The sequence below is a fragment of the Choloepus didactylus genome, chromosome 3, assembly GCF_015220235.1.
Source record: "Choloepus didactylus isolate mChoDid1 chromosome 3, mChoDid1.pri, whole genome shotgun sequence".
Lineage (NCBI taxonomy): Eukaryota > Metazoa > Chordata > Mammalia > Pilosa > Megalonychidae > Choloepus > Choloepus didactylus.
Window position 1 is genome coordinate 175283749 of NC_051309.1, and position 72089 is coordinate 175355837.

Consider the following 72089-nt stretch of genomic DNA (forward strand, 5'->3'; position numbering starts at 1 on the left):
AGGCCTCCCCAATCCCAGGGACTCATGGGCAAATGGCAGACAGGGACTGTGGAGCATATGAGCTGGAAAGTGAGATGCTTAGCTCTGTGGCCCCAGAGTTTTCCACCTGCAGCCCCAGGAACGGTCAGGACCACTGTGTCCTGGAGTGGACTTCCTGCCAAACTGTGCAGGGTATGACCCCACCCACAGGGCTGGCAGTCCCCAGTGCACATGGAACATTGGTGCACTGATTAGACATCTACATGGTTTGGACCCTCACTCAGAGCATTAATGAAGTTGGGGGAGAACTGGCTTGAGGAGAGCCATCTGCTGGTAGGTCAGGGAAAGTGCACTCCACCAATCTGCAGTTCTGCCAGATTATAGATAAATGTTCAAACAATCCTGCAGATCCTAAAAGAACCCTATCACCAAAAGCAAATGCCAAGAGACCAAAAACAACAGAAAATTATAAAGCAAATAAATGGGTGTGGCCCCGCCCATTCTGGGTGCATCTTAATTAGATCCTAGAGTCTTTAAGAGGTGCTTGGGAGCTAACAGAGATGTTAGTAGCCAACCCAGATGCATGCTGATGCTAAGAGATCCTTGGAGATGCATACAGAAGGGCATTTGGAGAGGCTACACGAAGAGATGAATCCTAGTGTTTGCCCTGGCAAAGCTAAGAGAGTAACCCAGATGCTGAGATGTACAGGAGATGAAGAGGCTAAGAGAGATAAAGTCCAGAGACATTTTGGAGAAATCCATTTGAAACAAAAAGGGGAACAAAAGACCAGCAGAGGCCAGCCTCATACCCTCCCAGCTGACAGAGGTGTTCCAGATGCCATTGGCCATTCTTTAGTGAAGGCATCCTCTTGTTGATGCCTTAGTTTGGACACTTGCATGGCCTTAGGACAGTGAATTTGTAACCAAATAAAGTCCCTTTATAAAGCCAGTCCATTTTTGGTATTTTGCATAATGGCAGCATTAGCAAACCAAAACAGATGGAAACAGTCCAAAAGTCCTTCATCAGATGAGTGGATAAACAAAATGTGGTATATATACATGATGGAATACTATGCAGCAGTAAGAAGAAATGAGGTCGTGAAACATATGGCAACATGAATGAACCTTGAAGACATAATGCTGAGTGAAATAAGCCAGACACAAAAGGAGATATATTGTTTGTTACCACTAACATGAACTCTGTAAAAAATGTAAAATGAATGTCTTATAATGCAGAATATAGGGGACATAGAGATAGACAGAAGCAACTGAAGGGGGAATGATTATCTAATACGTACAGAAATGATAATGAAGGTGAACTTAATGATATGGGAATGGTCAGAAGTGACTATGGTTTGTTAATGAGATTATAAGTATCAGTGACTCATTGAAGGTGAACATGTTCATAAATGGTTGTTTAAAGGCATGCATCCCACAGATTAGCACTATAAATATAGATAAGTGTTAGCATGATATACTTATACGGTATGACACTGGTGCAGGGGGTTAGCAACAGAGTGGTATATGGAAAAACTGCCCATTACATATTAAAGACTATGTTTAATAGAAATATCCTGCCAACACTACACTGATGCTAGGAATGAATCATTAGCAGCTGATAAGAGCTCTGGGATGTATAACATTATGATAATTTGTTAAAGTAGAGAGTGATGAGGAAGGTACAACTAAGTGAAGATAATGTAAGAAACTGACAATTTAGCTTGGGATAGAATACATATTAAGTAAAATTAGGCACCCACTACTTAATAAATCAAGCCCTCGACTTGAGGCTTGTTCTTGTGAAATTTATGGTTGTAAATAGGAGGCTGAGCCCTCTTATAATTAGGCCTAAGAGGCACCTCCAGAGAACCCTTTTTGCTGCTCAGATGGGCCTTTCTCTGTCTAAGCCCATGAGGTACATGACTCCCAGGGGAATGAATCTCCCTGGCAACATGGGACATAATGCCCAGGAATGAGCTACAACCTGGCAACAAGGGATTGAAAATGCCTACTTGACTAAAAGTTGGGGGTGGGGGGGGTGTAAAAAGCTGAGGTCACAGTGGCTGAGAAATCCCAAATAGAGTCAAGAGGCTATCCTAGAGGTTTGTCTTATGCAAGCTTAGCTAGACATCCCAAATGGCCACAGTATGCCAGACCTTTACCAAAAGTAGTCGTAAAATAACTAGGTCCCTACCTGAGATTCTATAAAATATATGCTTGCTAAGTTTTATCTCTCAGAAACTTAAATCCACCAGAGAGTTCCTATGCCAGACAAGTCCAAAAACCCAGAGGCAACACCTCTTTAAGAACAGCAATAGGATGCAGCCTCCTTACCCATACTGTCGACACCCCTTTTCAATATGAACAAGTTAGGGTGGTCACTGCCTAGACACTCCTGAAGATGGAGAAAGAGATTAAGTGAAAGGAAGGGGTAGCAACAAACAAGATAAGATTTAACAAAGGTCTATGAATACTGAAGCTTTATATAGATAGATAGATAGATAGATAGATAGATAGATAGATAGATAGATTGATTGATTGATTGATAGATAGATGCTGGGGGGTTCGAATAGCTGGAAGGATGTAAATGACATGGTGGAAATGTAACCTAATACATTCTTTGAAATTAGATCTATAGCTATTCATTGAATTGTGCTTTGAAATTCTTCACCTTTCTGTATATACCCTATGTTGAATAATAAGGAAAGGACTGAAACTGTGGAACTGTAACCCGTAATAATTTTTGAAATTACCTATATAACTGCTTGTTGAGCTGTATCTCGAAAGTTAACACCTTTCTGCATGCATGTTATATTTTACAATAATGGAAATAGCTGAAGTTGTGGAACTGTGACCCATGATATTCTTTGAAATTTGCTCTCTAACTACTTGTTAAATCATACTTTGAAAGTTATCACTGTATGTGTACATGTTCAATTTCACAATAAAAAATGCATTGAAAAACAAAAAAATGCATTAGAATGTAATATGAAAAATGTAAAGATGTTTCTGTGTCCATAGTCCCTCTCAAGTTCTCATTAATAAGATTTTAAGAAAACACATTCACAGTCACATATAAACAGTCATATGTAAACACTAATGAAGTATGAGGGTTCAATCAAGTACATTTTTTATTTTAAGGGTCGTTTTAAGGCAAGCATAATCCCTTTGATGTCTAGATTATGCAGAGAGTAAACTGCCCTTTAATTTATTTTCCTCTGATTCATTATGTGTGCATTAAATAATAATGCTCCCATTTTGAATTTAAATAAAAGAACCCAGAAAAATCCAATCATTTGACTACTTTTACTTATAATGTTATTATAAAATGATAGCCAGAAGCTGTTTGGCTCATTTGCATCATACCACTTCCTAGAATTCTATGTGCTGCAGGACAATCTCTGGTTGATTGCATTCTTGCTTGAAATTATTGAAAGTTCATATTCATGACTCAGTTCATATAAGGAGAAATCATTTTCAGTATTCAACATAAATATAAGTTCTGCATATTTTATTTCTTTAGTTATTGATTTTATCTTAGTCCATGATAAAGGAAAATTGTTGTATCTTACATTAGTCTGGATGCAGTTTTATCATATTTATCAGCTCTTATTAAATGTCTTTAAATAAAGGTGTTGATGTACCTAATATTATTATTCTGAAAGAAATAATGGCTAGAATAGTTGAAGACCTCCAGGGCCAGTTGCTATTATAGCATGTTAAATATTTGAATATAATATTAACTTCCCTATCATCATACTTTCCATTAACCAGTCTAAAAGAACAAGGAGATAACCCGTATTTAAATTCATCACTCAAAACTATTCTATTGACACTCCAGCTCCTCTCCTTTCCGTGTGATTTCTCTAAGACACTTTTAATACCACTTCCAGGGGGAGATTGACTGGTCCCTTAGAATACCTTAGGTAAATCTTGTATAATGGTACTGGAAATAGTCTTCCTGAGGAAGAAACAAGAAAACATCAGAATTTACACTTTCTGCACTTTCTGTCTACAAAGATGGCATTTCAAGTGTGAAGATACAGTTGGTTCATGTAGCAATCATCACTGGATGATCTTCTCCAACTCATCCAAAGCAAAAGAGAAACCATCTACATACCCCAAGAATTTATAAAATGGGAAAGTGCTACTGATGTCAAAAAACAGACCCAAACCCCAGTTCTTCACTGACTATCAAAGATTTCAGATTAGGATTAGGAAAAATGCTTCCTTCCATTCACAATTTCCTTGCCTTTTGGGAGTTCAGTGTTAGAGAGTAGAACATATCTGTTTTGTTTTGTTTAATTTTGTTACTCGAGTCCAGCTAAATATTTCAAGTTTGTGATTGCAAGGTAGCTGAGCTCCATAAAGCTGAAGGTGTTGAGCACGTTGGTGGCATGCTTCAGCCTCCTTGCTTTCTTCCTCACAGTTGTGTACCCCAGGAATGGAGTTTGGAATTGTCAGCTGTGTTCTCTATGGGGAAATACATGAAGGGTGATGGGCTTGAAGGAAACCTAAAGAAGTTGGAAGTGTCTGAGGAAATTTGACAGAATTATCCTTAATGTGGGCTGAAATTCCTGAGAACTTGCCTTTGGCTAATTCTCCTGAGTTTGATTAATCAGGAAATCCAAGAACTGAGACTAAAACCTAAAATATAGGTAGAGGTTCTGTAAGGATGGAGAATGTAGGTATAGGTAGTAGCAAATAGATATTTTTAGGAGAAGTCACCACCTAGGAGATTGAAAAGAGTATTCCCCTGGAGAAGATTGCTCTTAAAGATCAAAACTGTTTATTCTCATTGCAAAGATCTGTCACAGAAAGCTGTTTGTACTAGATGGTGACTGATTTTCCATTGGCTTAGCCTGAATGTACCAACATGACAGTTGGAATTGCTTACTGAGACCCTTGTTATGACTTCAAAGGAGAAATTATTGAAGGCAAAAATACTGGTGAAAAAGTACATTAAAGAAATGAAATCAATATTCAGATCCTCTACCCAGACAAAACTCTTAGAAACATAGGAGATTAGGAAGGGTGGAAAATCTTGAGAAATGGTATACTGCCCTCTTTGTTTCTGCAATGGCTTTGACCTTAGCAAGTAGATGGATGATTTACATTGCTTGAATAAAGTACAGCTGGATGGACACAACTTGGACACTGACTTTATTTCATGTGGTTCTACAGCTACTCTCTTTTGTTGCCAGAGATCATATATGGTGTTGGAGTGTTTTCTCCTGGTCTAAGAGAAGGCTCAACTCAATGGGGATTAAAAAAAAAAGCCTTTTTAATTACTCATGAACACTGCCAATCTCAGAAAGTGGCACAGAATAATTAACATCTCTCTGTGTCTCTCTTTTCTTATTTATGATTCAATTAACTATCTTTTCTAATAAAAAGGGGGCTTATGTTTGACAATTCCTTAATATTAGAAAGTGGACTGGGGAGAGAGAATTGGGATATTTTACAAGATAAATGATCATGACAATTCTCTTTGCATTGCTTGCACTTTGCCATCTGGGACATTATCAGGCAGGAGAAGAATCTGTGAAGGGTCTCAATATGTTTCAAGGTTTTCCAGTGATGCTATTTCAACTACTCTAAGCAGCTGATGCCCAAGCTGAAACTGCTATTTCACTTATACACTGTGAATAAAATGGAGAAACATTTTAGTGGGGCAAAATTCTTCTCCTGGATCATAGCATGGTTTCCATCTGTATCTGGCTCAGACATGCCTTGCCATAAGAAAGACCATTTTCTTCACCCTGTTAGTTTCTTTCTTTTTATGATTCTTGCTTTTCTATTATGATCCTTGGTTGTGCTTGCAGGCCCTTTCTTCAGCATGTGATTATAAATTCCTCTTTTAAATCCAATCAAAATGCAGTCAATACTCTCAGCTTCTCAACACATTTCTAGACACCACAGTATTTGAAAATACGGGAGAAAGATGAGGAACTCTTCACCTCATTTTTCATGTGTATTTTGACCTTAGCAAGGTGATAATATATCCCTGAGGTGCCCACCCAGTCATACTTTTTTTCACTTCAGTGAATGAAGAAATGTTGCATATAAAACAAATTTTGTGACTATGAATACCCTCTAATTTTTGACTTAAAATTCTCACATATACAGTGAATTTTGCTTTAAACTAGCTCATATTTGAACCATTTCAAGGCCATGTCCTCATCACCCACAACATACCAAATATATACAGTAAAACCAATTCTTGTAAAATTACTTAATAAAAAATGGTTAAATCTCTGGTAGCAATTTGCCTATATTAGAAACCTGAATCAAAAGTTCAATATCAGCAAGTAAGGCCCTAGAAATTCTGGTTTTGTCTGGCAGAGCCAGGCAAAAACATTGAAATGAACTTATGGTCTAATATTGAAAAATCTTCCAAAAAGGAGTCCAAATTCTTAAGCAAACAGGTGTTCTTGAAGTTGTGAGGGATAAAAATAGTTTGCTACTCTCTGTGAGAGAGATTTTAGATTTCTGAATTTATTGAATGCAGTTAACTTACTCAGTAATTTACTGTTACTCCTAAGGTCCAAATTCTAAAATGAACTCCCAAAACAAAACCTACTAAATTTAGAGGAACAAATGACTCAACCTGTACATTTAATTACTTCTGAAGAAACTTAGAGAAAATAAATAATTAAAATGGAATTATATTTACTTTCATCTGTGATAAATTACCAAAAGTTATCAAATTCAAAACCCATGTCAATATTTCTCAAAATACCCACTTGTTCACCCAATTTTCTGGATGTCACATCTCCCCTGAAGCTTCCAATATATCTAAATCCTAACTCAAATATCTACATCTCACAAAGTTGTTTTTCCTCTCTCTCTTTCTGAGTCTTCACTCATTCTTTGATCTGTTCATTAAGTTGATCAACCTAACCTCTCTTCCGTTGATTAATAATATTTTTTACTTAAAATCCTAAGTGGTGAAGGGAAACGAATGGGCACATGCAAGGATTTTAGAGGGAAGGGATAAGAGATATATCTCTCAAGGTCCATATGCAAGTTTGGGGGATTCTAGCAGGTATTTGTTACCTAATAACTCTCTGAGAGGGACAATGGATGTTGAGAGAATAAAAGCCTGAGAAATCAGTGATCACATGGAACACCAGCACAGCACACAGCAACAACCTCTTCATATTAGCATTTTCCTATCCTTGCTATGCATTACATGAATACCTATGACTGTGCTTTGGGAGATAATTATTCTCTTGCATCAGTGGAACTCAGAAAGTTCTATGATTTTTATTATCCACAGTACAACTCTCCATAAAATTTTGCTGCAAAATGTAAGAAGCTTCTTTTCTCTTCAGATGTATTCCATAGAATGCAAAATGCCAGATGTTGGATTTTTCAGACAATTTTTCTTTAATTAAAAAGAATATAAAGTGTATTCAAGATGTTTTGGGAGAAAGCATTTCTATACAATTTGTTCTTGCTGTGGGCATAGCCATTAGGTAATGGGTCCATTATTTGCTCTTTTCTTGAGTTTATCTGGAGTGAAGTGCCTGGTTCAGGGCACAAATACAGTGTCTACTGGTATCCCTGAATGATATAAGGGTTTTTAATGTGTATTTAAATGATAGCTGCATTGACTGGGACCACCATATCACCCAAGAAAAGTGGACATTCATTCTCAACTCAACTTTGGATCTGTTGGCATTTACCTATTGGCTATCCTATTATTCAACTTCTTGGGAAGTTCCATAGGGAATTTGAAACTCAAAGTGTCTCCTGTCATTCACCTTATTTCTCAGAAACAACACTTGATTATACACATTTATTTTGTCTGCTCAAAAATATATTAAACACTCCTAATGCTGTTATGAAAATTAACATTTCACTATTTTCTAAACCTCAGAATATTCTCTACCTATTTCTTTCTTAATATCAGGGTCAAGTTATTAAAATTGTTATTTACTGCTTGCTTACTTTCTACCAATCATATCATTTATTTATTATTTTTACCTTGCTTTAAAAAAAAAAACAATTTGTGACAGGTAAAATGAAAGTCTTATTTATTCTTCTCAACTCCTTCCATGCATTTTTCTTGTCAAAATTCACTGAAAACAGTGTTGAAATATGTTTGTCATTATGGCATGCTGTCATATTCATTATCACACCGTTCTGGTAGTGTTTTATCCAATTTTAATGTCTAAATCCTTTGATCATATTAATTCAACACAGTGCTGCCACCAATATACCCAATCATTAAAAAGTTTTATGAGGCAGTATGACAAAAAAAATGGTGAAGTATAAACACTTCAAAATTAGTTACTGAACGTTTTAAATTTACATGATTAAACATTACTGGCAAGAATAAAAATTAAATTTTCTCATTCTAAATAATAAAACCTTTCCTGCACTTGTATATGAATCAAAATCCAAGAAAGTTTGCCATTGACATTCTACAGAGGCCATAACTTTTGGCAAATGACAAATTGATCCTTGAAACTAGTTATTATTCTTTTAAAGGAAAGTACCTTAACACAGATGCTTAAGGATAGAATTTCTGAAACTGTATTTACAGCTTGCCTTTTGATTATCTACTTGAGTACAAATAAAATCTCCTTTATATAGAAAAGTGCTAAATACTGTTATTGTTGGAGTTCTCATTATTTTCATTTCATAAACCATGATACTTTCCCCAAAGGTTAGATTGCTTTAGAATTTTATAGCTTTAGTCCCTTTATTTTAGATTACTCCAATTTCCTTGGAGTGGAAGTAATATTAATCAAAGAAGGGATGAAAAGGGAAATTTATAGTTATAATTAATAAAATACTTAAGTCTACAATATTGGATGAAGTATGCAGAAAAAAAGAAATAATATAATACTTTTAGTTATTCCAAGTAGATTGAATAAAAATTGATTGAATCTCTATGCATGTTTTCTTAATAATCTTTCCTGAAATGAAATAATTATTCAAACTTACTCTCATTGGTGCTTAGCTAGCCTTTTGCTTACCTCTAACTGAATCCATGGTGTCTGATTCACAGATATTATCTCACAGGGATTCATTTCAAGTCCCCAAACTCTGCTCATTCCCATCTAACCACCATGCAATAATATAAGTTGCCACATAACTAATGGCAAAAGCAAGTTTTTCAAATATCCTGATCTCATCTCAGTATAGGAATAAGCACAGATGTACCACCTGTAAAATTAGCTTATGATCCCATCTAGTCTATGGGTATCATCTGTTATTACATCTGGTGCATTAGTTCTATGACTATGCCCTTCCTTTCTAACATGTTCGAGCTATTCTTTGTTAATATTCCTTTCTTTGCAACTTTAAATATGTTCACATTGCTCATATCTTTGAAAAAAATGAGCAACTTCAAATATCTTTTAGTGACTAGCTACTCTTTCATTCAAACTCCTTGACATGAATATTTTAACTAGAATCTCACTGTGCTAATTTTCATTCTCTTCCATTTGGCTCCCACTCTCCTACTTCTTTATATACAGTTGTTCTGAAAATTACAAAAATTTGTCCTGAACACTATACCTGATCCCTACCCTCCCTGAATCCTCTGAAGCATTTGGCATCATTGATCTTCCATTAATTATACATTTATCTTTCTTTAGCCTCCATGTGATATTTTGCCTTCCTCGTGCACTTCATATATTAGTAAACTTCTCTTCTGTATCACTTCCTCTCTTTCCTTCTTTGTGCAACTTCCCAGATCTTAGTGCCCATGAAGTTTGAGTCCCCTAGTAATAAAATTAATTTTCAAAACTCAAACTAAATTTTCTATCCCTTTAATTTAAAAAACAGTTTTTATAAAGCTACTATGGTTGTAACATTTAAAATTTAATTCTCTTCTTCTATGTGACTAAAGCTGAAAAAAATGTCCAAGTCTTCAGATTGAATCCACTGAGTACTTAGAGGTAATTCTAAAATGTCCAAAGAACAAAAAATAGATAAAACAAAAAATAAAGTTTTTAACAAAAGAAATAAGAATTAGATTGACACTGAATTTCTTTCTTTTATATTTTGCTGTCTTCCAAAGAGAAGCTTCAATGTTATATTTTTTACAAAGAATTCTTTTATCCCCAAAACACTCCTCTATTGCCTCTCCCCTCCCTCATGTCCTATCCCTCCCTAACCCTTCCCACATAACCTCTAATCTGCTTTCTATTTCTACAAATTTGCTATTTCTAGCTATCTCTTAGATAATTTTTTTCTTTTTTAATTCAATTTCATTGAGATATATTCACATACCATGCAGTCATACAAAGAGTACATTCAATTGTTCACAGTGCTGTTATATAGTTGTATGTTCATCACCAAAATTAATTTTTGAACATTTTCATTGCCACATACACAAAAATAATAATAATAAAAATTAAAGTGAAAAAGAACAATTAAAGTAAAAAAGAACATTGGGTGACTTTTTTTTTTTTCCCCCCCATTTTTCTACTCATCCATCCATACACTGGACAAAGGGAAGTGTGGTCCATATGGCTTTCCCAATCACATTGTCACCCCTCATAAGCTACATCTCTGTACAATCATCTTCAGGATTCAGGAGTTCTGGGTTGTAGTTTGATAGTTTCAGGCATCCACTGTTAGCTATTCCAATTCTCATAGATAATTTTTGTGTTTATGTGTCTTGCTTATTTCACTAAGCATAACATTTTCAAGTTTCTTCCATGTTGCAGCACATCCCACAACTTCGTTATCTATGACTGAATAATACTTCACTGTGTGTATGTAACTCATTATGCTTATCCATTCATTTGTTGATGGGCATTTGGGTTGCTTCCAGCTTTCGTCTATTGCAAAAAATCTTTCTACAAACATTGGTATACAAATATCTGTTTGCAACCCTTATGTTCAATCTCCTTGGATATGTATGTAGAAGTAGGATTTCCGGGCCATATGGTAATTCTTTGTTCAACTTTTTGAGGACCTGCATATTGCTTTCCACAGTGGGTAAATCATTGTAGGTTCCCACCAACAAAACACTTGTGAACCAATTTCTTCACATCTTCTCCAACACTTGTTATTTTTCCATTTAAAAAAAAATAGCCATTCTTGTGGGTGTGGTGTGGCATCCCATTGTAGTTTTAATTAACATTTACCCAATGGCTAACAATGTTGAAAACCTTTTCATGTTTTTATTGGCCATTTGTATATCTTCTTGGAGATATGTCTTTTCAAGTCCTTTGCCCATTTTTAAATTGGGTTGTTTGTCTTTTTGCAGTTGAGTTGTAGAAATTCTTTATTTTGGACATTAATCCCTTCCTTACCCATTTTATGGTTTGAAACTTTCTTTTCCCATTGTGTACATTGTTTTTTCACTTTCTTGATAATTTCCTTACATTCACAAAAGTTTTTATTTTGATGAAAACTAATTTATAATTCTATTGTTTCTTTTGTTGCCTGTGCTTTTGATGTCATATCTAAGAATCCAATGCCAATTCCCACATCATGAAGATTTGCTCCTGTATTTTCTAAGAGTTTTGTGATTTTACCTCTTTTATTTAGGTCCTTGAACTAAATTGAGTTCATTTTCGTATATGGTGTGAGATAGGGCTCTAAATTCATTCTTCTGCATGTAGATATCCAATTTTCCCAACACGATTTGTTGACGACACTGTTCTTTGCCTGCTGCAGGTATTTAACACCCTTGAAAAAATCAATTTTCCATAGATGTGTGGGTCTATATCTGAATTTTCAATTCTATTCCACTCATCTATCAGTCTTTGTGAAATTCTCACCCTGTTTGATACCAACTTGGCTTCAATAAGCCTACATGCACCATATCTCTATTCCACCATCCCTCCCTTTTATGTTGCTCGTGTCACAGATTACATCTTTATGCATTGTGTGCTCAGTTAAAAAGATTTTGTATGCACTTGAATTTTCAGCCTTATAGAAAGTGGGACAGCATTCCACATGAAAAAGGAAACAATAGTGGCATATATATGTTTATCCATGTTGTTTAAACTGAAGAGCTTTATTTCTTCATCCACAATTGAGAGTCTATCCAATGTCTTTCCTTTCAACATGGAAGACTCCCTTTGGCATTTCCTGCAGTGAGGAGTCTAGTGGTATTTGTCCAGAAATGGCTTAATTTCCCCCTCATTTTTAAAGGACAAGATTGCTTGGTATATTACTCTTGCTAAGAGCTTTTTTTCCCCTTTCAAAACTATAAATATGTCCTCTCACTGCCTTCTATCTTATATGTGACACATTGCTTATATATTGCTGTTTTTAAGATCCTTGGCATTCGAATGTTTGTTCATAGTATGTCTTCGTGTGGATATATTTGAGTTTTTCCTGTTTGTCAAACATCCTGGAATTTTTCTTTAATATTTCAGTTTTCATTATATTTGGGAAATTTTGTGTCATTTTCTTCAATTTTTCTCTCTCTCTCCTCATGGAACTCCCATGTTGCATATGCTGGTATGCTTGATCGTACCCCCACAGATTCCTCAAATGCTCTTCATTTTTTTGTTCATTCTTTTTTCTTTCTGTTCCTCAATCTGGATTATTTCAATTTTGTTTTTTTGTTTTTTTTTTTCAACTTCACTGATCCTTTCTGATGCTTCCTCTACTCAACTCTTGAACCTCTCTATTGAATATTTCACTTCAGTTATTTTACTTTTGAATTCCAACATTTCCTTTTGGTTTTTCTCTATAACTTCCATTTAAGTTTTTAAATTCTCATTTTGTTCATATATTGTTTTCCTGATTTCCTTTAGTTCTTTGTCTGTGTTTTCCTTTACTTCACTGATCCTATTTATGATCATTGTTCCAAGTGCTTTGATTAGTAATTCCAAAGACTACATGTCTTTTTGAGTGTTTTCCATTCAATTCTTTTTTTTTTTTTCTTTCCTTGTGACTGGGCCATACTTCCCTGTCTCTTTCTATGCCTTGAAATTTTTTGCTGATAACTGGACATTCTCAATATTATGCTGTGGTCATTCCAGAAATCAAGTCCTCCTACTCTTCAGTCTGCCAGCCTAAGAACAAAAGGAAAAAAGAAAAAAAAGGTAATAAAGAGAGAGAGGAACAAAAGGGGAAAAAACAACAAACATACAAAACACGCATAAAAAATAAACAAGGAAAAAATATTGAGGTGCACTACCTCTCCAAACTTTTGTTATGTGCAAATGGGAAGCCAAAAGCAGCTGTTTTGGGATCTGAAACTCAAACCAGTATCCCTCCTCATCCCTCAGTAATCTGCCAGACCCAAAAATATAAAACAGAGAAAGAAAAAACCAACCAACCAAAGGAAAAAGGGGGAGAAGAGATGACTGGCCATTTATGTCCCTGTAGATGCTGGTAAAAGGCCAGAAGATGATGTTTCTCTGAGAAACTGAGGCTAGCAAATGTGCTGGACCTCAGGGACCTGCCAGAATAAACAACACAAGAAAGGAAAATAAGAAACCCAAAAAATAAAAAAGTGCATTGGGTCTTTAAGTTCTGGTAGATGCTGGCATGAGTCCAGAAGCTTCTGATACAGAGAAAGCTTAAACCAAAGCCAGAGTCTATTTTATGCCCTGAGGAATATGTCAGACCAGAAATGCCCACACAGAATTCAAAAAAAACAAAATAAAACACTAGTTCTTCACATCCAGGTGGATGGTGGTGGGAGGCTGAATCACTGCTTCCCAGAGGGTGAAACTGAAGCCAGATTCTATTCTGGTTTCTCACAGATACCCATATTGACCTCAACAATCAACCCCAGCTTTTGGAATATGCTTCCTCTGCCATCCCTGACACCAGCCAGTCACTCCCAGAATCTGACCCATGTTTCTATGGCTACTGTTGTGGGGATGAGCCAGAGTTCTGGCTGGTCACTGGTTCATGAATTCACTTATAAAAGCTAAACTCTCTAAACAGTTTCTCACTTCCTCTGGCACTTCTGTAGTTGTTTTAAATGTCTATTCTGGTTCAAAGGTTACCACTTAGTTGATTTCAGAAATTTTCAAACTCTTCAATTTTTTCTAGCAAAAGAAGCAATTTGTAAAACTTCCTACTCCACCATTTTGTCTGCACTGAATTGTTTTAATAGTAATATAGATGTTAGAAGATATTGAATCAACATCTTTAATGTTGGAGTGATGTCATCAACATGAAGATATAAACAGCTACTGAAAACTCTCCAGAGACTCAATGAAAAAAAAAGGGACAATTCTGAATTGTTTGAAACTCTGAAGGGGAATATAGACTGGAGAAAGACTCTTCAAATGCTGAATTGAAGAAAGAGAAGAAATATCAGGTAAGAATCTTCTGTCCTGGACTAGCTGGTCCTCTCCCCTCCCCCTCACTTATTCTCAGGGTGAGAAAGGCACAGAATTAGTAGACAGGACCCCTCCTACTACTGACACAGACTATAAAATATCTCACAGCAATGAGACATACTTTCACTCTTTGAAGACCTGGGGGACAGGGGAGGACATTGTTGAGACGTAGATCAGTGAGGGAAAAGAGACTGGTAGATGCTGACAAAACATGGGCAGAAACTATTTCCAGCCCTGGGTCTAAAAGCATTTTCCCTACCTTTGAGAGAGGCAGCAGCCAGCAGGCATTTCCTTGCCTTGGAGACAGCTTTTGAGTACTGGGTTGGCTGAGGTAGTACTTTGCCACAAGTGGGTCCCATATCAAGCCAGCTTTTGGCTGGCAAAGTGAGGGCATAGGAATCTCACAGTTTCAGCCCTGCTGGGTCAGAGAGAGCCTGTGCTTGGAGGCAAAGCAGCCTCTGAGGATGAGCAAGTTACTAAACAGTGCCATCTGCTGCACAGTCCAGAAAGTGTAAGGGAAGTAAAGTACTTTTTCAAAGATGCTTGAGACCTTTTCTCAGGATGACAGGAGCCAGTCTATATGTCCTATGCAGAAATCCAGCCATGTTTTGGCTGAGAAATAGGGAAGACCCAATGGTTAAAGCAGGGCTCCAAAACAAATACAGGCCTTCCTAGCCAGTGGAAAATAGAGCACCACTGGAAGCCAGCAGATCTATATTGCCATACACAGTGAACTTGCTTGGGTGCTCAATGCCTAACTCCCATCCCTGTGGGTGCCTGATGTGGGGGGGGGGGGCTGGGAGACATAGCCAATCTGACAACTGGACAGGGAGAGAACAAAGAAAAGATAGAGATCAAAGACAAGCAACAAGAAAACCTTAGGCAAAAGAGAGAAAAATAAACCAATGAAAAAATCAGATGCCTAGACAGCAAAAAATCATGAGCCACATCAGGAAACAGGAAGATTTCACCCAGTCAAGGGAAAAAACTAATATCTCAACTGAGATTCAGGAGTTTAAAGATGTTCAAACAAACCTTCTAAATCAAATCAATGACTTGAAAGAAAATGTGACAAAAGAGATGAAGGATATAAAGAAGACACTGGTTGACCATAAAGAAGAATTCATAAACTTGAAAAACAAATGGCAGAACTTATGGGAATGAAAGCAACAATAGCAGATATGAAAAACACAATGGAGACATGAGGCAGCAGACTTAGAGAGGCAGAAGAAAGGATCAGTGAACTAGGAGACAGGACATCTGAAATCCTACACACAAAAGAACAGATAGGGAAAAGAATGGAAAAATATGAGCAGAGTCTCAGGGAATTGAGTGACAATTCATGAAGTGCATGAATATACATGTCATGGGTGTCCTACTAGGAGAAGAGGTGGGAAAGGGAGCAGAAAGACTAATAGAGAAATAATCACTGAAAATTTCCCAACTCTTATGAAAGACATAAAATTACAAGTCAAAGAAGCACAGTGTACCCCAAACAGAATTGATCCAATTCTTACTCCAGAAAACTTACTAATCAGATTTTCAAATGTCAAAGACAAAGAGATAATTCTGAAAGCTGCAAGAGAAAAGCAATCCATCACATACAAGGGAATCTCAATAAGAATAAGTGTGGCTCTCTCAGCAGAAACTATGGATGTGAGAAGGCAGTGTATGAATATTAAAGATAGTGAAAGACAAGAACTGCCAATTGAGAATCCTACACCCAGCAAAGATATCCTTCAAAAATGAGGGAAAGTTTAAAATATTTACAGATAAACAGACACTGAAAGAGTTTGTGAACAAGAGACCTCCTCTACAAGAAGTACTAAAGATAGTGCTACAGACAGATAGGAAAAGACAAGGGAGAGAGAGGTTTGGAGAAGAGTGTAGAAATGAAAATATCAGGAGATAGAGGGTAGAGATTAGGCATTTGATGTTGAAGGAGTATAGAATGTTCAAGAGGACCAATTGTATAGATCCAGAAATGGATAGCACAATACTGTGTGATGGTGGCACAATAATGTAAGTACACCAAAAGAAGATGACTGTGAATATGGTTGAAAGAGGAAGGTTAGGTTATGTATGACATGAAAAGGAAAGATAGAAGATAAAGACTGGGACTATAACTTAGTGAAACCTAGAGTGATCAATGAGTGTGATTAAATTTACAAAGATAAGAATGTTTTTACATGAGGGAGCAGCAAGAAAGAATGAAGATGTGAGGTATGCAACTAGGTGAATGGACTTTGAGTACAGTAGGTTGAGTGAAATAAGCCAGAAGTGAAAGGACAAACTTTATAGTGCCTCACTCATATGGACTAACAATTGTGCACAAACTCTGAGAATTGAATATGGGAGCATGGGCTATCAGGGGAAGGTTAATGTAAAGGTTTCTAGATTGTAAAGCTTTCACAGCAGTCATATCTATTCATGAGTTGTGACAGTTATTTCTAAATTCTGAGATGCTGAGCTGGTTGTGTGTGACATGGTTGGACCCTGGAGCTTTACGTGTCTGTGTGGTGCCTGGACTCAGAGCCAGAGTTCAGCAGCTGTGAGTGTCAGCATTGCCCCATGCAGCAACTGTTAAAGAGGCTGAAAAGGAGATCACTCTTTGATTGGAGATATGAATGAAATAGACTTGGTTGAAGCTGGGGTAATCAGACTTAAAGGTAGAGAATGATATAAACTGTGTTTTTAAACTTTGGCTTCTGTGTGGGACCAAAGGAAGAGATGTTTATTTGGTGCAAAATCTGTATTTTCTGTAGCACACCATATAATTTAACTTGTATAGTCAGTTTACTGAGACACCATAATTACATGGAACCTTGGCTAGGGAGTGAGATCTGGTTTGTTTGTACAGGTTCGCATGAAGCCCCAATACAACACACAGTAACTTGAACAGAGAATAAAGTATTTGCAAAGCCCCTTTACAGACTGAGGAAAAAATGTGGAAATATTAAACTTCCCCAGCTGGGGAATTCCTGATATTCTTGCAAACATTGGGGACTACCACTGTAGGAGGCCAAGCCCTTGATCTTGGGGCTTGCCCTTATGAAGCTTGTTACTTAAAAGGAGAGACAAAGTCTACTTATAATTGTGCCTGAGAGTTACCCCCAGAGAACTTCTTTTGTTGCTCAGATGTGACCTCTCTAAGCCAACACAGCAGGTAAACTCACTGCCCTCCCCCTACATAGGACATCACTCCCAAAGGTATAAATCTCCCTGACAACATGGAACATGGCTCCTAGGGGATGAGCCTGAACCTGGCATCATGAGATTGAGAAATCCTCTGGACCAAAAGGGAGAAGAGAAATGAAACAAAATAAAGTTTCAGTGGCTGAGAGATTTCAAATGGAGTCAAGAGGTCATTCTGGAGGTAACTCTTAGGCAATATATAGATATCCCTTTTTAATTTTTAGTTTATTAGAATAGCTAAAAAGAAATATCTGAAATTGTTGAATGGCAATCCAGTATCCTTGATTCTTGAAGATGATCATATAACTATATAGCTTGTATAGTGTGAACATGTGATTATGAAAACCTTGTGTCTCACACTCCCTTTACCCAGTGTATGGACAAATGAGTGGAAAAATGGGGACACAAAGTAAATGAATAATGGGGTAGGATTGGGTGGTGGTGGAATGTTTTAGGTGTTCTTTTTTACTTTTATTTTTATTTATTTATTTTTGGAGTAATGAAAATGTTCAAAAATTTATTGTGGTGATGAATGCACAGATATTTGATGATATTGTAAACAACTGCTGTACACTTTGAATGACTGCTATGTGAATATATTTCAATAAAATTGCATTAAAAAGGTTTAAGGCACAACAACATTAATGTTTAATCTTTAATGTTAAAGATAAAACAATTTCTGCCAGGAATATAAACTCAGTCAAATTATTATTATGAGGACTTAGAAAATGGTAAATTCATGAGAATTTAGAAGATTTATTTTATAGCACCTTTTGTTAAAAGTCGGTCATTCATTAATGGGATTATAAGTATCAATGCTGCATATAAGGTGAACATGATCAAAAGTGGCTGTTTAAGGGCATGTATCCCACAGAATAGCCCTTTGAATTTAAATAAGTGTTTGCATGATATACTTCTAAGGTATGACACTGGTACAAAGAGTTAAGAGAATGGTATATGGGAAAAACTACCCATTGCATATTATAGACTATGTTTAATAGGACTACCTTACCAATACTACACTAATAATAGGGATGAATAATTAGGGGCTGATAAGAGATTTGGGTATTTTATGTTATGATAATTGTTTAAAATTGAGAGTGATGATTGTACAACTAAGTGAAGATGATGTGAGACACTGCTTATTTTGGACAGAATATATGCTATGTGAAATTAGGAAACCCCTACTTAATAAGTCAGGCCCTCCATCTTGAGGCTTGCTTTTGTGAAACTTAGGGCTGTAAATGGGAGGCTAAGCCTTCCTATAATTATGCCTAAGGGGCACCTCCAGAAACCTCTTTTGTTGCTCGGAGGTGGTCTTTCTCTCTCTAAACCTCTCGACAAATAAATTCATTAAACACCCCCCTACATGGGACATGACTGCCAGGGGAGTGAATCTCCCTGGCAACATGGGACACAACTCCCAGGAATGAGCCTGGCCCTGGCATCAAGGGATTGTGAAATACAACACAAATACAGCTGTGACCTAAAGCATTCTTTGAGATTTGCTCTGACAACTTGGTAAACCATGCTCTGGCAGTTGTCACTGTTCCATGTATTTGTTTTATTTCATAGTGCAAAATGTATTTAAAAATGCCAAAAAAAAGGTTAATTATATATTTAGATTGAGGGGAGTAGAATGAAAAGACCTTTTTGACCACAAAGGGGGAAAAAGGTAACAAAATAAGGTTACAGTGGATACGCGATTTCAAATAGAGTTAAGTGGCTATCCTGGAGGTTAATCTTATGCAAGCTCCAGCTAGACATCCCAAAGGGCCACAGTAAGCCAATCTGTAATCAAAAGTAGTTCCCAAAATACCTAGGTATTTTGCTCTATAAAAGTTTCACTCACTAAGTTTATCTCTCAGAAACTTAAATCAACTGGAGTGTTCCTATGCCAAATAAGTCCGAAAACCCAAAGACAACAGCCTCTTTAAGAACAACAACCAGATGCAGCACCCTTCCCCATAACATCAACACCCCTTTTCAATATGAACAAGTTAGGGTGGTCACTGCCTAGACACCCTGAAGATTGAGGGAGTGATTAAATGAGAGGAAGGGGTAGCAAAGACAAGATATGATTTAACAAAGTATTATGAATACTGAATTTTTATGTAAATAGTTTTGTTAGATGCTAGGGTATTAGAATAGCTAGAAAGAAATAACTGAAATGGTGGAATTGTAACCCATAAAATTCTTTCAAATTTGCTCTATAGCTACACATTAAATTGTACTTTGAAAGTTATCATCTTTCTGTATATATCTTGTATTTCACAAAAAGTAAAGAACAGAAGCTCTGGAACTGTAGCCTATAACATTCTTTGAAATTACCTATACCACTACTTGTTAAATTGTATATTGAAAGTTATCACCTTTCTGTATATATGTCATATTTCACAATAAGGAAATAATTGATATTTTGACACTGTAACCCATAACATTCTTTGAAATTTGCTAACTGCTTATTAAATCATACTTTGAAAGTTATCACTGTTATGTACACACTTAAACTTCCTAATAAAAAATGCATTTTAAGAAAAGGGAGGATAAGCCTCCTTATAATTATGCCTAGGGCACCTCTTTTGTTGCTCAGATGTGGCCTTTCTCTTTCTAAGCCTAACTCTGCAAATAAATTCATTATCCTTCCCCCTACAACAGACATGACTCTCGGGGGAGTGAATCTCCCTGTCAATGTAGGATACAACTCCCAGGAATGATCCTGGCCCTAGCATCAAGGGATTGAAAAGGCCTTCTTGACAAAAAGGGGGAAAAGAAAGGTAATGAAATAAGTTTACAGTGGCAAAGATAGTTCAAATAGAGTTGAGAGGCTATCCTAGAAGTTATACTTATGCAATTTCCAGTCATATATCCAAAGTGGCCACAGTATGCCAAGCCCTAATCAACAGTTGTACTAAAATACCTAGGTCCCTATCTGAGACTCTATAAAAGTTTCACTCACTGTTTACCTTCTAGAAACTTAAATCCCCTAGAGTGTTCCTATGCCAGATAAGTCCCCAAACCCAGAGGCAACAGCCTCTCCAAGAACATTAACAAGTTGTGTCTCCCTTTCCCATAATTTCAGCACTCTTTTTCATTGTAAGTTAGGGTGGTAACTGACATCCTTAGGCCTCACAAGACATCCTTGAAGATTGAGAAAGTGATTAAAGAGAGGAAGGAGTAGCAACAGGCAAGATAGGATTTAACAAAGGATTATGATTACTGAATCTTTATATAAATACATATATATATATATATATATATATATATATATATATATATATATAATTTTTTCTTGGATTTGGCTGGAGGGAGGTGGCAGGGGTGGTGGAACTGTGGCCCATGGCATTCTTTGAGGTTTGTCCTGTTGCTGCTCATTTTATTGTGCTTTGAAATTATTGCCTTTCTATATTTGTGTTGTATTTCACAATGGGGCAATGGCTGGGACAGTAGAACTGTGGCCCATGGTATTCTTTGGAACTGCCTATATAGCTACTTGTTGGGTCATGCTTTCAGAGTTGCTGCCTTTCTTTGTGTACATTATATTTATGATAGATGGGTGGCTGGGATTGTGGAGCTGTGATCTAGAGCATTCTTCGAGATTTGCTTTCTGACTACTTGGTGAACCATGCTTTGGCAGTTTTCACTGTTCTGTGTATTTGTTTTATTTCACAGTGTAAAATGTACTTAAAAATGCTACAAAAATTATATATTTAGATTTAGGGGAGTGGCAAAATGAATGATACGTGTATTAGGGCTCTCCAGGGAAACAGAATCAATGAGCGATATCTAAGAATATAAGACTTATAAAAGTGACTCACACAACTGTGGGTATTCCCGAGTCCAAATTCCATAGGACAGTCAGCAAACTGACAACTCCAATGAAGATGTTTGATGAACTCCTCAGGAAACAAACTGGCAACTTTGACGAACTCCTCAGGAAATGAACTGGGATCGTCAATGAATGTGTTTGATGAACTCCTCAGGAAACAAACTGACAAATTCAAGGAACTCCTCAGGAAATGCTTCGCTGGGCAGCCTAAGAAGAAGTGAAGTCCTCTATCTGTCTCGCTTATAAGTCTTCAGCTGATTGATCGGATTAAATCCAGCCAACTGCACTCTCTCATTGTGGAAGACATGCTCTTCGTTGAGTCATCAGTCACAGCTGCAGCCAATTGACTGATGATTTAATAAACCAGCCTGTTGGTTTATTAACCAGGCACAAACATCCACGCAGCAATGGTTAGGCCAGTGCTTGCTTGACCAGACAGCTGGATACCATCACTCAGCCAAGTTGACACATGAACCTAACCATCACAATATACCTGGATATTTGTATATCTGTTTTATTTCACAGTGTAAAATGTATTTAAAGTGCCAAAAAAGTTAATTATATATTTAGATTGAGGGGAGTGGAAAAAATGAATGACATGCCTAAAATAAACAGGCAAAAGTGACATTTTAGATTTAAATTTAATGCATAAAATTATAATTGGTAGAATAAAGAGGAAGTGAGATAAAAGCCTGTCTTTACTAATGGGGAGTGTATAGATATTGTTTAAAGTTGACAAATACAGAAACAGGATAGTATATGATTATATATATATGTATAGAGATGGTTATTTATTTGAAACTTGTTATACTTATATATTTGAAAATATTCCCTGGAGAAATCTGAAGCAGAAGATTAGAATTTTTTGCCTCTGGTTTGAATATTTTTAGTTTTTGAGAAAAGCAGAGATTTTAATATGAGTGTTTTATGATTGACAATAAATTGCAAGAATGCAAGTTCAACTGAAGGCAATTATTTTTATCTGTTTTAATCACTGTTATATCCACAATCCCTATAAGATTCCATCAAATATAGAAGGTATTCAACAAATATGTGCTTACAGTATCAACTTACTTTTAAATAGTATAATTTTGACAGCATTATACAGATTCTAGAGCTTGGATTTGAGTATGCAATAACACTTGCACTTTTTGTACCCTATTAGTGGCACAAGAAACCCAAATAAAGGCACAGTCACTACCTCAGTTCAGTAGAATTACTGTTTTGTTTGCTGATGAAATCATTCTTTCCTTGAGAACTAAGATTTATAAGCAACATAGTTGAAAAGTTCAGGAAGTAACAAGTTCACATATGTTTCATTTAATTTAATAGAGGAGGCATTTGGGGCAGTTTTCTGGTTCCAGATTCCATGTTTTCCCTTTAATAGGGGAAAAACAGAATCACATATTCTTCTTCAATTCAGATCATGTAGACATCTTGTAGATTAGCCCAGTGTCCTCATAAAGTGCTGTTTCCCAACTCCTATTCTTCAATAGGTAATTTCACTATTCTAAACCACTATTTACTGGTTCTTAATGATCCATAAGACACTGGGTCTTGTGAACTAACAGTCTCACTTATTTTGTTGCTAAATAAGTTCAATTTCTATAAGCAAGGTTTTGTAGGAAAACTTGACAGTAGGTAAAGTCTACCAAGAATGTCCCTTCAGAAGCATTTCAGAGAGCGAGGACAAATCCATTTATAGGACATTACCTATTACTATAAAGACAAGGCAAATGCTGTTCTTTTATGTCAAAGGATATTTAATATAATCAGCATCCTATCAGAGGGCAGGCTGATTTTCAAAAATATCATGGTAGATCAATATTGTTTGTGTAAAGCACTCAGTAGAAGAGACTGACCAGTCTTTGAGGGGATGTCCATATTATTGAGCTCATTTTAATCTCCCCCTGGGCCACCAACAATTTCTTCATGACTCAAATCTGGAAATTGAATAAGGTATTACAAATCTCTATCACAAGTCAAATCCTAATGTACCAGACTTCAGTTTGTGGTGGTTATTCAGATGAAGTAGTATTTAGCAAGCTTCCTATTTCAATACTAAGAACATATAGTCAATTAGCCACAATCAAATATATCTTTGGGTCAAAATGTTCTGATTTCCACACTGCCATGCTACCTATTTTGGTAACCATCTCAACTTGACTGCAACAGTTAAGTCCTTCACTTGGGCACTGTCACTCCTATCATCCACAAGGAAGTCACCGAGCTCATTTTAGTATCAGCAACCCCCACTGTCATTCATGGCTTACAGAGTAAAGCCACTACAAAAATTTTCAAGGATGCCAATGATCTCATCACCAGTGTGCTGCTCAGGGCTGTGGAGAGGGGAGTTTCCTTTTCGCTTGAGAGTGTAGTAGGGTAAGCAAGCAGATCAACAATGCACTCTAATATCTCCAGTTCCCTAAGATGGTGGATACATGTTTAAGTTTGCTAGGCTGTTCAAATCAAATACTATGAAATGCACTGACTTTAACTATGAGCATTTATTAGCTTACAAATTTACAATTTTGAGGCTGAAAAAAATGTCCAGATCAAGCCATCAATAGGTGATGCTTTTTTCTCAAAAACCAGATGCCAATGATACTGGATTACTCTGTCACATGCTTTCACCTTCTTGCTTCTGTGGCTTTCTCTTTCTCTATCTCTGCTCAACCCCTTTATAAAGGACTCCAGTAAGATGATTAAGACTCATCCTGGGCCAAGCCTTAACTGAAGTAACCTCATCAAAAAGTCCTACTTACAATAGGTTTACACCCATAGGAATGGATTTGCTTTAAGAACATGATTTTCCAGGGTACATTCAGTTCTAAACCTCCTCAATACCATATCCAATATTTTACACAATACACATTTGAAAAAATAAATTTATAATCCACCTTGAGTCCAAATGTCAGTCAACTGTATCTGTAAACTCAAGCTTCCAGAAGATTGAACTAGGATATGGCATTACATCTAGAATTTCTGGTCAATGTGCCTGTGCTGGTTTGGGTGTATTATGTCTCCCCAAACAACATGTTCTTCCATGCAGTCTTCTGGGGGCAGATGTATCAGTGTTGATTAGATTGGAATTCTTTGAGTGTTTCCATGGAGATGTGACTCAATCAACTGTGAGTGAAACGTTTGACTGGATAATTTCCATGGAGGTGTTACCCCACCCATTCAGGGTGGGTATTAATTGGATCACTGGAGTGCTATAAAGGAGTTCACAGACAGAAGGACCAGAGAGCAACTGAGAGTGACATTTTGAAGAGGAGCTAAGCTAAGAGAGGGCAAAATGCCCCAAGAGAAACATTTTGGAGAACGCCATTTTGAAACAGAATCCAGGTACAAACAGGCACCAGCATCGTGCCTTCCCAGCTAACAGGTTTTCCGGATGCCAATGGCCTTCTCCAGTGAAAGTTCCCTGTTGTAGATTCCTTACCTTGGACACTTCATGGTCTTAAGACTATAACTTTGCAACCAAATAAACCCCCTTTATAAAAGCCAATCCATTTCTGATATTTTGCATTCTGGCAGCATTAGCAAACCATAAGAGTGCCCATGTTGATAAATTTGGCTTTATCTAACATTTTGTTCCTTTCTCTCTTGTTTAGTCCCTTTGTATTTACCCCCACACATACTCTGATTTTTTGATGAAACATTTGTTAATGTCTTGTAATTCTTATTAAATAAAGCTCTTTCAATTAAAAATATATATATATAAACTTGTCCTCCAGGTATGTTCTGGCACTTCTGCCTAGAGATATATCTCAAGAAATGAAGTATAGTGGAAATTAATCTGAGGAGAATTGTTTGCAAAGGATAATTCATTGCTAAATGAGCATAACACAAGTCATTTAAGCAACCAACTGTTATTCTCTCCATAAGGAGTAGGAAGGGCTGTTTTATTTTTATTTTATTTTATTTTGTTTATGAAGAAAGTTCAGTTGGACTTGGAAATACAAATTAGTCAGATTCATCCAAATTCTTCTAAATATACCCATTCCAATCCCAGGGCCCCAGTGACCTTCATTTTGCATAGGTGAACTAAGGAGACTTTCTATTCAACTTAAGTGGTAATTCTGCAATTTGAAGCCTCAAATTCTGTCTGGTTTTTAGTTAAATCAGCCTTTGGATACAAGAAATAAGAGCTTCCTTTAGAATAGTCTGCGAAGTTTTTTATACTTCTGAATGAAAATCTGTTTCCTTTAAGCAGTAAGAAGTGGTTAATACAATCTTCATCCTTATATTCCTCATTTCCATTATAATGGTCTATTCCAAATTCTCTTTGTGTGCACATTCCTGGTCTTCAATGTTAACTTTATATGTCACTGTATTCCAGGTGATAATTAAAGGTTTGCAAAATCACTGGTGTCAGTTTTTACTTCCAGACATCAGGAAGCTAGTGGTGTCACTCAGGATCCAGGAGACCCCTGCTGCCCCCAGTGTACCTGCCTGGCTGCCCACACCTACAAAGCTGCAGACTAGCAAGTGGACTATTGTGTCCAGTTTCTGCCAAGCTTCATGTATTTGATCCCATGGCACCCGCATATATAAAACCCATTGTTCTCCCCATTTTAAAGAAGAGAATACTCTGTCAATGATTGATTATTTAATTTGTTCATAGTCTTTTAGAAAATGCTAAAATTGCATTTCATCTCAAACAGTATGGATGCAGAGAGGGTACTTGTAACATTTACACTGCTTATCATTAAAACTGCACACTCTAGCCCAGCCCAATGGACTTATATATGATTGAATCCCAAGATGTGGAGAGGGGCCTAAAATGAAAAGCAGGTGAAAAACAATTCTCTAAGTTCTTTGCAAATATTTATATTATAAGGACACTGACCATTAGAAAGCCAACCTGAGACACAGCCATGTTAAACAAATGTATTTTATTATTAAATATTTTAAAGAACTATATGCATGTGTTACTATTTTAACATAAAATATGAACATTGTATGTTTAAAATTTCATATTATTCTGTTATCACTTACTTTTCTGTTACATAAATGCTATTATATAAACAAAACTTTATTGGGACTGGTTAACAGTGGCAGTTAGTAGTAATTAATAAAAGGAAAAATTGAACAAACAAAAGAGCAAAATACTGAGGGAAATACAGCAAAATTTTATGATTCTTTCTGTCCTCTGACACAGTAATATATTTAAACTTTTAAAACACTATTATATATTTAAATTTTATATTATATTGTTATGACATATGCATATAAACTTTTTAAAGGGAGAACATAAGCCCAATAATAATAAATATATTTCCTATACGTAGTAAAAAATAGCAGTGACATGTCTCTTTCTGTCCATTATCGAGTAGGCTATTTCTATTCTTTTTGTTTCATTTTCACATAATACTTCTCTAAACTGCCTGCAGCCAGTAGGACATCTTTATTTTCTTTTATATAATGGTAAAACTGAATATAGTTAAATGCAAAGTTTGGTCTTTCTTGCAACTCTGCTTTAATCAAATCCACCTTATATTGATTCCTGGTCAGTTCAATGAGATGACATTTAGCTAAATGGCCTTTCCACAGAAATGTTTGAGTATGAAACATTTAGGTTTTTACTTACCAGCAACATAAAATTTTTATATTTGTAGGAATTCAATCCAGTTCTCCAAAACTGTCCACTCACTTATACTACCAGCTAGTTTTGATAAGCCAGCTGTTTGTCAATTATGGCCTTTGCATTATAAATTTATCATATAGGCTACTCATGTCTAGAATGCCTATCATTTTAATCATTCTGAAGCACATTGGATATCATAATTCAAACATGCCTTTCTCAGGGAAAATGGTTTTAAAACACAGAGGTAATCTGGATTTGTAAAATTGAAATTGAATTTCAAATAGTTACAATTTTAGTAAAGACATGAGAATGATCTCTTTAACTTGACCGCCTTTTCCTATTGACTTTTTTTTTTTTTTTTCCTTTAGTTCTGTGACAGTCATTTCCAAAAATGTGGTCATTTTTTATTACTGTGTGGATTTTTTATTGCAACCTACATATGACATCAAATAACTCAGGTATAATCATTTTCATTCTTTTCTAGGCTCCTTATGGTATGTTTAATGGTCATCAAACAGTTTTGGAGAGACAATATATAGATTTCTGTTTTACTGCAATTCTTTTATCCATTCTCATTCTCAATGCATTTCCATATAAAGAAGGAAATCCTATTTTCCCCACTTTAAAACTATGATATTACAGAAGGCCTAAATTTTAAAATCTCTATGGCCTGCAATGGTGATAGCTACCTTGTAGACACATGCCTACAGAGGTTATCTCCTTCCATATCTGTAAAGTAAAAATCTCATCAAGTGTTTTTACATATTTTGGGAAAACAGCAAAGTGAGCAGCTTTGAGAAAACTGCAAAGTGAGAAAAATTTTCATGATGAAAACCTGAATATCACAGGGAAGCAAATTAGACCTCTTTTTAGCAGTGTTGTATAAAAAGTCGGCAGGACACTTAGCAGGTAGGATCTTTTCATTTTATTTGGCAAAAGTTTACAGATTGATTGGAACTTGTGAATTTTCATTTCTACTCTTTCCCAAACATGCAGATAGATGAGCAAAGAGGGGTTTGTATTGGACAAGACAGTAACAATCCTCTGAATTATGTTTTCTCCAGTTTCATTACAGTCTTCATAGAAATCAAGTCAGCTTGAATCTCCGTTTTTTAAATCAAAGTACCTAAAGGCTAGGGAGGTGACGGTGTTCTTTTTTTCTTTCTTTTTCTTTTTCTTTTGCCATGATTCATGAATCACTTGATATACTGTAGATAGTACAATTATTTGGAAAATCTCCAGAATTAGCTCTACACTGTAAAGGGCCAACGTGTCTGTTAATGAAATGTTGCCTTTTGTTCTCCCACAAAAGAGTTTGCTACAACTTCTGAATCAGGAAACGCAACTTTATTCAGTATTACAGAGCAGTCAAGGGAACAATGCAATAAATGTTGGTTCCTGTGCTTTGCCCAAGCTAATTTAGCAGCCACTATTTTCAACAGATCATTGGTGTCTTCTGGGGAGACAAAAAATTTTTCATTGCTTTAGAAGTACTTTGTGCCTCCTCCTAGACTGGAAAGTTTCCTCTTCCATGAGTCTTCACATCCCCTGTTCCACCATGTCCAATCACAAAGTCTTTTCTGCAGATTGTCCATAATGATTTGCTGTGGTTATTTACCTCCCTAATCCAGTTATACATTTCCTTCCATCTGTCATTAAAATAACACAGTTGTTTAGTCCTTCCACTGATTTCTGAGTTATGCTACTGCTGGTAGTTTAATCATTCTTTCTTATTTCACTATCTGAACTCTGAAAAAATGGTCATAATATGTACAATATTAAAAATTAAATTAGCATTATCTTAATACAAAGCACTGCAGTTAATCCACTGCCAAAGAGGAACATTTAATGCTCTCAATTAGAACAAATGTAAATTGCACCCTTAAATTATATTACTCAGAGTGATGCAATGATGGTTGATTCATTATTGTTGTGAAACACAGATCATGGTTGCCAACATCAGAAATCAGGGGATAAAGCAGTAGCAGCCACTACAACTGTCAGATAAGGTATGCAGTATCCATTTAATATTTAAAAAAAAAAAACAGTATTTCTTTCAGCAGATTATTTTGGGGACAGTCATGTGGAGTCTGTACTTTCCCCAAATTTCCCAAACCTATCATCAAAAACTGGGATTTTTTTCAAATTCTGTAAAGGGTTTTTCTGAGAAATAGCACTTTTAGTGCCCAAACAGAGTGAGTCTCAGGCAAACTGGACAGTTGTTCATCGGCAGGAAATCTTTTTTGCCTATACGACATTACAGGAAACAAAATACCTTGAACAGAAAGCCAAATGAGGCACTGAAAAGGAGAAGACATAGAATCAGTACAAGAATATTTGTTTGGCAGGGGCATTAGCATCTGACAATTTTACTTGTAACTGGAAGAGCAGTTGATAAAAATAGTGAACACACAATAGTCGAAAAGATTGGCACCTGTGTATATGTGAGACCATCTCTGAGGGCCATTACTAGTAAATTCAGGAAAGTGGGACTTATAAAGTGTCTCTCTCTCTATATATATCTTTTCCTGCCCCTATAGGATAGCTGCTATTCAAACCATAACATTCACATTTGACCAAACAGAAGTGCATTTTTTAACAAAAGATTTAATTTGTACTTCTGGGAGGTAGTGAGAATCAAATAGAATGAAAGGTAATGTGAAGAAAGAGAAAAGATAAAACTACAGGAAATAACCCTGTTCTGAAATTCAATTTTGATTAGAGTAAACAATGAAAATAGACACCAATGAAAATATAAGGGTAACTGAATAGAGCAAGATGAAATAATAGAAAACCTGAGTACCCACTAAAAATAGGTCAGGATTATTCTGATAAGTTATTGAAGTTTATTGCTATTTCATGTTAGTTTTAATGTGGATTGCATTTTAGTAAGTATTCTTTTATTATAGCAGTTCCCTAAGGTATCTTCAACAAAGGCATAAATTTTGCAAATTGGAACATATATACATATATGTATGTGTGTATGCAAGTTAATTTATATTCAAATTCTTCATACATACCATTATGGTATCAAAATATATTTCAAAAACATCAAAGTGCCATAGTAATCCCCTTATCCTTTATTGCTACTATCACTTTTATTTGAAGAAAAATAAAATTAATAGAAAATTTTCTATTAAACACATCCCAAGACGTTATTTTTACATTGTTTTGTCTTTTCAATGTAAGCATATGATATTTCATTGGTTTTATCATTCTGTGGGGATATTAAGTATCATTAATATCAAGATCCAAAAGACATAATAGTGGTCATTTATTTGAGGGTTTCCTATAGATTAATAAATACTTTATATTTTGAGCTATGTGGAATTTATTTAAACTGTTGGTGCCATACTAGCATTCATGCCTACAGATTAGATATTTTAGTGTTTTAAAATATTTTTATCCTGTACCTAAGTCAGTAGTTAAAAGTTAAAGTCTATGCATGTATTTTTTCTAATGAACTGTTTTACATTGCAGGCACGTTTTTGAGTATGTTATGTAAAGAAGAGAAATTCAGTAGGATTTATAAACAAATGGTTCTAAATTTATTTTCAGTAGTATTTATGGATCATTGTTTAATAAATTTTGCAAATGTATCAAATCATACATTCTCATAATATAAATTATATGGAATGAGAACTGCAAGTGTTGCATCTGTAAATAATATAAACAAAACTCAATGTTTTGAGAGACTTATAGACAAATATCATTAATTTATTTCTGAAAAAGCAACAGAAACACTACATGTCTTAAATTAGAAATAAAGCATCCAAAAAAGTGAAACCCATTCTTCTTTTGAGATTGGTAGGAAAAATGCATGGCATGACAAGGGAGGAACTGGGAAGGATAATGGGATCTTGGACTTTTGAATACATAAAGGAAAGGATTCCAGAGATATCATGTATTGAGTCCTGAACCCTAATTGTATTGATCATAGTGTCATATGTTCAATACACTTCCAATCTAATTTCTTCTAAATTATTGCCTAAATGATTTTTCTTCAAATATATCCTAAACCCTTCTGGTGAGTGCTTAAAATAAAGATCAGATCAACTTACTTTTTTCCTATGTATGCCCTTTGTGTTTCCACATTTTTCATAATCTTTAATATTGTATACAAGAAAAACTATTCACTACTGATGACTGATTCAAAGATGTTATGCTGATTATAATTTAAGATGACAAATTTATTCAAACATGCCTTTTAATTTGGTACATACTTTCAAAGTTAATCTAACTTATTTAAATTAGAGCTAAAATGTCCACACATAGTTTATACAATGTATACAATGCAGCAATCACTTTTTACTATGTGAAGGACTCCATTCTATATACTTATGTTTTCAACCACTTTTCTTTTCTTAATGCAATTTTATTGAGATATAATCACACACCATATAATCCATCCAAAGTATACACTTTAAGGGCTCACCGTATTATAGTATAGTTGTGCATTCATTGCCACAATCAATTTTCAAACATTTCCATTACTTCAAAATAAAGAAAAAATATATTAAAAAATAGAAAGAAATAAAAAGAATGCCCAAGCTACCCCATACCACTTACCTCCCTCTATTATTTACATATTTTTGTTGTTATTTAATTACTAATCAGCCCATACACTCGTTGAAGGCAGTATCAGTCAAACACTTCTCTTTGGATTAACTGGTGACATTCACAGGTATAAATTGAATGTGCTTGATGACCTTATCCAAGGATCATTATCTAATCTCTCCTATTTTATTATCAGTGTGTGTAAAATTACTATTTTTTAGACTTGTCATGGTCTGATATATCTATGTTATAAGCTCCAAAGAAAGTAATTTTTGCACTAAAGAAAACAAAAGTTTATATTTATATTCATATGTGTATGTACTTATATTTTATTTTTTCTAAATTTAATTTCAGGAATTTAAACTGATAAAAACAATAGATAGAAAAAAATAAACTTTAGCTTTAATTGTCCCCAGGTCTATCTTTGAAAACTGAGAGGTCCCAATGCCTGGGTAGGTTTGGTCTGTTCAGCAGCTTCAGCCCAGCTCTCTCCCATTGAAGGGATGATATTCATTTGGGTCTCAGAATGTTGAATGCCAAATCTCTAATTTTCAACAATTTAAAAAGTCTTATGAGTTAATATGACACATTATCACACAACCAATAATACATGCAGAAATCTCTGCATATCAAAAAATATCTTTCCAGATCTTACTAGGTCACCCAAAAGCATAGTCCAATAACTCAGTAGCTAGATTTGTTAGAGACCATAAAAAAGACATTCAGTGTTAGCTGATTTAAAGAGGGTAGATGGGGAAAAATCATCTCCAATGTATCAATCATCTTACATCAATTGTCCAGAATTCATGATATGCGAAGTCAAAATAATTTGGGAGAAAGCAAGAAAAACCAAAGGTTAATATGAGTATTATGCATTTACCATTTGGGGCAGAAAGTTTAGTTATGCACTACCTCTTAATTTTCATTTCTTATTCTAATAACATCTTTCTTCTTTTTCATTAGTAAGTGAACTAATATTCCATGAAGAGAATGAGTATATTTGGTTGGGATGTGGTGGTTGTCTGCTTGCATTAAATATAATAATTCTGTTAAGAAAGAGGGGTGTAATTTTTTGGTGATCCCTCTGAAACCCCAACACCTGGCTTTAATCCAGGAACATTAAGAAATTAAAAATAATGGAATAGAGGCTATTAGTGAGACCAAAGCTTGCAGCTTTGCATCTTGGACTTCAATGAGCAGGATGACTTAATTAAGGTGTTTGTAAAGGTTTAATTAGGCTAGGTTATTCCTTAGAATAATGCAGGTGACAATGTTTCTACAGGACGTACAATAGACTGTAAGAAGTTTTTTCAAGTTACTTTGAGAAAGACACTCCATCCCTTTTTCTATATTCACCCAACAGTTCTCTAGGTGGAGGTCATGAGCAGCATCCCTATTCATGCTGCTAATGAAAATAAACTTCTCAGGTAATCCCCCAACCTTTGCTGCAACTTCAGAGTATGAGAATTAATTAGATGTTTAACATTAGTTATTAGTAAACGGAATTCTCCCTTCATGAATTTACAGGCAGCTAAATTTTGAAGGGAGATACATAATGCAGTAAAGAAGAGTTTGTGATTAATTGATTTCCATGTCAGAAAAAAGGGAGCCAGAGCAGTGGTTGCTGCTATTAAATGGAGACTAACAGAGATGGACTGAGTACAGTCCCCTTTAGTAAGAGATTTAAGAAGTTTTGTTTGTGTTTAACTTGGAAAGGGTTAGAAGCAAATCAACCAGAAGCCTGCAAAGTGTTTTAGAAAATATACTGTGGAAAAAACTACAAGCCTGGATTCCAAAAGCCAATTGTAGCAGATGGTATTGATGTCCCATCCCAACTCTGAATTCATCTGTGGAAGTCAGTTTCCATCAGAGTCTTCTCCAAGCATCGTGTCTCTCTGAATACTCGGAGCTGATTCTGCATTGAAAGGGAAAGCTGGGAAGTGGTGGAAGGAGTGGTTAAATGTCTGAATACTCTGGGTGCAACCCTCAATAAATAAGGGTTTGAATGAATAACTGCCTCAGGTAAAACAATTCCTCTGAGTAGCAATTCTGTGATGTATCTCACATTGTTTCTTGCGAATTCTTTGAGAAAATGAGTCCCAGTTTCTCACAGTGCTAATCTGCTCATCTATGTACCTTTTTTGACGTTCCACCCTTTCCTTATTTGGGCCCCCTGAAATTTCCTCTGACTAGACACCTTGGAGTCAAGTCCTCATCTTGAGGTCTGCTTTTGGAGACCACAAAATATAAATTATCAGGAGGCATGCTATGAAATAGTGTGACACCCCCTCCCCCCTGCCAAGGGGGATGCTCAGTGACACCTGTTTTAGATAAGTCACAGAAAGTCATAAATGGACAAGAAATAGGTTCCTGGAGGATAAAACTAGGGGAAATACAAGATCATGGGCAAGAGATTCACTCCTAGAAAGCAGAAATAGTGCTGGCCAAATGAGTTTATCAAGGAACTCACACTCTCTCAGGGCTGGGAGTTTTTGCAGTTTCTGAAAAGCAGGATTTTTGAACTGCCGTGACCAATGGACTGTGTGTTTTCCATTCATTTAGAAACTGCAGGCTGTTTAACAAGATCCATATTTGCCTTCCTCTACAGTAGTTAAGTATATGGATGTCTAGTTAATCTACATTTCACAGCCTCTTTCATTTAGCTGTTAGCCTGTGGTTAAGTTTTCTCTAATGAAATATGAGCAGAAATGATAGGTGCTGTGTCACACAGTTTCCTCCATGGTCTTGCACCTTTGGCTGGATGATGTGGCTCATCTCAGAAAAACCTTGCACGTCCCATGTTAGACATGGCAGGGAATGTGAGTCTGTGAGAACATAGATCCCTGCCATGCTGAAATATTTATGAAGGAAAAAGGTACACCAGTAAAGTGTTTGCCGTTTATGTTTTGGGAATTTATTAGAGCAATTTAATTGCTCTCAACTATTATAGCAGTCTTCCTTTTCCAAATGTGCAATTTCATTAGATTTATCCTATTCTTCCTCCATCACTGTACACTAGCTGTAGACGGACACATGTTTTTGTTTTTGTTTTTGTTTTTTGTTTTTTTTTTAATTTCAGGTTATCATTGCAGAAGTAGCAACAGCATGACTTGATAGAGAGTATATAATAGACCTCACCAAGAGATCTGGAAAAACGAACTGGATACAGTGCAGAAAGATACACAGGGATTTCTTTCTCGGAGTGGATGGTGAGATTGTTTTACTTGTGGAAAAAGAAAATGATGTGGTAGAATATTTTGATAACCAGAGAGCCAGATCTGGCTGATTGTTTGCTACCTGCACCCTAAGATCTGTTCTTATTTTCTTTATTTTATTTATTAAAATTTCTTCAGTTTTAGCTGAAAATGTGGACACCAAAATAAAGACTACATTTAGTGGCCATTAGGTGTGGCATTATGACTAGCTCTAGACCAATGGATGGTGAGGAAAAGGGATATGTGCAAATCTCAGGTCATATCTTCGTCTTCCACTTCCCCACTTCCACAGCCTAAGACCCAAAGCTAGAAGCCAAGCCACATAGTTAGGATGTCAGAGCCAACTCACTCACTTGGGTCTTTGGAGTGAAGTCATCCACTCACTCCAGGTCACCCATCAGCAATTGGAAGATTATGGGAGAGAGAACAAAATTTCTATCTTATCTTTTTAACTAAAGTGAAATGTACATACAGAATTTTATTCAAATTCCATTGGCTAAAATTAATTAATATGGCCACTTCTAACTGAAAGAAAGATTAAGAAAAATAGTCAAGTTACTTCTGGTGCTATGTGCTTATTTTAGAAGTTATCTTGACCGATGTTCTGGTTTGCCAATGCTGCTGTTTTGCAAAACACCAGAAATGGATTGGCCTTTATAAAGGAGGTTTATTTGCTTATAAAGTTACAGTCTTAAGGCCATAAAGTGTCCAAGGTAAGGCATCGACAATAGGGTAACTTCAGTGAAGAATGGCCATTGGCGTCTGGAAAACCTCTGTTAGCTGGGAAGGCATGATGCCATCTGCTTGCACAGGGGTTCCATTTCAAAATGGCATTCTCCAAAATGTTTCTCTTGGGGCATTTTGTCCTCCCTTAGCTGCAGCTCCTCTTCAAAATGTCACTCTCAGTTGCTCCGAGGTCCCTCCGTTTGTGAGCTTTTTTTTTAGGACTCCAGTGAACTAATCAAGACCACTCTGAATGGGTGGGGCCACATTTCCATGGAAATAGTCAATCAAGAGGTAACACCCTAATCAAAGGTGTCACTGACAGTTGGGTGGGTCTCATCTCCATGGAAACACTCAATTGGAAGTTTCCAACCTTATCAACACTAATACATCTTCCCCCACAAGATTGCATTAAAGAACATGAATTTTTCTGGGAGTCATAATATATACAAACCAGCAAAACTGGTAACCCATGAGCCACCCACTTAAACATTACATATAAAGTGAAGATTCCCTCCTCATCATTTAAATACCTTTCCCTTTCTCCTTTTTCAATTTAGCCTCTCCTAAATTTGCTTTTTGTTCTTATCAGGCATTAAAATGTTTAAGCAGTAAAAGATGAAAGAATAAAAAAGCAAATTTATATATTTTTCTCTTAAATCTGTTTTAAATAAGTTCAGATTTGGATTTGAAGTTGCCAAAAGATATATTCTGTTTGGTATATTCCTTTTAACTATATTTTGCAGTAGTAACTTACATAAGATTAATATTTCCATAAAAAGTTATTTCCTATTTCTATATGCATTCAAATGGTAAAAATACTTCTGAATCCCATAAAATCATCTAGAATGTCTCAGAGAAAGATTTATATTTTCTTGTCTGTTGATCAAAACAATGGTGAAGGCTTATTTTAAAAATTAATGAAATTAAAGAATATTTCGGCTAACAGATAACAATGCTAAATCTTTACTGAAGGAAAAATTGTACATAAATGAATATATTTAAGCCAGCAACAACACATACTAAATCAGCCAGAATATAGTTTTAGGAAATTTATAAATGGGTAAATATGTAAATATTCTTACATCTGATAAGGGATATGAATACTTAAAAATAATCTGTTTGATCACAGATGACTATTAGAAGAGCCTATAGAAAGAGGTTTTGTAAAGCCAATTCTTTAGTTGACAAGAAAATTGACTGAAAATTCTACATGACAACAGGACTTACTTTACACATTTTGGTTTAAGAACTTAAATAAAAGGTGAAATTACTTTTATCCCTCAAAACATTTGTGTTCATGACTGAAATGAATTAAACCATTGAAGAAAGTTTATAGAGCGATTGCTGAGATAATGACTATAAAGAAAGATTTAACACCCAGCCTTATTATTTTCTAAAAATAGTTTATTTCCTTCTACATAATAATTCTATAAAAGGAGCATATGCCTTGAATATGAGTGTCAACTACATCATCATGTATCTGAATAAAACATAGATAGAGATTCCTGTGCAATTTCTCTTTCAATATTAAATCCAACAATGCAAACAAACCAAAAACAAAGTGATTTAAAGGACATCTAGATTCTACACGTTTTATTAAATGAATAAAGAAAGAATCAGTAGACATAATGCAGGCAATTTTTTTAAACATTAATGTAAATTTTCTGAATATAAAAGAAATAGCTAAATATTATAACTTTATAAATAGTCAAATTCTATTTACCTTATAAGAAATGTTAACTTTATTTGGACTTATTCCTTTATTGCTTCATTTATAAGAATACATAGACAAGGATTTTGTGAAATTGTCTGGGAGAAATTTGTGTCCAAACTAGGCTCTTTGATACCCTTTCAAAATAACCTTAATCAAATTATCAGCCTCTCTGATCCCCAGTTTTTAATTTTTAACATAAAAAGAAAGGATAACCATCCTTGATCTGCAGGGTTTATTTTAAAACTGCTGCTATCACTCAGGAACTATGCTAGATCGTAGGGTGATACAAAGTTAAAGAAGACAGGTTCTGACATAAAGAATATTATATTCCAGTTGGAGAGTTAGACACATATGTCAATGACTGCAAGACTATGATGTGTGCATAGTTACAAAAGTACACACTATGTGCTGAGGGCTCAAGAAGGGAGAGAAAAAATCCGCCATCATGCTGGATCAAAGTGAGTCACTGAGAAGGTAATGCTTATACTATGTTTTGGATGGCAGTTGGGTGTTGGTTGGATGAAGAAGAAAGCCATGTTCCAGGTAGAGGAAAAAACATAAAAGCAGACGAAGTGTACTGGGATGTTCTGTCGGAATGGGCAGAAAGGAAAGAGAGAAGGGTTCACGGGTTTAGTGAGATGAAGTGAGGCACAGAGTAGGCCAAATCATAAAGGGCTTTATATTCTAAACTAAGCATTTTGAAACATATTACAATGTCTTTGTATTGAAATATTTTAAGCAAATTCGCATTTCAGAGAAATGATTCTTGTAGTGCTTGGAAGATGGATTGAAAGTTTATGAAAATAAAAGCAAGTGCAATTAAGAGTCAAATACAGATATTTATGCAGAAACCATAAGGAAAACAACAGAACTAGGGAGAGTAGGAAAGGAGAGAAGATAAGGAATGCAAAATTTAAAAAGAAGAATTTACAGGGACTGGTGGGTAATCAAGAGGGTGACAGCAAAGAGGGATTAAGATTTCTAAGTTTCCGGCTTGGCTAACTACAGAAGCAGGGCAATTCACAAACATAGTAAATACAGGTATAGTGGGCATTTAGGGAGACAAATCATCTTCATTGTGATGGTAAGGTTCACGTGCCAACTTGGCCAGGTGCTGGTGCCCAGTTGTCTAGTCAAGCAAGCTCTGGCCTAACCATTACTGCAAGAACATTTATGGCTGGTTAATAAACCAGAAGACTGGTTTATTAAATCATCAGTCAATTGATTTAATCTGTGGCTGATTACATCAATGAAGGGAGCGTCTCTCGCAATGAGAGAATTCAACCAGCTGGATTTAATCCAATCAGTTGTAGACTTTTAAGGGGGAAGAAGGAGAACTTTCACTTCTTCAGCCAGCCAGCCTTTCTGGGGGCTTTCATTGAAGACCTTCATTGGAGTTGCCTACTCGACCTGCCCTAGGGAATTTGGACTCATGCATCCCCACAGTTGTGTGAGACACTTTTATAAAATCTCATATTTACAGATGTCTCCTGTTGGTCCTGTTTCCCTCGAGAACTCTAATACATTCAGGTTTAAACATATTTAATTTTACCTTTTAGTGAGACGTGTCAGTGGAGATGCTAGATGGGTTTTGGCTCAAAGGATGGATTTTGGCTAAATGGACATGGATTTGGAGTTATTCAGAGTATTAGTTTATATGTGCTATTCAAAAAATAGTTCAGATGAGGTTCACCAGGATGAACATAGAGAGAAAGAACTCTGGGTAGCATTGATTGATATGAGACAAGAAGAAATACTGCAGTTTTTTGTGTATGTGATGATTAATATAAAGCTTGGTTTATATGGTAGTAAACACTAGAGATATCCATACTTTGGCATATGTATGATTTGGTATATATACTGTTCTGGCTTGCTACTGCTGCTGTTATGCAAAATACCTGAAATAGATTGCCTTTTATAAAGAGTGTTTATTTGGTTACAAAGTTACAGTCTGAAGGCCAGGAAAATGTCCTAATGAAGGCATCAACATAAGTATACCTTCACCGAAGGAAGGTCAATGGCATCCCGAAAATCTCTGCTAGCTACGAAGGCACATGGCTGGTGTCTGCTGATCCCAGGTTGTGTTCCAGCTCCACGATCAGCTAATATGTGTTCTTCAAAGTATCTCTTTTGGTTGCAGCAGCTCCTTCTGTCTGTGAACACTTTTTATAGGACTCCAGTGATTCAATTAAGACCCACCCTGAATGGGTGGGGTAACACCTCCATGGAAATTATCCAGTCAAAGTTCTCACCCACAGTTGATTGAGTCACATTTCCATGGAAACATTCAATCAAAGGGTTCCAACCCAATCAACACTAATATATCTGCCCCACAAGACCATATCAAAAAATATGGTATTTTGGGGGACATAATACATCCAAAGTAGCACGTATACTATAATATATATTATCAATATATAATATATATGGTCTGTGTGTTTATGAAATAATATGTATATATATTTATTTGAAAATTGCTGGCTAACTACAGGGTTAGTGTATAGGGTAAGTTTACATGGCCTTGAATGGTCATATACTTAATATTATATATATATATATATATGTGTATATATATATATATGTATATATATATGTATATATATATATATGTGTATATATATGTATATATATATACATATATATATATATATATAACTATTTTAAATTCTTCACTTTTTGGAAGGAGTGTATGTAAGAAATAATTTAAAAATTAATTCTCAAATGTGGATAAATTATTTAAACTTGCTGTTTCACTTCTTTAGCTAGCTTAGGTTTTGTTCTATCTTTACTATCCTAGCCTCTTTTTTTTCCCTTGACCCCTTAGCTCTGTAAGTGGAATCCTCCTTTTCTCCACTGTTTCACTTCAGATATCCTTGAAACTTATATTGGCATAAAAATCCAGTTGATCAGAACAAATATCAGGCCACATCTGATCTCATTATACAGAAGAGAAGGAAGTAGAACTTAGCATTACATTCTTATTTTGAATTGGGCTAGCTAAAAAATTGAAATAGTCAAAGTATTTCCCAGATATTGTAACATACAGTGATGAATTTTCATTACATTTGCCAAATGAAGAGAAAAAGAAAAAAACTGGATTATTATATAAGTACCTTTTATATGTACTGAATGAAGATTTACTGCATGATTAAAAAAAAGCAGATGATTGTTTTGCGTGTGTATTTATGATATAATAAACATGGATATCTCAAAAACAGCTTCAATAACAGCATGATGAAGTCAGGCTGCCTGAAATCTTCAGTTAAGGAAAAAACACACCCTTCAGGTCATTCTGGGAGAATAGAAAACTGCATTGCAATTAGGGTTTCCACTGAGAGAAATAGCTCAATCTCATCCCATTTATAAATAACAAAGGGAACTATGATAGCAATTTATCATCAATCAGTGTTAAGGAAATATACTAAGGGAAGTGTCCAGGGAGATTAAAAACAGACTGAGTATGTGTGCTGGGATGGCTAAACCAAAAAAAAGTAAAACAAGCTTTGAGGAAACTCTGGTTTTCTTATTGCTTAGTTTCCTTCTTATCAAAAAAAAAAAAAAGATAAAAACATTCTGATGATACTTTTTATGACTTCATGTGACTAGGGTACCTTTACTTTTTAAAATTTTAATTTTTTTAAGAAATTTATGATCATATTTTCTCTCCACTATTGGCTTATCATTTATACCTCTTTTCAAAAATTTTAAGAGGTTGCCTAAGAGTTTAAAAATATATATCTTTAATTAGTTGCAGTCTACCTTAAAATAATATTATGCCTTTTCACATTTAGTATAAGAACATTGCAATGGCATGCTCACAATGCTTACCTCCCACCCTGTTTTTCTATTATTGCCATGCATTTTACTTTTACATGTGCTATGAACACACACTACATTGCCACTCTTTCTGCTGTAGTAATTACCTTTTAGAGAAATTTTTTTTTAAATAGTCCTACTTTAATTTTTGCCATTTCCAGCTCTTCCCATTGCTTTCTGTTGATAGACATGCTTTTTTCTAGTATGCTATTCTTCTGCCTGAAGAATTACATTAGTTTCCTATAATGAACACTTGCTGGTAATGAATTTTCTCTGTTCTCCTTATCTAAAAAGTCTTTGTTTTTCTCCTTCAAATTTGAAAGATACTTCCATTGGGTAAATAATTTGGATTGGTAGATTTTTTTTCCAACACTTAAAATCTTTCAGTCTTATGAAACTCTGGAGGACTTCTCACCCACTAGTTATGAAAAGAAAACTGCTATAATTCTTATCTCTGTTCCTACATATGTAACATGTCTTTTTTTCTCTGGTTGCTTTCAAGATTTTCTGTTTTCTCTTTATTCTGGTTTTTGAACACTTTGAACATAAGGAATCTGGGAGACTTTTTTCCTTTTCTTTAATTTTTTTTTTTTTTAAATATTCTTCTTGGTGTTCTCTGGGCTTCTTGGAACTATGATTTGATATCTTTCTTTAGTTTTGTCTTTATCCTTTCAGGTACTTCTTTTGCCTTGTTTGCTTTCTGTTTTCCTTCTAGAATTTCACTTAGAAGTACGTTAGACTGTTTGGTATTGTCCAGAAGCTCTTGGATGCTCTATCATCTTCCCTCCTTCCCCCACTTTATTTTCTCTTTATGTTTCAGTTTGGGTAATGTGCTTTGGCATTTCTTCAAGGTTACTTATTCTTCAAACTTTTCCAAACTTTCCTCACATTCCCTGATCCTTTCGTCAGCTATGTATAGTTTTTGCAGAGCCCATTGAAAGATCTCATTTTTCTTGCCATGATTTTTTTTTCTAGCATTTCCATTTCACTCTATGCCATTGTTTCCATCACCCAGCTGAAATTCCCCATCTGTTCTTGTACATCGTTCACTGTGTCTACTAATGCTTTAATGGAATACTCATATTTATTTTACGTTTACTGATTAATAGTTCCAACAACTATTAAAGTCCATGAAACTACCTGGAAGTCCAGTTCTGTGATTGCTTTGCCACTTGCTGTGAACTGATTTTTTAAATTTTCACATCTTATACTTCGGGCTGAAAATTGGGCATTTTGTGTAAAACAGTAGAGAATGATGTAAATACTATTTAACATGGAAATGGACAAACTTATTTTCCTTCTAGACATTTAGTAGGAGTCAATCTAGAGCACAGTTAAACTGGGCTTGAGTTTTATTGTTACTATGGTTGTCATTGGTAGATTAAAGCTGCAAATTCTTTTAGCATTACCTTTTGCTTAGGGTGCAGGCTGGATCAACAGAGATATTACTCAAAGATCTTCTTCCACCCTCCACTTAGGCTTTCTCTTTGATCATGTGCCTTTGAGAGTGGCACTCCATGTGCTCTTGCTCTTTCCTTAGTGGTAGACTGCTCTTGCTTGTCACAAGATTTGCTTTTAGGGGGTATAGGAGTGAATTCTCTGTTGTCCTATATAATCTTCAATCTTACGCAAGACCTATGTGCAGGGATTTTGAGAGTCAGGCTTTCTCTGTGGTCCTGACTTTCTCCAGTGTAGGAGATCTCTAATGTCCTGACCTTCCTTCACAGATAGGGGGCTTTTTCCCTCTTTCCTGCTCCCAAATGCAGTGGATCTTCACCAGAGTCATGCAAAAGGACAGAATTTACTGCCCTTCTCCCCAGGGGTTGAAGACTCCCCTTAGGAGAGAAAGCTTTGCTTCTATAGTAAGTGTTGTTTCTTTCCCAGAGGCCTACACCACTTAGAGATGCTTTCTTTGGCCCTACCTTGCCACCAGTCTTTCTCATGAGTACACACTGAGATTCACAGAAAAGAATCTGAAAATGTCTACGAACTTTCCTTATGTCTATACTCTCAGCCTTGGGACATTCAACCTTTAATAATCTGTTAAAAATTTGGGTGAAATCTTCCTACCCATTTGTATAATGGCCCTTCCTCCTGTATTCTTTCCAGGTAAGCTGGAGCTATGCTCATATCCCATCTCTCCTACCTTAGATTTGGACTAGTTGATTACTTTGTGACAGGTTCAAGGAAACTTAAAATTTTGTAGATTATCTAGAATTCTATTGTTTTTAGGGCAGAGATGCATAATAACATTCTTTATCACTTTCTATACCCTAAGCAGAAACTAAAAGATATTTATTTTTGTGAAGACTATTTTTACAACAACTAATGTAATGATAAATGTTCTAAACTAAATTTGAATTATTGAATTCATAGAGTACTAATTAAACTTTATTTAAAAGATAGGCTCAAAGTCGTTCAAAGGCAGTATAAAATTTCAAAATCATCCAAAATTGTATATTTTCAGAGAAATATTGATATGAATAAAAATAATTGACAGGTTTGGACATTATATGGAGATAGTGGTTATAACTACTCTATTTCTAGAAAAAATATTTTATTTTTTGTCTAAAACAGAAATCAAATTTACTTTACAATAAATTTTAAGGCAGAAGTATAATCAATAAACTATGCTGCCTATTTCTTCATTAATCGCAGGTAATCTTCAAGAATATTTTTGAAAATTATAATTTGCACAAAGAATGAACTTGGATTTTCTTCCAACACAAAAGAACTTTGAGAAAATTTCAGCATTGACTTCTCTTTAAAATTAATACGTATGTGGGGAAAATTTTAAATCTAGAACTCTTTTTATATTGTGGTCCCATATCAGTATCACCTGATGCCATATCTAAGGTCTCACATGGGACCTTCTGAATCAGAATCCATACTTTAAGAAGATTCCTAGGTGTTCTAAATATACGGTAAATTTGAGAGACATTGATTAAATATAAAGAGTCACATATCTCACAGGTGATATGGCTGTGATAATTGATGCATCATAAAAACACAGAAAGAACAGCTTCCTTTATTACCTTAAACTGAATGCAACACAACACAGTGAATCACAGTGTTCCACGGATAATACTTCCTTGATGTATTGTGTGTGTGTGTGTGTGTGTGTGTGTGTGTGTGTGTGTGTAAATAGTAAAAGATTTATTATAGGTATTAACTCATGTGACTCTCAGGATTGGCAACTCTGAATCCTGTATGACAGGCTGCAAATTGGAAATTTAATGAAAGTTAAGTTGAATTCCCCAGGAGAAGCAGGAAGCTGGAAACACCTATAAAAGTGACATTAAATTCCTCAGGAAACACTGGATGGATGAAGTAGAGAGATAAATTCTTCTTTTATGACTTCTAATATCCTCAGTTCTCAGTTTAAGACCTCTAACTGATTGGATAAGAAGAGTCTCTTCATTGCTGAGCACAATCTACTTTGTTGATTATAGATGCAATCGTCAGCCATAGATGCAATCAACTGACTAATGATGCAAATCCATCTACAAAATACCCTCACAGTAACAATCAGGGCAATGCTTGTCTGACCAAACAACTGGAAACCATAACTTAACCAAATTGACAAATGAAATAAGACATCACACCAACTTTCTCAGAAAAAAGATGATTTTCTCTGTTTAATCAATGAAAGTTTTTTTTTTTGCATTAGATGCCTTAATAATTTCCAATCAGAAAAGTGGCCATAGGGATATATTATCAAGTATCAATATACCTCTATAGCAAGAGATGTAGATGGAAGGCAATGGCAAACATAAGATGTCATCAATAACTCAAATTGTTTCTCAATCATTTTCTTTTAAAAAACTTATAAAATTTTCAAGAATACAAATTAAGTATAACAATCCTGAGCACATATATCAAGAATATCTAATTTAAGATAGGAAATAATAAAAGTAAAAATATATGATATTTATTTGGAATAATGGCATGTATTTTAAAGTTTAATTATAATTTTCCATTATTATACATGATAGTTTGATTTGGAAATCAAAATAATATAGATTCATAAGTTGAGTTATAGATTGAGTCCTCTGTTCCTGAACTCTGGAATGGCCTGTAAAAAAAAAAAAAAAAAAAAGTGGGGCAATGATCTCTTTCTTCAATATTTGGCAAAGAGGCACCTAAAAATGATCTGGGTTTATTTGTACTCTTTAAGAGATGAGCATCATGTACATTTACCCATGTATACCATGTGTGTTAATATCATGTTACAAGTATATTTGCTATGTTATAAAAAATTCTTGAGAGGCATAATCTTAGAAAGTTGGTTAGCAGCATCTTTGTGGAAGATAGGAAAGCAACAACTAAGAATATTGGAAGTTACTCTCATAACGGCTACCTTCTCAATTAAAGTGTGTTCTAGCAGAAGAACAGCCACCTGCAAAGACAATTTCAAAGTATATTTCTCTGTCCTGGCCTGGGAGCTGAAATTTGCAAATACACGTCAACCTTTAGTCATGTTTGGGCTTGAATTTATAGAGCATAAGTGATCTTGAGAAATTAAAGATTTTAACATAAAGTGTGTATAAGTTGACAGTGTTCCTGAGCCATTAAAAGATGCTCAAGAAAATCCTTTCCAGTAGGACTTATTCCCAGGCCTCAAAATTAAGTCTGATGGAGGTCAAGGAAATACGAGTTCATGTTAAAGGAAAAAAAGTGAGGAAAAGTATATGTACTTGGTATGAAGAAGAAAGGACAAAGCCAATGTAATATAGTAGATAGAAGAGAATCTTTTTAACAAACAGAGGAGGAACAATTGCTTATGCACGTAATAGAAAAACAATCTCAATGTTTGACCCTGCTTTACATATATAAATAAACTAACTCACATGGATCATAGGCCTAAAATTAAAATCTGAAACCATAAATTATCAGGAATAAAATCTGTTAGTAAATCTTTGTTACCTTGGGTAAGACAAGGGTTTAATGCACAAATCACCAAAGAAAACAAAATGGTGAATAGGGCTCCAAAACTGAAAGCAGCTCTTCAGGCTGTGCTGTTAAAAAATTAAAAGGCAAGCCACAGACAGGGAGAAAATATTATCAATACATATTGCTAATAAAGACTAGCATACAGATTATAAAGGGAACTATTAGAACTCAATAAGAAGGCATAAAAAGCTCAAATTTTAAAAAATAGGCAAACTATCTGAAGAGATAGTTTGCAAAAGAAAATATTCAGATAGTCAATATATACTGGAAAAGATGTTTAACGTCATTTGTCATCAAGAAAATGCAAATTAAACCACAATGAGATGCCATACATACCCACTAGAGTAGCCAAAGTTAAAAAGACCAACAGTACAAAATGATGACAAGGATTTGGAGACTGAGACTGTCATTCATTGATGGCTGGAATACAGAACAGTAGTTTCACTTTGGAAAACACTTTCAAATTTTCTCATGAAGTTAAAAATACATTTACCGATGACTTAGAGGTTCCACTCCCAAGTATTTACCCAAGAAAAATGAAAATAAATATTCACCTAAGACTTGTACACAAATATACATAGTAGTAGGCAACAGTGCAAATCTCCATCATGGGTGACTGGATAAACAAATATTTATACAATTTAATACTACTCTGTGATAAAGGAATTGATTTCTAACACAAGTAATAATACAGATGAATCTCAAAATCATCGTAACAAATAAAAAGGGCCAGACATCAAAGTATAGATAGCTGTGATCCAATTTATATGAGGCTCTAGAAAAGACAAATCTAATATATAGTGATAGGAAGCAGAATGGTGGTAACGTGTCAAGTTGAGGAGTTGACTGGGAAGGGGGACAAGGAGAATTTCAGGGGATGAATATCCTGTACCTTAGTTGTGATTGTAGTTACCCAAGTGTATACATTTGTCCAAACAATTTTATTTTGTAATTTTGATGCATCTGTTGCATTAATTTATTTAAAAAGTAAATAGAAAGAGTAAACATCAGATGAAACAATTCAAGGGAAAGGAGTGATTTGAAAACATACCAAGAATACAGCCACAGACACACAAAGAGGGAAAAAAAGAAGACAAGATAAGTGGAATACTATGAATCCCAGGAAAAGAAAATTTAAAAAGGAAAAAAAAAAAAGTGAGGGAGTAAATCTTTCAAATGGCTATGATTGAACATTTATAAAAGACACAGGAAGCTGAACAAATCACATGCAGGAAATAAACTAAATATATTGAAACATCTGCAGAATGCTGAAGACTACAGAAGATCTTAAACACAACAATAAAGAGAGAGAATTTAACAAATAAAAAAAAAATGAAACAAAGAAAGAAAAGAAATTTTTGACAGCAGTAACTCGATAGCAAAAATGGATATCTTGACTTTTATCTCCTCTATTATAATAGGGATTCTAAACCTTGAGAGAGGACATTTTGACCTGGAAGCATTGAAAATAGACATGCAGAAAGAAAGATCAATGTACCCAAAAGAAACATATTATCTTCTCCCAAATCAAAGTGTAGCACAATTAAAAAAAAAATTTCTAGATTTTGGGTCACAAAATATATGTTTGAACGTCTGTGTTGATGAAAAATAAATTGCTTTATCCTGTCAAATCAAATCTTGTGGGCTCTCTTTGTCAAAAAAGGGAGTAGGGTGATGGGGGATTTAGAAGAATGAGATTGAAAAGCTCTGTTTGTCTAGGCTTCAGTCAGATTCACCATGTCAAAAACTGAACATAGTTCTTCTCCCCGCCATATCAGTGAAGCTTCTGTAGAGGAACATACCCAATAGGACATATTTTATACGTACAAAGAGATTTATTTTAAGTTACTTGCTGACACAGCTGTGGGGGATAGCAAATCTGAAATCTGCAGGGCAGGCTGGAAACTTGGACAAGAGTTGATGTTGTTGTGATGAAGCAGAATTTATTCTTCTATTTCATATCTTTTTTTTGTTTTGTTTTGTTTTGTGTTTTTCATTTAAGTTCTTTAAGTGATTAAATGAGGCCCACACACATTATTGAGGGTAATCTCCTTTACTTAACGATAATGGATCATAGCTGCTAATCCTATCTATGAAATACCCTCACAGCAACATCTAGGTTAGCGTTTGAGCAAACCACTGGACACAGGAGCTTGGCCAAATTGGCCCTTGAAATTAACCATCTCACCTTCCAACTTGCTTGTTGAAAATGCAACACACTTTGCAAAATGTCAGCTATTCATTTCCTTAATCAAGTCAGAGGTTTATGTATCTGGTGTGTCCACCTGTGCAATGGAACTTAAAAATATTTTCTTCTCTCCTTTTCCAGTTAATTGAGGGGATGACCTATTCCGATTACCTATAAACATTTCCCCACAATTTAATTTTCTTTCTGCATGCATTCAACCTTTATTCTGCCTTCAGGGTGATTTTTTTAGAATTAAAATTTGACCATGAAACTCACCAGCCTAAAATCTCCATGGTTTTCTACTGTGTACAAGAGAGTCAAAATCTGTAGCATACTTGAGCATATTCACTTCTGTTTAGATTGCTTTATTTATTTATAAACAGAGGTATGGTTTTTCCCAGTTAGGAGTTTGTTCATTGTTCTTTATAGCATTGAATTTTCTCAAGGTTGTTTTTATTTGAGAGTGCATGTTTTGTTGTTAAATTGAAAATCAGGTTCAAAACATCATAAATAATATTAAGGAAGTAGAAAGACACATTCATTTTAACTGAATATAAATAAAATATCCTATATTCTTCAAATCATGAATAAATACCTGATCATGTGAACACATATCCTTAGCCAGTATCTGGGAGGTGCCTGTTTAAAGAAGGTGCTCTAGTTTTACCTTATTCTTCTCTCCTGGGAAGATAGAGAGACAAGTGGGTATACTAAACCATCTAAAAGTAGAGACAGCATAACATAATGTTTATGAGGTATGTTTATGGGATGATATTGCCAGTGTCTGCCCTCACTGCTTGTTAGCTGTGTGACTTTCATTGAGTTACTGAAATTTTCCATTTCTAGCAAAGTATGTTTCTTAGCAGGTGTTCATTAAACACTTATTAAATAAATGGAATAATTAATGAAAATTGTAGAATGATTTTTTTTCTTTTGCTTTTGGATTGGGAAGTGTGATACCAATGAAGAAAATAAGGAGATGGCAATTCAATATACACACACTATCCCCATCCACTAAATCTTTAGTGCTGTCTATTGTATCTACAACCTTCCCGGTAGTTGAGAATTCCACAAACTGCGGCTAGGTGGAAATATCAGGAAATCACACTCATCTCTCCATGCTGCTAATAGCTGACATACATGTAACAGTGGTTTTAGTCTAAAGATGATGGGAATGTTTTTAATCTTCAGAATAGTAGTCTAATAAGTTATTACTTTCATTTTATATTCCATGTGGTTTAAGTTCTAAGTATATCTAATGTATTTATTCAACTTTTTGTTTACATTCTCCTAAGTTATTAGATTTATGAAAATCTGTATTATGTTGAGATCAGAAAATTAGAGGAGTAGAGGCACTGGAAGAATGGAGCAGGGACAATACTGAACCTAGAAAGGATGATTGCCCTAGGAAGGCTTTGACTGTGAGAAGTGATGGAAGCAAACAAAGAAAAAAAGATGTTTAATATATCTTGTGTTAATCAGTTTTATTTAATTGTATTTACATAGTATAGATTTACCAAAATCTACACCTCAAATAAGTCAGAATATTAAAAGAAATTCAGCTGCTATACTTTGTATGTATAAAATATTGAGTTTAATTATGATACATGTATATTTGAAAAATTATAATGTCACAGCTTTACATCTATCAAAAAAGTCTTTTCATATCCCATGGATTTTTTATTTCTTTTCTTTTTCCAAGAGGGTTAATAAAAAGCAAGAGAAAATTCAGGTCCAGATATATCACAGCAGCTGAGGAAAAGCAAACAGCTGGTACGTAAACATGACTGTAGATTCATTAGATCATGAATATATATTCACATTTACCTACCATTCCAAGGTGAGAAAACTTTTTGTTATTGTCAAGGCCATAATATTGTAATAGCTCATTGGACCCATGGCTGCTTGAAATATTACAAACGAGACATCTAAGTATCATTAAGAGGAAAAGGGAAACAACTGTAGCTGAAGCCAAAAAGAAAATAAAGCTATCCATATGGCTCTGTGAAGCCATTGCCAATAAAATACATTCTTGGCAAAGCAAATATAATTTTCTTTATTCTGGGTGTTGATTATTATTCTAAGTGCTCTGAAAATAATTCTCCTTTGTCTGGAAACAGTTTAAAAAAATACTACCCTTTATCTGGCCCAACACTAAGCCCACGTTCCTACACTTTCTGTACTATATATAGTGTTCTCATCTGAAGAGGAGGTAGAGATGTTTAATTCAATAGAAGACAAGAATGAAAATATATTTACTTAAAAGCCCATATTTTTGGAAATGGAAAGGAGAAACACAGTGATGTTTTAAATGTATTTTGTATGTTAACAGAAAACTTTATATTAAATAATAAGTAATTTTAAAGCAGTATATATAACTCAACCAGAAACTAAGAGAAGACATTATTTTGGAGGGAAGCCTGAGTCAGTGGTTTGCAAACAGTGGCTTAGATTCTCCTTAGAGAAACTTATGCTATAGAGTAAATTTCCTGGGAAATTATTTTTTCTGGCTTTCTGGTGTTTACAAATGATTGACTCATAAAAATGTATGCAGAGATACAATGTTCTTTGCTTTTTCAGTATATAAGGAGCCCTATATTTGTTTTTAAACATTTGTGCAATAAAAATATACAACAGCTTCATGTTTCCAGGAAAGGTATACAATACTATACAACATTGTCAAATGAAACCATATTCTGCCTATAATTTTAATTGATTGACTTGGTTTCCCTTCACCCAAATCTGAAATTATTATAATTTTCTGAATTATTTGTTTCAATACCCATTTCATTGTTTCATCTTCTTTTTTACAACATATAAAATAAGATTTATTGCAATCTTTATTTAGTTACATTCTAACATTGATTCGTACAGGTGTCATATTAAATTCCTCAAGGGAAATGCAATACGATTTTCTTCCTATTTTAGCACATGTTTAGATAAGATGTTGTGTATTATAGAAACAAAAATTCAGATAATACCAATGATATCTAGAATTACCATCTGGGTAGAAAATTTCTCCAAATGAGGAAAAATCACTTCAACTAAATTCTACTGAATTTTGCTTTGACCTATAGGTGGCTCTAGATACAGGATATTTCAAATCCTGCTGTTTTCATTTTTAGTGGACATATGGATTTACTGTTTTGTTACCCAAGAATGTTCAACCTGAGGTATATGAAAGCAAATGTTATCACAATAATGCAAATAATTCTTAATCTAAGGAAGAAACTCATTTTTTTTGGAGCTAAATTCACTAAGTCAAACTAATATTTTTTTTCTAAAAAATGTAACTAAGCACATTTCTTTATAATTTACTCAAAAAATTGTCATCTGGGATCACTTAATTTACCATGTTAACTTTCAAACAAATATTAAGTAAGTAGTTTTGCTTCATGTCAATGTTGATGAATCATAGTTTGTACCATTGTGAGTATTATTTTGGAATAATAGAAGAAAGACTATTATTCCTGGGCCACATTTCATAGATGCACATTTTGTCAGAAGTGCTGGTATTTCTGTCTAGTTTTAGGCAAGTGCCAATTTTAGAGCATGTGTTTTATATACCTTCAATTGTATTATTTTTTTCAGTTATGTGTTTTATTTTCCTTAGTCAATTTTTACTGTTTTCAAAATTACCAAATTTGATACAGCAGCCATTTCCTCATTTATAATAAATTTTACTGAAAGTAGCTTTAGAAAAGTTCTCTTTTATTTCTTTCTAACATTAGTTATCATTTGGAATTGGAAATAACTGCTATATATTAAGTAATTCATAAAAATGACATGATTGTTTTATTTTTTAAATAAATGTATTACTAATGCATTTCTTAAATATGTTTCAGATAAATTTGCATATCATGTACTAATGATCCATGCTTTAAAAGTGATTAGAGGTGCCCTAATAATCTTAGGGAACAAAGACATTAGTGTTCTGTTCCAAAGCTGATATGGCTTGTCAAAAATCAGCATTGAAAATGTCCTGATTAGTACAATTTGATAGACTCTGAGAATTCCAAGTTATATGCAGTTCATTTTAGGGCACTTCTAGACCCAGAATAATTGGTAAAATGGGTCATTTTGGAGAAACTATCCATGCAGAAAAAAATTCTCTAATTCTATGTGAGTGCCATCTTTATATTGCTGTAACCAAGGGTTGTTGCAATTGTCTGCTTCTAGGACAAACTAAAGCCAACAAACCAACCAATGAACCAAACAACTTTCCCTGTGTCCAATCATTAACTAAATGTGGGCTTCAACAACTGCTCTATGATACCTCATTTTGTCTTATTCTTAGGTTTAAATCTTGACTCCTATTGTATGATTGTATAGCAAAATGACAGCATATTTTTTAATGACATAAATGTAATACAGATGATCTAAAATAAATGACACCCCAGTAGCAACAAGCACACCTAGTAACCAGATCTTGATTTCTAATACCATTTTCCAATAAAATGTGTCAGGGCTCCTTAGAGAAATGGCTGATTCTAAGACTGGTGTAGGATTATGAGAATGCAGCACCTTGTAGTACCAGAAAGTAAGGAAATACTTGAAAACAAAAATAACAATAAAAATAAAATACATTGATGTGGATATAGTAGACTGGTATAAAAGAGTCAACTGAAGAACTTCCAGTGGCCAAAGCTGGAAAAATTTAATCAACATAATACAAAAAATTAACATCAGCTGATAACCCAAAATATTAAGTAAATATCCATGAGTCTGACTGGTACAAATAAATGAGTGAAAATATAATTAAATGAGGAAAAAGAGACAAATCTGAAATTCAAATGAATTCCAAATAATTTATGTAGCTACTGCATCCTCAAGGAGGTGGAATGTAACTCCCCATTCCTTAAGTACAGGCTGTGCTTAGTGACTTCCTCTCAAAGAGTACAGTATGGAAAAGGGGGGCCAAGGAAAGAGTAAATTTACAGTGAAGAAATCAAACTCTATCTCTGCTAAGTGAACAAGGTCAACGTCGATAATCATAAATGCGGTTGAGAGTATCTAGCTTTTATATAATACAATGAAAATAGAAGTTTACCTCTGTGATCTTCCTCCACACAACTCATAACTTTAGTATAAAGGAGCTATTACAATTAAATATAATGTGATATCCTGGGAGGGAATCTGGAACAGTGAATGGACACTAGCTGAGAACTAAGGAACTCTGAGGAAACTGTAGCTGTTAGTTAAGGATAGTTTATCAATATTGGTTCAATAATTGTAATAAATATACCATACTAATGTATCCCAATAATTGGGGACTTTTTTCTCAAATTTTTCTGTAAATCCAAACTTGTTTTAAAAACTAAAATCTATTTAAAAATACTATAGATTACTATTGTTAAATATTGTCCCTATATTCCATATTCTGTAACCACAACTTTAATAGAAATATTCAAGACACAACTAAACTCTTGGCCTAATAAATGCTATCTCATACACTAAGAATTTTAATGGTGAAACACTCTAGTGCTCCAAATATCTATTATTGTATGAAGAGTACTTATTATACAAGTGCTTGTCTAGGAGACATTTAGTTTGCAGAGAGCAAGTTCTGCAAGTCTGCCACAGGGTCACCTTAAATTTCTCCTTATTTGACACCTCCACTTATGAGTATAATGTAACAGGTTGTGAAAGGCCAGAACTCCTGTTGAAACAACCGGAAAAAAACTTGATAATTTCGGAAGTAATATCTTAAAAAAAAAATAGAGGACAATGGAAATAATAACTAAAATTAGAGTAAAATTTAACTAAAATTCCAGAGAAGGAAAAGCTCTTCCTTAACTGATGAAAAGCAGTCTTCTTCCCTGGGAGAATTTGTAAACTCTCTGTGTGGGTTACAGATCAGGATCAGATCAGTGAGAATGTCTTTATGAGAGGAATAAGCCAGTGGAGTTTTTCGAGGTTGCATGAGGCTAGGTTGATAGTTTGGAAATTAGTAGACCCATAAACACAAGTCTAGTTTTACCCATGGCACCGTTGTTGAATTCTGGGGTGAAACAAAAGGTTGGGTATCTGGGCCAGAAAGACAAAGTGGAACCCCTGACAGTGTCACAGTTCTTAGGTTACTGGGTTGGGGGGAAGGGTATTGACCACACAAAAGCAATCAAGTCTTTTCCTCAAAACATAATCCAGATTGTCAAGATGTGTGGGATGAGGCCAAAGAGCTATCCTCAAAACTCAGAGGGATAAAACATAACCTTCTAAGATCTTTCAGCTCTGATGAATCAGAGACATGGGGTGCTCTTAATCAAAACACTTGGAAGTCACCCCCACTTAGACTTCCGCCAAGCAAGCTCCTACCAGAACAATTTTTCCACAGATAACTGATAAACTTGAGACTACACACTAAAAACAACTACCTAAAACAACTACCTGAAAGTACTAGAAATTGAACAAAGGCAGGAACATTTTGGCACTCAGAAGTAGGGAATATCTCTGGGGGAGTTTAAAGTTTTAAGGTCCTTAGCCTGAGGCAGGCTGCAGTCAGTGCTACACCGTGGTTGTAATGGTTAATCTTATGTGTCAGTTTAACCAGATAACAGTTTTCAGTTGTTTGGTTAAATACTGGCCTAAATTGTTACTGTGGAGGTATTTCTTAAATGGGATTAGCATCTGCAATCATTTGCCTTTAAGAAGAAAGGATTAGTTTCAGCAATGTGGGTGGGCCCCACCCAATCAGTTGGAGGTCTTAAAGGAAAGAATTGAGGTTTCAAGAATCAGAAGGAATTTGGTCTTAAGATAACACCCTCCACTTTATCCTGGCCTTCCTTACATACTAAGACAAAGGACTTCAATATCACTCTTCTCAGAATTTCCAACCTCCTACCTGCCATAGGGAATTCGGATTTGCCAGCCCCCACAATTGTGAGGGTCAATTTCTTAAAATAAATCTCAATTATGTTGGTTCTGTTTCTCTGAAGAATTGTCTAATACAGTGGATAAATTAAAAAACAAACAAACAAAAAACCTGAAATCTTACTGACATGAAGAAGCAGAGTATAGAGGGAGAAAACCCAAATCTGTGTATAAAAACTGCCAAAATATCTGGTTAACACTTGAGCCACACATCAACAGGACAAACACTGAAGCAGTTAGCCTAAGCATTGAGGAATGGAATGTAGGTTTGAGCTGCTACCCAAGACAGAGTTTGCTCTTTGACCTTTGACTCCAACCAAGTTAATTACCTGCTAAAGTACAGTAACACACTAACGAAATCAACAAACATTTGATATGTTGGTGCTTCCTACATTTCTTTTTATTTTTTTTTCCTTTTTTATTTATTTTTTTTTGGCAAACTAGGATCTTTCCTTTGTCATATTTTTAATTTTTCTGAGATGAATGATTGTGAAAAATATTCAAAATTATTCTGAAATCAAGGCATATACTGGTAGTTAAAAGCCTTTTATATTTTGCCACTATGTACTAAGCTATAAAAATGTGTATTTAAATTATTTGAATACCACATATACTGATTTACTTATATGTGTAGGAATTTTGTCACTACAATACCTGTTTCTTCAGGAGATTTTGCTGTATTAGAGGCAATTTTGCAAGTCATTTCTTATGGAACTGCCTTGTTGAAACCAGAAAATACATGAAGCACACTAAAATACATTGAAATGCATTTAATATGCAACCTTCACACACAGATACAACTACTGTTTGTAGTACTGAAACAAGTTTATGCCACACAAACCCAGGAGTTCTGATGATTTCTATTTCACACAAGCAGTTTGGTGGTTCCTCAGGAAGCTAAGTATAGAATTGCCATAAGATCCAGCAATCCCATTTTTAGGTATATACTTGGAGGAACTGAAAGCTAGGACACAAATAGACATTTGTAAACCAATGTTTATAGCAGCATTGTTCATGATTGCCAAGAGATGGAAACAGCTCAAATGTCCATCAACAGATGAGTGGATAATCAAACTGTGGTATATATATACGATGGAATATTATGCAGCCATAAGACAGAACAAAATCACAGAATATAGAACAACGTGGATGAACCTTGGGGACATTATGTTGAGCAAAATCAGCCAGAAAAAAAAGGACACACACAGTATGGTCTCACTAATAAGAACTAACATTAATGAGCAAACTTTGAGAGTTAAAATTGAGAACCCAGGTTATCAAGAGATAGAAAGAGAGTAGAGATTGGGCATTTGATGCTGAAGGAGTAAGAATGTTCAACAGAATTGATTGCATACATTCTGAAATGGATAGCACAATACTGTGTGATGGTAGCACAATATTGGAAGTACACTGAACAAAGATGACTGTGAGTATGGTTAAAAGCAGAAGGCTAGGGACATGTCTGACACCAGAAGGAAAGCAAAAGATAAAGACTGGGAATGTACAACTTAGTGAAACCTAATGTGGTCAATGGTGGTGATTAAATGTGCAATATATAAGAATGTTTTTATAATGTGTTTACCTTGAGAAAAATACAACCAATGCAGACTAGATTCTATAGTTAACAGTAACATTGTGATATGCTTCCATTAATTGTAACAAAGGCAATATACCAAAGCTATAACAGGGGAATATAAGAGAGGGGTATGGGATTCTTGGCAATGGTTTGTTGTCTGACCTTTTTATTGTATTTTATTTTATTTTTATTTTTTAATTTGTCATTTTTTTTCTGTTTCAGTTTTTCCTGTTTTTTTTTTTTTCTTTTTTCTCCTCTTCCTCTATCTTTGAATCAGAAATGGAAATGTCCTCATAGAGATTGTGGTGGTGAATGCATAACTCTGTGATTATACCAGGAACCATTGATTATTTACATAGGACGGAATGTATGCTGTGTGAATAAAACTGTTTAAAAAATAAACAGGGGATTCAAGTGCAAGATAAAATGTGGAGAGAGGGATGTACTTAATCACTGCTAGTGGGGAAGCAGAATGATGCAGCCCATCTGGAGAGCAGTATGGCATTTCCACAGGAAGCACAGTCTAGGGTTCCCATTTGGTCCTGCAACCCTGTTATTGGGTATATACTTGGAAGAACTGAGAGCAGGGACATGAATGGATATTTGCACACTGGTGTTTATATGGCAGTATTCACAATTTGCAATGAAAGGAGGTGGCCTATGGTACATCGACTGATGAATGGAATGGTGAATAGTGGTGTGTACATACAATGGAATATTGATCAGCTACAAAAAGGACTGAAGTTTTTATGTGTGCAATTAAGTGAATAGATCTTGAGGACAGTATGTTGGGTGAAATAAACCAGAAATGAAAAGACAAACATTATAACACTTCACTAATACAGACTAACTATAACATGCAAACTCTGAGAATTGAATTTGAAAGCATAAGTTATCAGGGGAAAGCTTATGGTAAAGATTCCTAGATTGTAAGCTCTTACAGCAGTTACATCTATTCCTGAGTTGCAATGGCTATTTCTAAATTCTGAGAGGCTGAGCTCTTTCTGTATAATCAAGTCAGCCCCTGGAACTTCGGGTAACTTTATGACACCTGAGACAGAGCTAGAGTTCGGCAGCTATGAATGTCAGCATTACCCCATTCAGCAAATATTAAAGAAGCTGAAAAAGAGTTCAGAAATTAATTAGAGATATAAACAAAATGGACTTGGTTAGGACTAAGGTAAATCAGACTGAAGGGTAAAGAATAATATTGACAGTGTTTTAAAACTTCAATTTCTGTGTGAGACCAAAGGAAGAGATAATTAATTTGAAGCAAAATCTATATTTTCTGTAAAACACTACATAATTTAACTCATATGGTCAGTTTATTTAAACACCATAATGAATAGGGAGTGAGATCTGACAGGTTTTTATAGGTTAGTGTGAAACCCTGATACATCCCAGAGTAATTTGGTCAGAGACTAAAAATGTGTTAACAAAGCCCCCTTAAGGGACTGGGGAAAATGTGGAAATGTTAGACTTCCCCACCTGAGAAATTACTGATATTCTTACAAGCATTGGGGACTATAAATTTAGAAGGCTGAGCCCCTGATCTTGGGGCTTGTCGTTATGAAGCTTATTACTGCAAAGGAGAAGCTAAGCCTACTTATAATTGTGCCTAAGAGCCACCCCCAGAGAACCACTTTTGTTGCTTAGATGTGGCCTCTCTCTCTAAGCCAACTCTGCAGGCAAACTCAATGCCCTCCCCACTACATGGGACATAACTTCCAGGGGTGATCCTGGACCTGGCAACATGGGATTGAGAGAGACTTCCTGACCAAAAGGGGGAAGAGAAGTGAAACAAAAATAAAGTTTAGTTGCTGAGAGATTTCAAAAGTAGTTAAAAAGTCATTCTGGGGTTATTCTTATGCGTTATATAGGTATCCCATTTTAGTTTTAGTGTATTGGAATAGCTGGAAGGAAGTATCTGAAACTGTTGAGCTGCAACCCAGTAGCCTTGATTCATGAAGAAGATTGTATAATTTATGTAGCTTATAAGGTGTGACTGTGTGATTGTGAAAATCTTGTGGCTCACACTCCCTTTATCCAGTGTATGGACAGATGAGTAGAAAAATGGGGACAAAAAGTAAATGAATAATAGGGAGGGTTGGGATGGAATGGAATGGGATATTCTGGGTATTCTTTTTAACCTTTATTTTTATTCTTATTTATTTATTTATTTATTTTGAGTAATGAAAATCTTAAAAAATTGTGGTGATGACTGCAAAACTATATGATGAAACTGTGAACAATTTTATACTTTGGATGACTGTATGGTATGTGAACATAGCTCAATAAAATTGAATTAAAAAAAGAGAGATAGTAGCTTTTAGCAATTGAATTTAAAAATCTTGCTTTCACAAATTTTACCAAAATATAAGGCTTTATGAAAAAATATCCAGACACCTTTCCAGGGCCTTGGAAGAAGCCCATGAAAATGAAGGCCCCAAGGCTTGAACTTCATTAGCCTTGCTCTATATTCACCACTATATAACCTTTGTGTTGCACTGTCAGAGTTTTGTTAACTATTAATTGAAATTCCTAGTGAGGACAACAACAGAGTGAGAACTCAACAACTGTTGTATTTATCTTCACATAGTGGACAGCAACTTATCAAGAAGTTATAGTTTTCTCTTGATCCATTGAAAGCAGGGCAAATTCGATTTCCTAAAATTGCAATTGTGTGGAAATTATTGTTATAAAAGTCATTAGACTATATATTTAAGATATTTTTATGTCAATTTTGTTTCAGAATTTTTGAAAAAGAAACCTGGATATTTCAGAAATTTACAGCTGTTCAAAGAAAAACTTATCCATTGAACTCCTTTGATCCAAAAGTAGAATTAATTAATCATTCTTTGTATTTTATAGCATTTTTTGAAATTGCCTAGGAAGAAGGCTAGAACTCATTTGCCTGCTATTCATGGGTTTCTAGTATCATTACCGATTCTACTCAATTAATGCCTTTTATATTTTGTTTCATCCAAATTTATCCACTTTCTGTTTATAAGTACACCATGTATTTTCTTATTGCTCATGCTATTTCCTGTTTCTTGAGTGTTATTTACCCTTTCTTTTTTTTTCAATAAGTCATACCCTTAAGAACCAGCTATTTAATAAAGCATTCTCTCCACCCTCAAAATTCCTGTAGTTCAACTTTTGCTTTTAATTTTGTTAATGATAAGGGATTTATGCCTTATACCAAAATTAGTTCATCTCTTCTACTAACTGTAATTTCATAAGGATCAAGTGCCAGGGTTTTTCACTTTGATATCTCCCATTTTACTTTGCCAGTGCCATGCAAATATACCTGGACAATAAGTTTGGGTCAAAGAATAACTTAAGCTATACTGAGTGCATATTAATGGAAATGGGTGACTCTTACTTGGACTCACAGTGAATTGTCTCAGAGCCAACACAGGTATCTTCTCCTTCCTCTCCCGTATCCCTAATTATATATCCCTAGTTTACATATTTGAAGAAAATGTTATTTAAAGAAAAACTCTATAATCAACGTCTTGTGCACTGTGCATATAATAGGTATTTTTTCCCCTTTATTTGTAGGTTTAGTTTCAGTTCTTTGACTCAGTTATTTGGGGCCAGGTCAAAATAGTTTTCTCACACACACAAAAAAAACTATTTTTGGAAATATTATTGTAGAGTTTAAATGGGAAGGACCACTTCTCTCATAAGTCTTCCAAACATTATGAGAAAATTGAGAGTGATATGCAGTGGCCCTCTTTAATAACACTTGGTGAAGGAGGAGTGCAAGAAGGCTAAAGAGAACCCTGCAGCTTCAGCTTTCAGAAATATCTGACAGAAATTGTTATCTAGAGGAGGTAACACATTCTGGGAAGAAAAGCCAACCACTCGGAACTTCTCTGGACCAAATTTACCCTGAAGGAGAAACAGTGAGTGTATGGATGAATAAGGAATCCTTAGATTTGCCATATTTGTAGGAACCTGTCTGGTAGTGAATCAGTGTGGTGAAAGAGTCTGAATTGTGAGCAGCCCTGTATCTGCAGAACTCTGACATTAGGGTGTAACAAAGGCTAAGAACACAACGGAGAAATATATTCTGGGTCATAAGGAACTTCACTGAGAACTGAAGAGAATTTCTATTATTCTTCATTTAATAAAATTTTCTATCATTTAGAATGTTTTCTATGTGTTTGGATGGCTAAAATAAAAATGAGAATATTTAATTAAAAAAAAAGAGCAAATTATGATTGTTATGTATCAGGTAGTTTTTATCTGCTTTGTGTGGGTATTCTGAATTCCAGCATATTATTAAAGGGCCATTCTACACTTTTTAATATAACTGTTCCACTTCCATTAAGTATTGATGTGAAAATTAAATAAAATAATTATTGCAAATGGCTAGTAAAACTCTTTCAAAATAAATGTTTATTACTGTTATTGTTGGAATTATTATATTAATATGTCTAATTAATGCTATAAACATTAAGTAAATATAGTCAGTACTTATGGTCAATGATAATGTCAGATGCATTTAAAGGAAACTGCAGATTTGTATTTGACAGCAGTTCTGGAAAAACAACATGTGTCTTAAACCATAACTGAATTACCAGAAAATAATCATTGAGTAAAGTGAAAAATTCTACCAGCCCCTTATTTTATTCACATGACCGAAATAAAAATGTTTATTTATGCTTGATTTAATAACTGTTTTAGATTGCTAGATGATTTTATGCACCACTTTCCCCATTTCAAAACAAAATATAACAATTAATAGTTTATTCATTCTTTTATGTTTTTTTTTAATGTCCATTATAAGATATAACTAAGAGCAGAATAGATTTAAGAAGTAAAGTTTTTAATTCTCAGTAGGGAATTTTTAAATTTTGTTAGCTCAACCATTTAATTCTAACCATGTTCAGAGACATTATAGAGAAATATTCTCTTTTGGAAAATGTCTGTGCAGTAACACTGAATAGATGAAATGATCAGATGAATGTAATACCTGCTATGTCGGTAATGACAGTATTTGTAGCCTAGTAAGTAGCACTTTCAGGACAGAAAGCACAAGGCAACTCTTCATTCAGATCGTACTCAAAGCAACCTTGATTTCGATCCTTTTTTGGAATGCTAGAAGAGAAAACACTAGACTCTTGTTTTCCCAAGAAATAATACTACTGCAGGGACAATTGTGGATGCAAACCAAAAAGAATTTCGAAGAAAAGGAAAATTCTCCCGTGGTTGAAAATGTTTGAATGCAATCACTATAGTGACAACATATATTAGCAGCTGTGCAATTGGTTACTGACAGTTTGAATTAACAGTTCCTCATACAACTCTAATGGAAAGCAACAAAACGCAAAATGCATTTGTCCAGTCAAAGCATTACAACAAAACATGTAGTGTGTGCGCTTGTGTGTGTGTGTCTGCGTGTGCATGTGTGTGAATGAGTATATCCATCCCCTTGCCCGTGCACAGGAGGTGACAATCATGCCTTCTAATAATGCAATTGGCAAAACCTGATAGAATGAATGAGATTGGCCCTCTGAAAAAAGTAAACGGAAGATGAATAATAATCTATAAATTGTTGACTGAAATGGATTTTTACTAGCCTCATTCTAATCAAGGTGTCTAGAGTGCCAATGTCGTACATGCTCATTTTAGTAGGTATAACCTAGTCAAACATATTTTATTTGTATGTGCTATAGATTTCCTCTCTGTCTCACCAAATAAACCCTCCATTTCTCTTTCTCATGCTCTGTGCCAAGAGAAACTGGTCTTTATGGAATGCATGAAAGGTCCTCCCAGCCTGCCATTCAACTGAACTAACAGGAGGCATTTGCAAGAGATCAGAGGGTGGCATTAGAGTCAGCTGGAGAATGGCTTCCTTGGTTCCATCCCCATAAGGGCCTACAAACTGGTTAACTCCTTTTAATGAAAGCTGCAACTGCTTAGGTTCTGTTAATTTCAGGCATAGGGGTGGATTCCCCTCTTGCAAGCCTAGGCTTGATTATGGTTAATTATTGGATTTCCTTAACAAAACCTGCAGCATGTTAAAAACAATTTTTAATTATTCTCTTCTCATTTACAAAGCTAGTATTGTTTAATTCCTGATGAATGCACTCTTAGAATAAAACTTTTGTTAGCAAGAATGAGAGGGTATTCACAGGACCTAAACAATGAGTTTCTGAGGGAAAAAAAACAAAACAAAACATCCTGTCAATATATCTCTAGTACACTTCAGGTAGTTGAGTGATATAATCAATGAGCTTGAGAATCCCCAATCACATTCTCTTGGCAGATACAGCTTTATCATGCTTTCATTGCCAGCACTGCTTAATGTTACTAACTACTAAGATTATTATACAAAATATTTTGCTTGCATCTTTTGCTTATCAAGTACCTCTCATGATAATACAAATTCCAATATAATTGCTTCTTTTTTACAGGGAGATAATTTGTAAAGCAATCTTTAAAGATTTTCAGGCTCCTTGCAATCATATTGCATATTAGAGTTTGAGAATTTGCTTAGCATAATGTGTTACTTCTGCATCTGTTCACTTTGGAGCCCACAGTCCAGAAAGAGTTAATGGACTTTAAAAAGCTGATAATCAAACCTTAAAATATAACTCTAATAAGTTATGTCACCCTGCAAGGAGCGGCTAAATGGTCATATGAATTTCTTTGGTGCCATCTCTCTTGAATTATAATCTCTCTTGAACTCAACATAAATTTTGAAATATTCATTATTTTGCAACTTTTTTTTTTTCTGTAAATGCACCAACCTCACTCTCTATAGCAATAGGTGCCTCACTGGTTTGTGCAAGCAAGTCTGCTCCTAAAACTGTGCTGATTTGAATTAAATAAAGTATTTCCAAGTGGTATATAATTACTGTACCATAAGAAATGCAAATTCCTGTAAGTTCCCATTTATAATTATAAAGTTAAAAGTAAGCCAGTATAAAGGAGAGTCAAGACTTCTTCCATGATTATTATTCTTCCCCAATAGCAATAAATTACAATCTATGAATAATACATATTTGACCCTTCCCTGAACTGTGGTCATCTCTGTGGATTAGATAAGGAAGATAGCATTATCATGAATCTATTTATTCATTAATTTTATTAATACTAATTAAGTACTTCCTATGCATACATTTGTTTAAAATTTATTGAAATTACAATAGCAAATAAGACATTTTCTTTTTACCCAAGTTGAAAGAAGTCTAATCATCAACTGTCACTCTATGATAGTGTCTTAATAGTATCACTTCTTTAATTTCTAGTGGCTTCAATGGACATCCTTTGCAATAGGATAATCCATGTTTGTGATATAACTAAGCACATTTAATGTCTGACTTTTTGGGCATTTTGTACATATAGGGGAATGTGATTGGCACTTTGAAGAAAGCAGTGGAGAAAATATCCATAACATCGTGGAAATTATATTCCTGAGGGAGAAACAGATGTTAATCAGATGCTTATATATAGAATTATTTACCTTAATGTTAAAACACCCTATAAAGAAATAAGGAGTGCTAAAAAAGCATCTAAATGGGAAATTGGAGCTATTATAAAAAAGAGCACAAAGTTGAGTTTAGAAAGATAAGTAGAGATCAAATACATAAATGTGTCTGTCTTAGTTTGCCAGGGATGCTGTAAAAACTACCACAAACTAGTTGGCTTAAATAATGGAAATTTATTGTTTCACTTCTGGAGGTAGAAGCCTGAAATCAAGGTGTCAGCAGGACCAAAGGCGAGAATCTGTTCCATCCCTCCATCCAGGCTTCTTCTGGTTAGCCTGCAACCTATGACATTCCTTGGTTGTGGAGACAGCCCGACTCAATCCCTGCCTCTGTCACGTGGCCGTGTCTCTCCCTCTTCCTCTTACTGATGCTACCTAAATTTCCTCTGCTTGTGAGGACACCAGTCACGTATGTGGGGCCACCCTAATCCAGTTTATCCTTATCTTAATAACATCTTCCAACATCCTGTTTCCAGATAGAGTCACATTCATGGAACCAGGGGTTAGAATTTGAGCATATTTTTTTTTTTGATACATAATTCATAACAGTGGAGATAAAAAATATCACATCTAATAAAAACAAGATTTTTGAGATGAGGAGAGATGAAGTGTAAATTGTCAGGATGTTCAGGGTTTTATGCATCCCAAATAATGAACTCACACAGTGAACCTCTTCCTTTATAAATGGTTTCTAATCTTCACTTTAACTGACCTACAGCTTTTATTGAGATATAAGATTTTTAAGTTACAGAATTGTGACTTCCCAAAGACATATCTAAGAAGGAAAAATAATTTATTTTCATAACTATATAATAATACCAGAAATTTAAATATCAAACATTTTCCTGTACTACAAATGTTCTCTCTTAGGCACTTGAGCTTATTTGCAAGTAAATCCTTTATAGTAGTCTCCAAGGACTCTTACTTACTGCACTATTTTGTCTTTCACAGGTGAAAAACTTCAAGTGCCTACAATAATTTTATTTAAGCCTTTACTACTCTTTCAGAGCAAGTGCAGAAACCTAAAGAGTCATGATATTCATCACACAAGACTTTTATATATATGCAACATTGAAAGAAATCTGCAGATTTTATTTGTGATTACTTTTAAAAATCCTAGGAGAACTGAGTTACCAATCAGCAACTCTAACATGCACTACTTTATTCACAATCACATTAATTATCACTTGCCCAACTTCAAGGAATTTTATTAAAACTCAAGCTTAAATATATATTCTGAAAAATTGCCTTACTCTTATTTCTAAATAGGAGAAGAAAAGCTAAAAAAACAAACAATGATATTTTACAAATGTTGCTCTGAGCAAATGTAGTAAAATTTTATTTGCATTAAAATCAGACCTGTTCATAGAAAATGTACTACAGGAATTTGAGTCTTGAAAGTAACATCATTCAAGCAATACTATTATGCTTATATATTCTGCCATTGTGTTTTACTAATAGGACATTATTTTCTATGAGTCATCATTGTACCATGAAATTATGAAATTAAAATAGATTAAAAATATCCTACCAAATAGAATTATGCTCAATTTTTAGGTATGATCAACTTGAAGGAACCCTTATTAATGAAGTTAAGAAGTTGCAAAATAAGAATAATCCAAAAGTTATTATTGTTTGCCTTGGATTGAAATCACAGATAAATCTTTTATATATTCATCTGCAATACTGTATGGTGCCAAACGAGATATCCAGCTTAGCTGTTTCAAGAAATTATTCATCAGGTATAGAGATGTGAGCACATAGAGAAATCAACACTTTTAAGTTCTTAATCTTTCTCTGAAATATTTTTATTTTTTATTCTGACATAACCTATCTTCCCCCCTTCTTCTATTGTCCTGACCTCTTCTGCATAGTTTTGCATATTCAGACATATTCCGTTACTTAAACCAATGAGAGGCAAGTTGCCAGAATATTTTCATGTCTCTGCATGGTCCATTCTTTCTGATATAAGAGCACTGGTAAACTTTGTTGAAGACTGACTGAATAGGAAACATCTTAGAAATTAGAGATATTTGTTTTTCCCATTGCTTTGCTTTGTTTGTTTGGAAACGCTTTTTCTTTATTTGATAAATAAAGTTAATTTAAAAAAGTTAAAAAAAAAAAAGAAATTAGAGATAGTGTTTTCCAATGAAGAAATTTAGAGATTTACCTCCCCAGAGCCATTAGTTTACATGCCAAGATAAAGAAGCTAGAGACCCTACTCTTCCTTACACTATGAAGATTTGTTTATATTTCAGAGTAAAGTTTTCCCTTTCTCTAGAGGGGAGGCTTAAATAAAATTATATAAGCTCCGAGTCTCATAAATTCATTGTCCCTCTCAGGTGGTACAACCCCACTGCATGGGCAGGACAGCATGATGCTCTTCCCTTGTTACCTTGTAGAAACTGGGGCTAGGTGAACCTGTGCTAAGATGATCTGTGAGTAATAAACAGATCCTAAGGCCTCATACTTCATATCAGAATATCTATATATAAACTTAACAGTAACTTGAAAGGAAGATTTAGAGACCAAAGCATTAGGAAAAGGAAATAATTTTACTTGCTATATGTTTACTCTGAGCAAAGAAGTCAGACTTCAAAAGAACTGATTTATCAGATAAACACAGGCAAACAGACATGCAAAAGATATTCAAGGACGAAAGAAACTGCAAAATGATCAGGATACCAAGTTAATAGTCTATGGAGGAAAATGGACACTTTCTCGTAAAATTTTTATATCCTCATAGATTGCAATATATCTTCCAAAATCAGCATTGCAAAATTTCAAGATAAAGGCTTTATTTGTTTGTTTCCTCATTTGGAAGACAGCAACTTAAAGAAAATACTTAAGGCTTCATTTATGTGGAGGACTTGACCTACAGGACTAGACAGAGTAAAACTATTATACTATTTGTTTGTTTGTTTTTCCCAGGAAGCCAAGTGTTTTCCTCCTTACTGACTCTGGGAAATGATGTTCATATTTATTCCTTATAGTAGCTGAGCAAAATGTCATTTTCAGTTCCCTAGTCCTTACTAGTGGTCATATTCCTGCTCCTAAGGCATCCTTTTGGAAACAAAAGTTTATAATTTTCTTATTTAGTACCATTAATCTGATTTATTGCTAGATTTATTTGCATGGATATAACAAGAGATGTTAATTAATAAACCAAGACTTATCAAGAGGTGTTTATTAGAAGGCAAAAACGTTCTTATTTTCTGGTTAACAAAACTAGAATCATGTAATATTGAAGTTTAAGAGTTCATTTCTTGTGAGACATACAGCTAGGCGTTTGAACCTTGAGGGTATTATATGGAGTGAAATAAGCCAGAAATGAAAGGACAAATATTGTAGGCCTCACTAATATAGACTAAGTATAACGAGCAAATGCTGAGACTTGCATTTGAGGGCACAGGTTGTCAGGGAATAGAATATGGGCAGAGATTGGGCAATCAACTATGCAGGAGTACAGAACATTCAGTAATTGTAAGCTCTTACAGCAGTCACATCCATTCCTGAGTTTTCACTTTTATTTAAGAGATGTTTATTTGGTACAAAATTTACATTATCTGTAGCACACTATCTAACTTAACCTACAAATTCAGTTTATACAAACAACATAATTACACAGAACTTAGAACAGGGAAAGAGATCTTGCAATTCTGTACAGTTTAATGCAATACCTCAATACATCCCAGAGTATTTGGGGCAGAAAAAAAAAAAAAAAAAAAGTATATGCAAAATCCACTTGAGGAATGGGGACAAATGTGGAAATATTAAATTTCCCCACCTTGGGAATTCCTGATATTCTTGCAAACATTAGGGACTCCCAATTTAATAAGTCAAGCCCTCAATCTTTTTTCTTGAGAAAAAAATACTAATAGAGAGATGAGTTCATCTCTTAGCTGCAGAACAGTTGGCTCTTTCTATCAGGTATGATATAAAATGGCTTATTCTGGTGTTAGAAGTTGATGGTTCTTAATAAATCTACTTGTATGGATTGATTTTTATCTTTCCCTGAAATTGATGAGAATGCTCAGATTTCTGGACCATATATTGAAAATGTCTCAATAGTACCAGAATAGAAATTTAAAATAAACTTGAAATAAACTTAAACTATTTTTATCTATAGCTCAATTTTTTAAATTAAATATTGAAAGTGTTTTTTTTTTTTTCTTTTTTATCATGTATTCAAGTCCAACTATTTGGTACTTTTACACTGTAGCGTGTCATAACTGCTGTCTGTTGGTTACATGACCACTTATGACTTAATTTTATGTATCAATTTAAATTTACAAAAATTCTATCTAACCCCTAGTCATTCACTTGCCATCCCATGGTATTAAAAATATATTTATTCTCTATGTGGCATAGGTTTTATTACATACATAGGATGATCTTATTTTATAAAAGAGTATAAAATAAGTTGAAACAACTTTTTTTGAGCTCCCCCACCCACTCCCATTCCCTAAAAGTGAAACTATTAACAATTTGGGGTTTATCCTTACAGATCTTTAAACAATAGATTAGATCAGATTAGATTACATTACATTACATTTGATTTTGGTGTGTTATGTTTTAGTATATTATATTTCAAGATACTATATTTTGTGGCATATTAAATGAAATTCAATATTATTTAAAATTAGGTTGACACTTAACAATATTTCTTTTGCCTCATTCTATGTCCATGAATTAAAATTTAACTCATTCTTTATGAAAGCACAATAGTATTATGTAGTATGGACAAGGACACAATTTCTCTTTGAGTTTTGTTGTAATATTCTGGATTATTATACCTGGTTATTATTCATCTTCTAAATAAACATTACCACACAATTATAGATCTGGTGTGTAGCATGCTGTTTATAATTGCCTTGGTGACAAATAGTCCTACTTTAATTTAAACAGATAAATGAGAAAAGATCAGTGTAAAAATAATATTTTCATGTCAAGTGGAAACCTACATAATGTTATCATGTTGAATAAATGAAGGCTCTACAATAGTTTAAACAAACAACTAACTGGCAGGAGAATTAAAGCATTACATGACACTCATAAATTTATACCCACCAAACTAAAAAGAAATCACTTGTGCTATAGACATCATTGTCATTTTCAAGCATCTATCAGGGATTTGGTTTTAGTAAAGCAGCCTCATTAATCACATTGAATTAATTAGCTACTCAGAATTATATTGCTCATGTTCTGTCAGTATTAAATTTGTGAAGTTGTTATAGCTACATAGAAATCATAACAAAAAGTTTTATCTAGTTTTTAAAGTATTTAGTTCATATTTAATAAAAATCTTAGACTGCAATTCTACAATAATTTGATTATTTTCTTTAAAAGGGGTTCATAGCTTACTCAACTTTAAGAAACAATGACATATGAAATGAACTCAACAAGGATTGCATGATGTCTAATTGCTCTATACCATACATTTAGCTGCAAATAATATGTGTTACTTTTACATTTTAAACAGCTTCAATGCCAAAAGTGAAAATGAAGGCACATCTGGATGTATCTATGATATGAAATAGTTAAACAAAGGAAAAATTTCCCAATGTTATTGAAGAGTCATATGAAAATAAAGAATATAAGATACATTATGATAAGGATAGTATTTTCTATACATCCAGGTATCCCAGTGTCTGGAATATATTGATTGCTCAATAAATGTTTACTTAAATTAAATACATAGATGAATGCAATATATATGTGAATGACATATCATATTGTACATAAATATGTTATCCTTGCATAAAGAACACACTTCGCTAAAGAAACATTTGAGTGGAGAGTTGAGGAACTAGTCTTAGAATTAAGGCATTAAATACCCTGAAAAAAATTTCATCTAAGTTTGAAGGTGGAAAGACTGTCTTAAAGAATTTAACTGAATAAATTTACACAAATAGAATTGATTCAGGCATCACATGCTAAAAAAAGATTCAAGAGAGAGGCAGAATTTCTGGAATGGCAGAGGAGGGTCCTCCAAAAGCCATTTCTCCCTAAAAACAAAAACAAAACTGGCAATAAGAGTCAAAATCAATGTTTTTCAGAATTCTTTATCTAAACAAAGGCTTTTAACAGTTGGAAGGGTGTTTGTTCATGAATATTAACTATCTCTCCATGAAAACAGGAAATATTGACAGTTAAATGTACCCTATTCCTACCCAAAAACCCTCCCATGTCTGTGGTAGCTTTTTAAACAACAGCCTAGCAACCATAAAAGCTGTAAAAACTAGCAGGCTATCAACTACTATAAGGGGAAGGCTAAATGTGCAGCTCAGTCAAAAGTCTAATCCCCAGAGAATTGTCACATCTGACATATCTGTCAGATCACTGTAAACACCTCATTTCCAATACTGATTGTTATTGTATGTGACTCAGAGCTCACTCCTTGGGAAAATTCCTATCCTCCTGGCAGTTGTTGTAAAGAACATAGTGACAGTTGTTTAACATCACAGTTGGTTAAGGTATTGAACCCAGTTGGGGAAAACAAGGGGCTGGTCAAGGAATTATAAGGAGGATGTGAGGAATGAGGTGTCCATAGTTGGCTTTTCAAGCACCTCATCTTCCCAGATATCTGTAAGGCCACACTCTTATGTAGGGCTGTGACTATGCCTAGAAAACGATAAAGAATGCCTAAACCACATCTGGCTGATTTTGAGGCTCTATGCAAGCAGAAAATGAAAGCTAAAGCAGAGTTGTAACTTGCCAGCGGGAGCATTGACCATGTGACCCAGAAGAGAAACAACGTATCTCGAGAAAGCTTCAGGAAAACTTACTGACTCAAAGCATACAATGAAATCTGTCCAATCCTTAGCTGACCATAAGAAAACTGAGCAGAGACTTTAGTAGCCATATATTTCAGGGAATACAGACCTTACAGAATCTCTTCAAGGAAGACACTAAACAAACAAATAGCAACAACAAAACACTGTCAACATAAAGCCTGTAGGCAAGGGGGAATTTCATATGCAGATTTGCCACATTATATTATCTACAACTTCCACTTTTCAACAATAACAACAAAAATTATGAGCAGTGCAAAAAAAATTAAATTATGCCCCATATTAAGGAAAAAGCAGTCAATAGAAACTATCCTTAAGGTAGCATGGTGTTGAACTTGCTAGACAAAGATTTTAGATTGGTTATTATAAATATCTTTAAAGAATAAAGGAAAAGAACCAAAAAGTAATTCTGGAATTCAGAAGTACATTCACTGAAATGAAAAATTCAGTAGAGGGGCTCAGCAGATTTGAATTGGCTGAAGAAAGTATAAGCAAACTTAAGGACATGTTGGTTGAGTTTATCCATTCTGAGGGAAAAAAAGAAAAAAAAAGAACAGTGCCTCCAAGGGGATGCCACAAAGTGCCACCATACACATAATGGGGGTACAAGAAGAAGAGGTGAGCAAGAAAAGGGAAGAAAGATATTTGAAGAAATAATGGTCTAAACTTCCCAAATTTGATGAAAAAATATGATTATCACATCAAAGAAACTCATAGAACTCCAAGTAGAATGAATTAAAGGAGATCTATACCTTGACAAATAATAATCAAACTGTCAAAAGCAAAAAACAAAGAGAGAATCTTGAGAGCTGCAAGAGAAAAAGGACTTATCACATACAAAGGATCTCCAATAAGAGTAAGGTCAAATATAAATTACAAGGAAATTTAGGAGTACCTTAACATGAATGAAATGAAAACACAATATTCCAAAATTTCCAGGATGCTGCTAAAACAATGGTTAAAAGGAAATTCATAGTTTTAAATGTCTATATTAGAAAAGAAAGAAAATAACTCATTGGGAAACTATAAATATCAGTATTACTGTATTGTATTTTTTGGTATTTAACTCCACTTCCTACTTCCTACAAGTGCTAAAATACAAATACATAGAAAGCAATGATAAGTGTAAGTATTTGGAGATACAATGTACAAAAATATAAGCAATAACAAGTACAAAAAAAAAAAAGGTTGGGAGGACAGAGGGATATAGGAAAAATATATGTGCATGCTATCGATGGTAAGTCGGCATCAAACCAAATGTGATTGTTATATATTTAGGGTGTTAAATTTTAACC